The sequence below is a fragment of the Electrona antarctica genome (genome assembly GCF_951216825.1).
Source record: "Electrona antarctica genome assembly, chromosome: 9".
Classification (NCBI taxonomy): Eukaryota; Metazoa; Chordata; class Actinopteri; order Myctophiformes; family Myctophidae; genus Electrona; species Electrona antarctica.
In genome coordinates, this window is record NC_136790.1 from 47,504,205 (window position 1) to 47,576,293 (window position 72,089).

At 42.2% G+C, this 72,089-nt stretch overlaps 2 protein-coding genes and 2 long non-coding RNA genes across 4 annotated transcripts; 3 read left to right on the forward strand and 1 right to left on the reverse strand.

The window, feature by feature from the left end:
- The first annotated feature begins 3,156 nt into the window (after positions 1–3,156).
- On the forward strand, positions 3,157–9,103 carry LOC306929707 (uncharacterized protein). The gene is made up of 18 exons (XM_079510340.1): positions 3,157–3,249; positions 3,343–3,472; positions 3,623–3,697; positions 3,783–4,166; positions 4,271–4,372; positions 4,467–4,699; positions 4,785–4,966; positions 5,090–5,183; positions 5,310–5,436; positions 5,534–5,745; positions 5,913–6,030; positions 6,120–6,211; positions 6,325–6,442; positions 6,560–6,670; positions 6,865–6,940; positions 7,275–7,384; positions 7,503–7,676; positions 7,807–9,103. The coding sequence occupies exons 1-18, from the start codon at positions 3,160–3,162 to the stop codon at positions 8,034–8,036; spliced, it is 2,658 nt and encodes an 885-aa protein (XP_079366466.1). The 5' UTR covers positions 3,157–3,159; the 3' UTR covers positions 8,037–9,103.
- Positions 9,104–13,913: 4,810 nt separating this feature from the next.
- Positions 13,914–20,250, reverse strand: LOC306930022 (uncharacterized protein; the record flags this gene model as incomplete). Its single annotated transcript, XM_079510761.1, has 8 exons — positions 13,914–13,971; positions 14,619–14,662; positions 14,826–14,899; positions 15,685–15,752; positions 16,806–17,094; positions 17,532–17,700; positions 18,551–18,685; positions 20,203–20,250. 8 exons carry the CDS (start codon positions 20,248–20,250, stop codon positions 13,914–13,916), a joined length of 885 nt encoding a protein of 294 aa, XP_079366887.1.
- A 7,700-nt stretch (positions 20,251–27,950) lies between these two features.
- LOC306928993 lies at positions 27,951–29,951 on the forward strand. Its single transcript, XR_013790740.1, has 5 exons — positions 27,951–28,009; positions 28,234–28,473; positions 28,615–28,747; positions 28,883–29,075; positions 29,831–29,951. It is a non-coding gene; the product is annotated as an uncharacterized lncRNA (long non-coding RNA).
- A 2,567-nt stretch (positions 29,952–32,518) lies between these two features.
- On the forward strand, positions 32,519–33,810 carry LOC306930102. Its single transcript, XR_013790847.1, has 3 exons — positions 32,519–32,594; positions 32,904–32,948; positions 33,330–33,810. It is a non-coding gene; the product is annotated as an uncharacterized lncRNA (long non-coding RNA).
- Positions 33,811–72,089: the final 38,279 nt, after the last annotated feature.

Below are 72,089 nucleotides of genomic sequence, written 5' to 3' on the forward strand. Positions count from 1 at the left end.
GAGGAGAGAGAGAGGAGAGAGAGAGGAGAGAGAGAGAGAGAGAGAGAGAGACTTTTTTTCCTTCTATTCCTTCTTTCCGGACCATCATTCCCTGGACCGAAACATAGTTGCTTTCTAATCAGCTCTGAACGTTCTGGATAACTTGTCCTTGAGCAAAGTGTGTTGGCTTTCAGCACACAAAACAATACCGTACGAAACCATGCAGACACAAAGTAGAGGTTTTACCTTTCATTGAAACGATTCAGCTACAGTCAAGAGTTTGCATGCCTGCACAAAATGACATTTGGTATCAGAGTCTTTTATGACTGAGCACCCAACCCGGTCTCCCCCAAATACGGTGAAATAGCACGGATTGGCACACAGCAAATGCGTGCATATGACACTAGATTCCCCGACATTCCGTGTATATTTACTTGATTTCCTCCCCGTTCACTTCTATACGTTTCTCGTCGGTGACGTCACGAGGACAATCCGTGTATATCTACTAGATTTCCTCCCCGTTCACTTCTATACGTTGCTCGTGTCGATTCGTTTGCGATATTAAACAATATCAAATCTCGCTACTGATGATTTATTGATGACTATTTCTATGTATTTGATGTCCCAGGTGTTGTTCTTGCTTACTGCAAATCGCTATGGAGTGTTATTATTATATTCATTAATAAGAATAATTCTTTTTGATATTATTTTTGACCGGAAGTGCCCTGGTCCCGTGCATAATCACCTATTTGGACTCGTACGTTTGCGATATTTTAAACAATACTCAATAAAATCATATTTTAATCGCTACTGATGATGTTTGATGACTATTTCTATGTATTAGATGTACCAGGTGTTGTTCTTGCTTACTGTAAATCACTCTGGATTGTATTTATTTAAAAGAAAAATGTTTACCGGAACCGGAACCGGAAGTGTTTTTGCTGCCAGGCTAATCCTAATGTTTTTGCATAATAACATTCATTGCGTTGTTTTTGTTGTCGTGAATGGTTGTCCTCAGACTTTGCTTACTTAGCCTAGCCACAGCCTATAGTACCCACTACCAGCCAGTCTGTTTATTGTACAGGTGAATATTCGAGCCAAGGTAAGATTTGTATAAATGTTTTTTCAGTGTTAGTAGCATGTTAGCTGCTAGCAGTGGTCCATAGTTAAAGGCAATGCTAACAACAACAATAGCATGCTAACGATCTCTGTAAATAGTAGTTAGTAGCTAGCTAGCCTAAGATTTAGATTCGTATTCTAAATATATTCGTTTTCAAGCAGAATCGATGAATGCGTCTACGGGAGTCTAAATATTAGGCTAAGCTAGCTACTAACTACTATTTACAGAGCTCGTTAGCATGCTATTGTTGTTGTTAGCATTTTTACCTCCCTTATGATGAATTCCTGTTCTGTTCTTTGACTATATAGAAGTGTCTATTTGTACGTCTCTAAATGTTTTGATGAACCCTCTTGTAAACAAGTGTAATGCTTAATTGGGTCGTCCACTCACAGTTAACAGTCTTTGTATTGAGTTTGTGCTCGAAATGTACTGTAATTCTGCAAACTGTTAATATATATTTCAATCAATCAATAGTGTAGGCTATACGGTGCTGCTTGCGTATTAGGCCATGGCTCTTATGGCTCTATAGGATTTATAGGCCCCGGGTTATAGTTTCAATGTACTTTTATTATTATCTATATTCAACCTTTGTACTGATACGTTCTTGGTTTACCTATAGGCTATGATCCTCGATTACGGTTTCTATGCATGTGGTGTATTACCGTATGTTGACATTGCTTATGGTAAATCTAAAGAGTCATTGTATTAAAACAAATACAATAGAATAAAGTTGGCAATAGAGGTAGAAAAATACATGGTAAAAGCTGTTTTCTGCTGTGTTCATGAGCATGGTTAGCTCTGCATTTACGTGCTGGAGTAGTTAGGAATACAGTATGGTGTAGTAGTTATGTATGGTAATTCTGTGTCTGTGTGTCTTCTTTCCAGACAAGCCCGTCATTGGAGTCTCCAGTCATCCTAATTCTCCAGACATCTGACCATCTCCTTAGTGCTTCCCACACCAGCATCTGTCTACGTCCAGATTCCAGAGGTAAGTCTGGGATGTCCTACTGATTGATGCCAGCTTTGTGTTGGTTACCACAGCACAAGCTTTTTTCCAGGGAGTTCTGTCTCGATGACTAGCCTCATCCTCCTGACTGCTATCAATTTAGGTCCCTGTACAGACATGTGTAGGTAATAAGGTCCTGTTAAGGCCCATATCCATAAATGCTCCATAGGGAGTGGACAAAACAAACGAGAGAAATTTCACATGTTTTGTCTGTGTATTTATACTGACTGTTCCCAATATATCTACCGTTCATTTTCACAGAAGAGAAGAGAAGAGAAGAAAAGAAGAGGAGGAGGAGAAGAGAAGAGAAGAGAAGAGAAGAGAAGGGAAGGGAAGGGAAGGGAAGAGAATTAAGGTAAGGAGAAATATGGAAAACGCACGCACACGCACACACACACCTTCATTCAAAGGGCTTTATCTGTTACGAATGAGTATGTTGGACCCAAAAGCGACAGCAGGCAGAACAAGTAAACTTAGAAGGATGTCTTAACAAAACACAGGAACTTCCATAAATGGGAAAACGGGTAAATAACAGGACTTTCCGAATACAGGACAGACTCACTCACCAGGGAGCTAGAAACCAACAAGAATACAATGCAAATGCGGGGTTTAAATAGACACAGGGATAACAGATGGCACACACAGGTAGGGCCTATACTAAATTGACAATCAACACTGGGATAGGCTGAAGGGGACTAAAAGGAAGGCCAGTGCAAGCATGCTCTGTTGCACTGGCCTAAAAGTGGGTCCTTTAAAACGGCTTCAACTTCTGAGAATGTGATGTCCTACTGATTGATGCCAGCTTTGTGTTGGTTACCACAGCACAAGCTTTTTTCCAGGGAGTTCTGTCTCGATGACTAGCCTCATCCTCCTGACTGCTATCAATTTAGGTCCCTGTACAGACATTTGTAGGTAATAAGGTCCTGTTAAGGCCCATATCCATAAATGCTCCATAGGGAGTGGACAAAACAAACGAGAGAAATTTCACATGTTTTGTCTGTGTATTTATATCTGTTTGGTTGCTGACTGTTCCCAATATTTTTGTTTCAGTAAAATGTCGACACGCAGAAAGAGCGAGCCATTGTCCGCCAAGGAGAGACTGGAAGCGCTTGCTGAGGTTGCGGATGCGTTTGTTGAGACGGAGGTAAGTACATTCTCGTTGTACATGCATGTGAAATAATTTTAACTCCAGTTAGTTGATGCCCATTTCTCTACATTTCATGACATCTCCGTATAGAGAGCTAAAGGCCAAGCTACCAGCCAAGCTACAGCGACAACTCAGAAGCCTGAAGTTAGCTGGTCGATGAGGGATGCTGATGGGATTCGTGTAAAAACCAGCAAACGCAGGAGAAAGGCTTCATCTTATGGTTAGTCTCCATCTATGGAGAGTGATTTTGATGGATTGAAGTGGTTGGAGTATGTATAGGGTAATCATTTGATAGTGTCTGTTATTGTTTTGATTTATGCTGGCAAAGAGTTTGAACATATTTGGTCTAATGTGGTTGCTGTTTCTCCAGTTGGTACATCCACTACACCATCTACGTCCACTACACCATCTGTGTCAACACCATGGCTCGGTTACCAAGAACCTGGTAAGTATAAATGTACTTAAAATAAATTCCTCAAAGAAGACTATGGCAGTGATGTTTTATTTTTCTTGTGTTTCTCTCCCTGAAGATTTTAATAGGCAGATGCTCGAAGAGCTTCTTCAGGACACTGCGTATGATTGTGTAGAGCAGCCAACACAGTCTCACACTTGGAGTCAAAGGCAGAAAGATGTCCAACTAGGCTGGCAACAGGCAAGAGACCACAATGTGGACAACGTGTTGTCAGCGGAGAACATCGTGGAGAGGACGTGTCAACACTGTCACTTGAGAGAAGCTGTCATCCGTTGTGGGGAATGTATGCCTTCAGAGTCGTTTTGTGCAGAGTGTGATCGTTTGGTACATGAACGTCACACTCTGCACAATAGGCAAACCACCATGTGTGGTTATTATAAATACATTCCCCCAACAGAGTCGGTGAATCTCAGTGATGGGAAATACATCATCTGTGAACAAGGTCTCTTTTTCAATTAACAGACAACATTGGCTCATTATAACCTGTTATCCCAGTACCTTCACACAACCCAAACATTTCATCCTGATTGTCCTTTGCCCCTTCAGATTGTTTGCTGCCAACAGCATATCCTGGAAAGATATGCACCTGTGACACGTTTGATGTTTCAGTCTCAGCTGGTAGAGCCATCATACTGGTTTCCATAAATGGTAGGAATTTAAGTCTTCATCTATGTAGATGCACACACCGTATGTGTTTAATAGACATTACTTAAGTTCCTTGCTATGTCTCATTTACTCTCAGGCCGCTATGATCTTCGCCTCCCAGTGCTGTCGTGCAAACAGTGCTCTAAGCAGTGGTCTCCGGAGGTCAGGGACTTTGTCAGAAGTGGCTACTGGCCTGGAACCATGCAAGCCCAGACACTGTTCCACCAGGATGTCTTCCACTCCTTTGAGGCAATGAAGACATCAGCTCCAGCGTTGTCTAGACAAGCCTTCACAACCATGTTGGACCAGAGGACAAAGCAGTTTGGAAGAGTGAGTAATTAGTTTGTCATGTCGTTAAGCCAGTTTATTTAATTTTATTTATGTAGCAGTCATATTAATTATGATATCTTTTCAGACTGGCAAAGTGAATGCAGGTTCTTTTCAGACAAGCTTTCTGCAGTATATGTACTGCAAGTCTGTTGAGAACCAGCTTCACGGAGATGAACAACGCTTTGTCTGTCCTGCTTGCACCCCGGACATGCTGGCTGTTTCAGTTGATGGCAACAGAAAACTGTACAGGTTCCAGCAAAAAAAACAGTTAGTTTGTCTTTCCTATAAACACTATCGTAATGTTTTTTAATGTCATTTAAGATGACACTTCAGCTGTTGAATGTAATAACTGTTACTTTGTGACCTTGTTTTGAAAATGTGTGTATGTAGGAGTGAAGAGCCAGGGTTCTTTGATGGCTTGTTCTTGGCAAAAGACTCTGAGGTGTCAACTTTTGTTGAGGAGGTCAGAGGAGTTGTAACAAGTGTAAGTTTTAAACAAGTGAAACATGGCTCAGCCAAAAAAAAGTCTTGACTGTATGTTTCAGTATTGAGCCCTGCTATCTATTGTCTAACTATTAATACTGTATATTCTAACTATGTGCTTTGGTAGACTGCGGGAAAAGCGACGTGTGGGAATTCGCACTGGAGAGCTGCTAGGGAGACGTCCAAGCAGGCCAACAGGTTGGACGAAGAAGGCATTGAAGTTGCCGTTTGTAGGCACGGATTCCTTCTTAGAGGTTAGTATTAGTATTGATGATAAATTGAACATACAAAAAGATATCATGATTATCTAAAGCACAATAATATGCTCCTAATCACCCCTCCCCTCCAAAGGTCTGAATATGTACAGAGGAGAAATCTTTGCCTACCCGATGTTTCTCCAGCAAGAGTACAAGAGTGCCACATTCTTGGCCATGGATGTGACCTGCAGATACGTACCTTACCTGGCGAAGGTGTCGGAGAACCTGGCCCATCTTCAACCCCTTCTGAGCATGAAACCGTGCTTGTCTGTCATGCATGCTAAAGCACACACTACAAAATGCGAGGTGATGCGTCATACTGCTTGATGATGTAAATTAGATTGTCACAATGCATGGCAATGTTAGCCACAGAACAATGGTCTGAACTGACCCAAACTATATAACCATAGTAACCTATGGCTATGCATCAATATTGACCATGCGTCTGGCCACACTGTTCATACTTCCTATAGATCCAGTGGAATGCGAGGAACCAGGAGGGAGTTGGGACCACTCTCGGTGAAGAGGTTGAGCAGGTCAACAGTTTCCTGTCCAGATGTGCCCTGACCACCAAGTATATGATGAAGTCAGGTTTGTAAGCTTATTTAACCCCCTGCTACTTTTAGCCTGCAAAGGTACACTAAACATTTTCAACAATCTTATTTGGATTTGTGTTACAGTAAGAACTGACATGCTTGCGGTCCATGCCATGGGGTGGAATCTCCGTAAAGCCATTGGCCTACACTCCGCTTTGTCTTCCAGATACAAAAAGGTATGTTCTTTTGTTAAAAAAACGTAATGTGTAACTCTGATCATGATTCAACTTCAAATGCTATTTCATGAACACATTTGTAAATTACAGTGTTCTGTATTGCAATTTTGCAGACTGTCGAGAAGACTTTGGAGGTAACGGAGGGACTCGGGAAGCTGCAGGAACAGTTTAAGTGCACAGATGACATGCTGCAACAGTGGGTCATTGATGTGAAGCAGTGGGCCAGTACCGGTAAGAACAATGTCCTCACATGGACAACACGCATCAATGTGTGTGGGGAAGAATCAATCTGACGGCTGACAATGAGTACATTTTTAGAACTTGTGTGAACACTTTTTTGTTTCTTAGGAAGTGCAGCAGCCAGTTCTGTGTCATCAGAGATGCATTGTTTGCAGCTCTCCATTGACTCGCTTTTTGTGAGCATCTGTCAGAAGAAACACTACCTCTACAGACAGAATGGTATGTATTGTGAAATTATTTTGCTGGCTCTTGCAGTATGTCAGTTTTGTTCGTTACACAGCAATTCAATTGCAAACCAATTAATCAAGAGGGCAAAACTTACATTGCCTGTAAAACTATAACTATACATAATACATTTCATTCATTTACTGGACAGAGCCCAAATCACAGCTTTTTGTAATACTATTTTGCAGATCGCAACAAAAGGCGTCAGAAAATCACCCAGAAGATTGGCCAGGAGAAGAAACGCTTGTTGGATGATGTCCAGAGGTATGTAATAGATATTTTCGAATCCTAAATCGATTGCCAAATATATTGGTGTATTTCTCTGCCTTCCATTCAATAGTCCAGTCTGAAATGGCACATTGGTGAGAGAGCTTGCTGACTAGACCACAGTGGTCCTCCATGCTTACTATCACTCTGTCAGCGAAGTGTATTTGTCTCATCTTTAGAATATATCCTTTTATGACCAGGTATTTACAGTATAGCACATTAGATTGGGTTTGGGGAACAGGCCAGGAGGCTTGTTGATCTGTATGCTGTTCTGGCTTAATCTTCATTCTCAACACTTCACCCTGCCTGGTATTAATATTTTACATTATAGGTACAACCAACAACCTGATGCAACCCCTGTGGATATAAGCACTGTTGTGCAGAAACTGTCCAACAAAGCTGTGGAGAGCATGATATGGCCATGGCAGGAACAGAACACAGGTGTTTATTATAATACCGGTATCTCTATTAGACTTTGTGAGCTCGTTTGAGATGACTTTTTGTATTTATTTATAATTAATAATTCAATGTTTTCATTATTAATGTTGTCATATCACAGATGGTGTCAACATCCTCTGCAAGAAACAGCTTTTTGACCAGGTGATGCTTCTGTCACGACTGGCAGAGGAAAAGCAGATTCTGGTAAAGGAGATGATGCAACACTGTGCCTTCTTAAAGGACTCTGTAGCAAAAGTGCAAACACAGATGGGAACTGTCTTGTCACAGACGGGAAGTAAGTACAACTCCATCTGTCTTTTTATGAAATTGTCCAAGTGAGAGACATGTTGGTTTTTCGTTACCGTTCATTTTAACATGTGTGGTTTGAATTGAATTCCATTAATGTTCTTGTGTATATATTCTAGCTTTTCCAAATGTATTGACCGAGGAGGGTTCGAGGGGCCTAATCTGTCTGCTCAAGAGAAGATTGGAGGACCTTAAACTCAAGCAGCAGATTGCAGGGAGAGCCTACAAGGCCATTCTGGGGCCAAGTCTCCAACTGTTGGAAGAACAGGAGGCAGAGATGGAGGAGGAAAGAGAGTGTCAACCAGAAAGCTCGGACGATGACGACGACGAGGAGGACACTGAGATATGAGACTACATATTGCCTGGGATGTATACAAGGTTGACCAGTGGATTATTTTATTTGCTTTTTTTCTCCTTTTGGAGTGGATTATTTTATTTGCTTTTTTTCACGGTATTGTTTGACTGGGGGCACCCCTAACGTGCGCACGGCTCAGGAACGTCCTGCGCTGAACGGACTGTGTACACTACACACAAGCGCAATGACATGAAGCGGTGTTTGAAGGTTTTTCCAGAAAGACCTGTTGTAAATGTCATTTTACTTTTTGGCTGTCTCATTTTTAAAATGGTACTTATATAGCGCCTTTATCCAAGGTGCTTTACATAGATTGTGCATTACATTCACACACACATTTATACACCGATGCCGGAGGAAACCATGCAAGGTTTCGAAAACGTTCAAAACGTTTGAATATACCCCCTTTTCCTCATAGATGCAGATGGATCTCCGATCAACACATGTCAGTTCAGTTTTCATTTATGCTTGCTGTTTTTGGCGATTTGCTGCAGTGTTGGGTCAGACGTGCTCCCGTTGCATTCGTTCAGCATAATGTCAATTTCAAATTTTAATATTTCCAAAATTATTACAGTTTTGACATTATTATGTCAACTGTTCCTGTGTGTGTGGGGGGAGGAGGGGGAGAATGTTTAGGCCTGTCTCTACAATACAAATCTCTCTACAATACAAACAGCAGCATAATGTAAAAATAAACAACAGAAAAACACATTGGACACAACTGGACATAATCACAACAAGACCATAGACTTCAGACACAGGACCATAAGCAGGCAGAAAGGAGAGTGTATACTGCTCTGTGTTCATTCTCGGATGGAAGGTGAGCCTACGACTAAAGGTCCTCACTGTATATTTATTGATTGAATACTTAACAGGCTTTGGGCTAAGCCCCTATAGGGCCATGGCTTGTTTCCATTGTGGTATTCTGTATAATATCGGAATCAGTCAGAATCTGTATCGGCAAATATGACCCTGTGATTAATCGTAGCTCGGATATCGGTCGTAATTTCATTATTGTAGAGCTATTACATTTATTTACCTTTTTAAAAAGGAGATGGCTATTTGTAGGCCTATTATACAGGGAAAAATGCATCCTTGACTCATTTGGAGCATCAATATTACTACCTTTGCTTGTTGATCTGTGTAAAGCATGTTGAATTCCCTTGTTGAAATGTGCTATACAAATAAAACTGCCTTGCTTTTTAATAACCTATTTGTAATTTCTTGACTTTGAAATCCTACTAAATACTTCAATCTATAAATTAGTAGCTTAATGACTAGTAATACATTGTCTTCATGTCCAATGTATTAGCTTTTACTTTTCAGGATTTCAATTCAAATATAGTAAAAATAGATGATCTACAAGCTCAAAACGCGTCACAATGTCACGTTTTGAGCTTGTAGATCGGCTATTTTTGCGACGACAGTAACATCCATATGTCCATCTATTTTCTGTGTTTTTGTAATCTGCATTTTTAATATTGATGTAACTTTAGATGTTCTTAATAGCGTTCTTCTCCAATGGGTTCTCAATGTTTTATTGTACTGAAAACTCCTTGTTTTGCAACATAGCTGAGTTGTCTGTTTTTGGCCATGAAATTCATTAATTCATTCAAGTTTTTTTTTATTCTCGAAATTACAGTAATTTAACTCATTAGTGGTGCAAACCACTTCCTTAAGTGAGTGTGTGTGGGTGCCTGCCTGCCTGGGTGCGTCTGAGCATGAAAACAGCATGGGGTATTTTTCACCACCTGTGCGCAACCTAACATGCACACAAACACACACGCACATATTAACTGTATATATGGTGATTTCAGGTGTGCCAGTACAGTAGTGGGTACAGTAGAGAGACCCCCACACGGTAACTGTCACCCTCACCCTGGGTGTGTTCCTGTTTGTCTGGAACTCCCCCCACCCCACACGGAGTTGCACCACTTACTTCACACGGGTGTGATCTTTCTCAGTGTCGAGTAATAGTATGCTAGTATGCTCACCAAGGTTTTAAAACGACCCAGGGGTACCAATGTGGTCAATTGTAATGTAGTTTGCAGGTGATTCCATGTATTAGGGCCACAGAGGCCAAAAGCAGATCTACCAAGTTCAGAGTTAACTGTTGGTACTTGAATTTGGGGACATTTCTTGATCTGGTGTGATAGGGTTCAGAGTCCCATTTCAGAAATGATGTATTTAGGACAATCTCCAAGCATGACTTTATACAAGAACAGGTGCCAATGCAGTTATCGTCTCTCTGTCAGGGAGGACCATCCAACCTTGGTATATAAGATACAATGGTGAGTACCATAGCTATCACCTGTAATAAATCGAATCGATAAACAGAGTCTAGGGATTTAAGAGTGGATGCTGCTGCATGCAGAATGTCTTGGAAAAAATTGCATGGTTTTCTCTCTCAACATACAGTACATGTGTATAGGCTGCACATCTCTAAAGTGACAATTTAAGGCCATTAAGAACCTTTGATGACCACTGCTCTCTACTGAAGTAAGACAAGTACATGGGCACTGTTGCTTCTCTTCTAAATCGAGGCCCATTGCAAGTTACCATATGCAATTGTATAATGATTTTGATGTTGGATGTTGTGGATGCTAGGTTGTCATAGATATTGTAATGAACTTTTGAACTCTGCAGTCACCCTATATGCATTATAACAGTGATTATAAAGCTTTATAAATGTTTATAATATGTATTACAACTATGAATAATGAAATTTAGTGCGAGTGACCAGTAATAATAATGATATGTGATCTTAAGTAATTATAAAATGCTTTATAATTATTTATTATAGTTATAAAGCATTATGAGTATAAATATAAGTAAGTAGCCTTGATGAGCCATGAGGCCCATAGGGCAGGAGCCTATCTCCTGTTTCTGTAGCGTGAGGCAGCTTGATGTACACCCCCTGGACATGACACTAGTATGTCACAGGGACTTACCCCCAATCCAACCCTTGATGCTGAGTGCCAAGCAGGGAGGCACTGGGTCTTTGGTATGACCCGGCCGGGGATTGAACGCATTGAATGCATTAGGGGTATATTTATAAAGTATTACAGATGGGATGCATAGCAAGGCCACAATATTGTGCTGCTGGGTGTAGAGGAGTGTAAGGAAGGGAACAACAAGGATTCCTCAGTTTAGCACTGTACTGAACAGTCCTGTACTGTACACCATCCGGCTGAATGCCAAGAGGACTGAGGTTGTCGCCTATGCCGTAGATGTATAGAGCCTCTGTAGTGTACTGTACACCCCACACGTGAGGAAGGTTGACCCTGTCATCAATAATGCTCTTCGGATCCTAACTGGCTGCCTGAAGCCGACCCCTGTGCCCTACCTGCCAGTCCTAGCAGGAATTGCCCCCGCCGGCCTTCGACAGTGTTTCCCAGCACACAGACTTACGGTTCTCTTAATTGGCTAGCGTTAGGGTTCGTTTTCAACGCGCGATAGCTCGGGAACAATAGGTCCGTCAGCCAAGTAATTCACATGGGCGCGTACAGCTCTCCAAGATCTACGCTCCGATAGGTCCGCCATTCTCGTGCGACACCCGTAGCAAGAGTCCAACTCTGACCTGTAATCCACAAGCCTTAGAGACATGATAAACCTTACAGTGTATTGAATGATGAAATGCTAATCCTAATTTTGAGAACCACACGTCCGTGCGCGGGGAGACACATATTGGCGCGTTCGTCAGATTGATAGCTATGCGTGGATGTAAAGCACGCCCATTTTCGACCTTTGTGGGAGGAGCTATCGCGCGTCAAAGTCTAACCCTAGTTTTCTGAACCACATGACCGTGTTTGGAGAAACACATATCAGATTGTTCGTCCTGACAAGCTATATAACATACTAAAAGATGGGCCTCTAATATCCAATGGATTTTGACTTAGAGGCCTTAGAGAGGCTAGAACAATAACAACAATTTTTTTTTCCACGGGACCAATTCCATTAAATCCAGCGTGAAAAAGTGAGTCAGACTAAGTAGTTTTTGTAAAAAAAAAAAAAAATTGTGTTTGTGGGGTCCAAAAAACGTGTCTAAAAAAATATCTAAAATATTTAGAAGTGTCGTAGAGACTTGAAACCAATTCCATTGGATTCCCCGTGCTTCAGACATGGATAGACACCCTTTGTTTTAGAACATTTGTTTTTTCCCTGTCGACCATAGCTTAAAAGGGGCTCGACGCCGCACAGGGGTCACGGGCGTGACCTTTGATAGTTAGAAGTGTCGTAGAGACTCAGGACCAAGTTCAATGGATTCAGCTTGATGAGACGAAGAAAAAAATTGCCTGCTCAAAACAAACGGACAAATTTAATTGATTTTAACGCGTTGGAGGCCACTAAAAATCCAATTTTTTAAGGATTCCTCTAAATACACTTCCCCCCCTATGTCAAGTAAGGGAAATCTAATGGTGTTAGTTTTAACTGTCTAGAAGACTTAGAAATGGGTCAAATTGCTGTTTGAAAGTTAAAAAAAATCATATTTTGTCGAATTTTAGTCATTTTGCTCCAAAACTCCTTCTACCCCAACTAAACCAATGGTGCTGAATCAGAATATGTAGGTTATATCTCAATCCGACAACCAGAAGTGCCTTAATTGGCCCCTAGTTGGCTAATTATAGAGTTTGCGTAGAAATGTCGTAGAGAAATATATATGAAGAATAGTGATGGGGGATCTGTGTGTCTCTAGTAAAGCACTTTGACCTGCATTCCATGACATGAAAGGTGCTATACATTTATCCATCCATGCAGTTATCCATGCGGCTCACCTCTGTTCACAGAATCTGAGCTGAATTGACATCTGTACCATTGTGATCAAACCAGTCAAGTTGTACAGTAGTACTGGTGCACTGCATTAACCTATTTTGGTGGCCTTTCATTCTGTGATATTTTCTGAGACCAGATCCACCACGCAGTCATGTATAGCCTATACATCTTCATGTAGGCCTATGGCATGTGGATGGGATTAACTATAATTATGTCATTTTGTGGTTTTTTCCCTAAATACTTTAGAAAGTATGCACCAAACTGTACAGGCATTGCTTTAGTGCTTCAAAACAGCTACATTATGAGAATGGGATATTTAAGGAGATCTGGAATGGTGTGATGTACTATGTTGATGTAATAGGCTACATTCTGGGTAAAACAGGTCTATTATTGTTCAAATTGAATACTGACACACATTTGCCCATCACTGTTAGGTCTACCCCTTAAAACTTTAAGTGCCCTCTGACCATGAAGGCTTTGAAACATATGCCCCTCATTTTGTACTAGCATAAGTATAAACTCTGCATATGGTTATATTGTAAGGAATAGGGTTATAAACATGTTATAGAACATGTATTATAACCCTATTCCTGTACTGTGTTTCACCCACTGAGAGAGACGAGTTGTTCAATGGCTAACAGACTAGGCAACGTTTCAAAACAGAACTTCTGATACCTATTTCTGTTGCTATTGTTACACACCTTGAGTTCCTGTTCATGCTTTCGCTAACCATTAGTAGGCTTATTGTACAGTACAGATCTATAACACAATGATTCATGTATGTGCTTTGTGTATTGTCATCGTGTTGTATTGCATACTAAGTACACGTTAAGGTACAGGAAGAAATAGCATGGTCTTCACACATTTTCTGAAGTTTCACCAATCATTATCAATTTTCAAAATACCTACCAATTCAATAAGAAAATCTAACAATCTGAGCAGTGGAACTGTAAAGATGTTAAGTGCAATACTTTGGCCCCTGCAGCTAATTGTATAGGGTGAGTTCCTTGCCAACACAGCCCTACTGAGCAAATGATGAAACAGTGATTTATAAACAAATACTTTATTTGTACATACAAAATCAAAAAATCAAAAAAAAAATCAGGTCTTCAGGAGGACATCCTTTGTAGGGATCCAGGAGGGCGGGAAGGTTTTATTGCTGAAATGAAAACAGATGATAGTCCTATGAAATACCAAGAAAGTGTAGTATATCACTCCGCATCTCCTTGACAGCCAGCCTATTTATCTCTATGGTAGTTTGCTTCAGCCGGTAGAATTTGAGCTTGGAGAGTACAGAATATTCTCCGTTGTGAATTTCTGCACATGCAATATAAAAAACGAATAAAGCACCAAGGGGTCGATGGCTGTCAAGGAGTTTAATCCTTAAATTGACACCCTGTGTCAAATAATTGATTTCAAAATACTGCTGGTATATTAAACGAAATACAAAATAAATTTCTGATCTTGTACATGAATCACCCAGACACCTCAGGTGCCCATGCAGGTCAGCCTGCATGGTAAACCATCCTGCTCCAGTGAATTCACGCGTCTTCTGTGAAAACGTAGAAGACGCTCAGGTCCCTGTGATTGACAGACTGAATTCACGTGACCGGGATGGTTTACCAGGCTAGGAAAGGTCTGCTTGAACGTGGGGAAGCATTAATTAGTGTTTAGACACCACATATAACAAATAAAACTGCCTTGCTTTGTAATAATAACCTATTTGTAGATGCTTCTTCCAGAAAATATATATATATATAACTTTATGTCAAATCAAATACATCAGAGAAACAAAGTTCAAGTTACCATTTGGGGCATGGGGCCCAATGGACCAGGGACTGTTTCTTGCCCTTGGGTAAAAGGAAAACAGGAAAATAAAGTACAAATTAAATAAAATAATTACTCCCAGCTTCTAAAATGCTGTCAGCATACAACCAAAATGTAATTGTTTTGTTTAATATCAGAGCTCAAACTCTACATGTTCCAAATACTTCATATACAGTAGATACTAACCTTTCTGGTGCGGCTCTTTTTATCAACGTACACAATTGTGTACGGTTCCCCGGGGTTGTTGTGAAAGTCACAATCTGTAAGCACAAACCATACCACTTCAAATTTATTTGTTACACAATTAATTTCTGTATTATACCCTACTCACTCACATACTGTTGAGCCTCCACCCAGAGGACGTAGTGCCTGCCTTCTACTCTTTGCACATTCAACACACCGCTCCGCTGCTGACATGCACTGCCTTACCCCGTAAGTGAAGTGACACATATTACCTCTCTTTCTTTATCAGTCAAGTTTATGTGTGTAGACTCAGGTAGACAACATAAGAAACACTTTACATAGATAAAGAATGCCATTACAAGAGCAGTGTTTTCCAAAAAGTACACCGACATATGATAACTCAGAGGCTGGGGTTAGACAGCAGCATACTAGAATTCTGAGACTCATTCAGTCGACACAGAACACTTTTCAGGCCCTATTGAAAAACCTGATTAGATGTACAAATTAAATGGGTCTGCAGAGACTTCTGGCTTCTCCATTTACCCAAGCGTGGCCTTGAAACTGGTTCAGTTCAGTTTATTTCCAGCTCTTTTGAACAAAATGTGCATACATTGTGCATTTAATGCAATTTGGGCAAGACATGATCACAGTCACAAGTCCAAGGCACAAGTTGCCAAGTTCAGTTGACTTGTCAGATTCAGAGACACCCTCTATGGTGCAAGGTAATGGAGTCTCACCTAGACACAGATTTTGACCAGAAGGTCAAGATTCAATGTATCCCCTGAGCAAGCACCATTAGTGCAATCATATAAATGGCAACATATGCACAGGAATCCAGGATTATAACAATAGTCATTCATACCATCATCCCCGTTCTCCTCACTCTCCTCACTCCTCTTGGCCAAGATGGTCACCACAGGGCCAGGCGTGCTACATGGAGGGGAAAAAAAGGGAATTAAGGCCTGTGGTCTTTGCCTCGCAAGCCAGGTTCTCAAACACCACGCACCTTTCCAGTCTCTGGTCTGGTCCTCATACCCAGAAGTTATGAGGGAATGCCTACTGAGTAGCAAAAAACTACTTTCTGGCCTTGACAGCCCATACATGCAAACAGAAAAGTCCTATATGATTGCATTACACTCACTTTGCCACTCGATCTGCCATTCACTTTATGCATGCGCATACCCTCTATTGAAATGAAATTTAAGTTGCTGAGCAAGAGCAAAAGATTGCCCACCTGTTCTGCATAGTTATGATCACCTCTATTGACTTATGCAGACCGTGGCCATCTTGAGATAAGAGTTTGGAAGCGCTCGCTTTCAGCAAAGCAACGTCCTGCTGCTTTCTGCATTTGGCTATGTGCAAATTCAAAACAGTTGGTATGCAGGGCAGGGCCATTGAGTGATATCGAACGAGCGCTTCCAAACTCCAACACATAAATAATCACCTGCAAGGAATTGCAACTAGTTAGCAACCTGCAATTAACTTAAAAGGAGAATTCCATACTAGAGGCTTTCTTACCTTTATTTGTAGTTGTTACGTCCCCACCAAAGAGGTCCAGGTGTTATTTTGTGCAAAAGGGCATTATTGGCTATTTCCCCTACCATAAACCCTCAATGGGGGTTGGGTTTTTGTGCTAAAATTGGCTTATTTCCATCGAAATAAGTAGTAAAGTGTGCCACTTGGGATACTATTTACATTCTGAAGAGGATACAAAAAAAAAGATTTTTGAGCGATGGAAATAAGCGAATTGGCACAACACCCCATAGCCCCATTCAATTCAATGCAATTCATTGAGGGCTTATGGTAGGGGAAATAGCCAATAATGCGCTTTTGCACAAAATAACACCTGGACCTCTTTGGTGGGGACGTAACAACTACAAATAAAGGTAAGAAAGCCTTCTAGTATTCTCCTTTAATGGCAAGATGGCTGCGGTCTGCATATACTCAATTGCTCAGCATCTTCTATTCTGTATCGTCACTTACCTTGTAGTTGGTCCCTCCTTCTTCTTCTTCTTCTTCTTCGGCGGCTCAGCCGAAGAAGAAGCTTCCTTTGCCTCCACCATCTGTTCCTGCTCCTTCCTGCTCTCTTTCCCGTCCTCTTCTCTGGCCTCACCCATCTCTCCACCCTCTACTTGTCCATCCTCATCACCCATGTCTTCCTCCATCTCTCCACCCTTCTTCTTCGTCTCAACTTCCTCTGCCTCCACCATCTCTTCCTGCTCCTTCCTGCTCTCATTCCCGCCCTCTTCTCCGGCCTCACCCATCTCTCCACCTTCTACATCCCCTACTTGTCCATCCTCATCACCCATGTCTTCCTCCATCTCTCCACCCTTCTTCTCCGTCTCAACTTCCTCTGCCTCCACCATCTCTTCCTGCTCCTTCCTGCTCTCATTCCCGCCCTCTTCTCCGGCCTCACCCATCTCTCCACCTTCTACATCCCCTACTTGTCCATCCTCATCACCCACGTCTTCCTCCACCTCACCCTCTGCATCCCCTGCCAACTCTGCCCCCATCTCTCTCTCCTCTACTCTCTCGCTCTCCTCTCCTTCTCCTATGTCCTGCGTGTCTCTCCCCTCTTCCCTCACAGAATTGCATGCTTTTAAAGAACAAAAACAGAAAAACAAAAAAGGTATAGTACATTTAAATATGCTCCATCTGGACATAATACAGGACCAATGTCATGGATATAGATATCGTGCTCTAACCTACCTTGGAGTAATCCCTCAAAAAGGGCCAGCATCTTGCGCAGTAACACATGCCCCTCTGGGGGAAGCTCAAAGGGAAAGTGCATGTCGGCGTTCCAGCCGGCATTCTTTCCCTTTGTGGGCTTCCCCCAGAGGAGCAAGGGAACGTGCCCCAATGCCTTCATTCTCTCCACCTAAAGCAATGAAAAGCATAACAGCAAACATTGTCATGGCAGGGTCACAAAGCCCAATGAACGGCTATTTCAGCTGGTGTCGTTCACTGAAAAAAGCCCTTTATGCTTTAGCCTGGCATGGCCAGACTAATATCACAATAAAACTTTATTTGGAGCACTTTTCATGACATGTAGCTCAAAGTGCTTTACAGAGCAATGAAGAAAAAATAAAAGCAAAAGCATGATACATTCAAATAATATCAAAAAAGGCAGTGAATAAGGCAAAACATCGAGGACATGAATAACACAGGATTAAAAATCAATTAAAAGCAAGTATTAAGAAATTGCTCTTGAACTTTAAAGCCATCTATCTACTGCCTGTCTTAGGTATAATGGGAGTTTATTCCAAGCCGTAGAGACAAAACCGTTTTTTAAAGGTCAACCACACCTACAGTATGCAACTCCTGAGTTGCACTGGTGTGGTTGACCTTAAAAACGGTTTTGTCCCAACCCTTTGGTGTGGTTTGGGCTTAAGACAAGACATAGGTTGTGCAGGTGCTACATGGTTCAATTTCTAGTCATGTTTTGACCAAATTGACATTTCCACTCTCCATCTAAGACTGCGGATATCCAAATCAGAATGCTTGTTATATTCCAAAAGTTACGCAGGCACTTATGCTATGAGGCCAACTTTCTGACTTAGGCAGAAATTATTTTGAATGTAACAAGCATTCGGATGAAGGGAAACACCATAAGTCAATAAACCAAGTCCCTAAATAAGACAAAAACATTCATAGTATAAAACTACAAAATAAATACAATAGACCAAAAATACAATAATACAAAATAGAAAGAAAAAAAAATGTATTACCATCTCCAATGCACGGTCAACTATTTTAGAGCCATTGCCGGCCTTCTTAGTTTTTGCTGCCCACTGGTCAGCGGTTTTACGGAACAGAACCAGGTTCCTGGTGTGGCGCTCTTTAAAGCCCAACAGCTGCCCACACTGTGTAAGTGAGAGAGAGAGCAAGGATGAGAGCACTATAAGAGGTACAATTAAGATACAAGGGTTCTCTTAAAACGTAGTCAAATTCTATTTCAAATGCAGTATATGCTAAAGGCATACTGTACTGTATATATTACCTACCTTTTTGCATGTTTGAATGCCACATGGCATCTTTGCCTTGCATTGGTGGCAGGTCCTGGTGTTAGAGGGCATTTCTACAATTATTATTTTAAGGGAAAGGGGGGAAACAATTACTTAAAGCAGCACTAATTAAACATTGTAATGAATATAATGTACATTTCTCCAATCTGTATAGTAGACTACGTTATAATATAATAACCTACTCTTTTTGTGCTTGAGCTTCACTGTGGGGGAGAAAGAGAGAGAGAGAGAGAGAATTAACATACATAACTACACTATATTATACTGTAATCCTAAATAACTATGTAATGTAATTGTCGTCTTTATTCTATCTTATTTATTTATACAAAAAAAAGATGTATTTTGGCTCCTACAATTTTGATGAGATTTGAATTACAATGACCAAATGACTCAATTTGACATAAGGTAATATTAATACACCACATGCATAGAAATAGTAATCTAGATTCATAGTAAACCAAGAACCACTACCTACATACCTATCTCTATCTAACCTAGTGGTTCCAAAAGTGGGGTCCGTGGACCCCCAGGGGTACCTGAGGGAGTTCCAGGGGGTCCCCAGCTAAATTATAGTTTGGAACCAAATGGACCATTATGGGTCTGTAACTCAGAGTCTACACAAATGGAACCAAATGGACCCGTTCCATTTGTACACTCTCAGAGTTAAAATAACATTGATTTTACAATATAAATTGGTGGTCCCAGAGATATAAATGCCATTAAATGGGGGGTCCGTAGACTAATGCATGTCAAACTGGGGGTCCTTGAAATTAAACTGTAAAAACTTCTCTTATGGGGGTCCCTGGCATGTCTTTTCAAATGGGGTATTGCATTGTGGTAAGGGTTTGAGCAACACATGAGGTGATCCTCTTAGCATACCATGTAATGAACTGTATTTTCATTAGCCCCATATGTGCCCTCTCCCTACGCTCATTCTGTAGCTCCGAGCTACAGAATGAGCGTAGGGAGAGGGCACATATGGGGCTATATTTTCATTTGCTTTTTCTGCAAACTGCAGAAAAAAGTACTCATTCAATACATATAGCTGCTGAATAGCCACCGCGGGGCTACAGCGTCATCTAGCATGCTAAAAAATACAAAGATAAATTGCAAATCTGAGACATGGTCCCTAACGTAAACAACATCAACATCAACAACAATGGAGCGTTCACACGGGCAGATAAAACGATGCACCGTTGTGAGTTGATTTGGTTAGCTACATGCATCGTTCCGTCTATCAACGTGATTTCGCTGGCTTCCATTGACAACGAATGGTAGACCGCATCGTTTAATCTGCCTGTGTGAACGGGCAGATCATTAGATTAATAAAAAAGCAATCCATAATAAAAACTCACCTTAAACATACACCTGAAAAGCTGCTCCTTGTTCTCCGGAAGTCGCATGTGGATTGTGGAGCGACTCCCCCCCCCCCCCCCGTCCCGGAAGTTCCATGTGGAGCGAGCCAAGAAATAACAACAATAATAATAATAATAATAATAATAATAATAATAATAATATAGAAGCAGTAAATATGTAGGCCTACAGATTGTTGGGCTTTCTATTAATGTATCATTAATATAATAATAATAATAATAATAATAATAATAATAATAATAATAATAATAATAATAATAATAATAATATAGAAGCAGTAAATATGTAGGCCTACAGATTGTTGGGCTTTCTATTAATGTATCATTAATATAATAATAATAATAATAATAATAATAATAATAATAATAATAATAATAATAATAATAATAATATAGAAGCAGTAAATATGTAGGCCTACAGATTGTTGGGCTTTCTATTAATGTATCATTAATATAATAATAATAATAATAATAATAATAATAATAATAATAATAATATAGAAGCAGTAAATATGTAGGCCTACAGATTGTTGGGCTTTCTATTAATGTATCATTAATATAATAATAATAATAATAATAATAATAATAATAATAATAATAATAATAATAATAATATAGAAGCAGTAAATATGTAGGCCTACAGATTGTTGGGCTTTCTATTAATGTATCATTAATATAATAATAATAATAATAATAATAATAATAATAATAATAATAATAATATAGAAGCAGTAAATATGTAGGCCTACAGATTGTTGGGCTTTCTATTAATGTATCATTAATATAATAATAATAATAATAATAATAATAATAATAATAATAATAATAATATAGAAGCAGTAAATATGTAGGCCTACAGATTGTTGGGCTTTCTATTAATGTATCATTAATATAATAATAATAATAATAATAATAATAATAATAATAATAATAATAATAATAATATAGAAGCAGTAAATATGTAGGCCTACAGATTGTTGGGCTTTCTATTAATGTATCATTAATATAATAATAATAATAATAATAATAATAATAATAATAATAATAATAATAATAATAATATAGAAGCAGTAAATATGTAGGCCTACAGATTGTTGGGCTTTCTATTAATGTATCATTAATATAATAATAATAATAATAATAATAATAATATAGAAGTATTATTATTATTCTAAGTAGCACAATGGCTGAACTATTATAGCATTTAGCTTCCAGAGTGATTTACACATACATCAAATACATAGAAATAGTCGTCAAACATCATCAGTAGTGATATATATTTTATTGAGTGTTGTTAATATTGCAAACCTATCGATTTTTTTTATTTTCGTGACGTGACGTCACTGACGAGCAACGTATAGAAGTGAACGGGGAGGAAATCTAGTACATATCCACGGATTGTCCTCGTGACGTCACCGACGAGAAACGTATAGAAGTGAACGGGGAGGAAATAAAGTACATATCCACGGAATGTCGGGGAATCTAGTGTCATATGCACGCATTTGCTGTGTGCCAATCCGTGCTATTTCACCGTATTTGGGGGAGACCGGGTTGGTTTTACAAGGGTGGCAAGTGGTAAGCGAAAACTGAAACGGACTGCAGTGCCTACCATCTTTGCCCATCGGCCTCTGCTCAAGAGGAGGAAGGCCCCTTTGCTAAGGGTCACCCCAGAACCACTTCCGGTTCATGTAACGGCTGGTGACCACAGCTACTGTGCTAGACAGAACTTTGGTATGCATATTTTGGAAGTCATAATGTAGTTATTTCAAAACTTCAGTGACTGTCTACTCCCCCCTGTAACACTAACAATGGCATGTCATCATTCCAGACACTGAGGGAGGAAGTGATGGAAGGCGGAGAAGGAGAAGGGTAAGAGCGGGAACAGAGAGGACCACGCCAATGTCAGACAGACAGGAAGCTGAAGACAGACAAGAAGATGGAGTCGGTGAGGTGGAGAGGGATGTACCGCAAAGCAGTGTGCCAGCAATTTTGGTCCGTGAGGAGATAGGGAGGGGTGTACCAGCCAGTCACAAGGAGCCAGGAGCCAATGAACTCTATGAACTGAGAGAGGAGTTGGACAAAGAAAGGACAAGGATGAAAACATTAAGAGCAGCCCTAAACAGGCAGAAAAGAAAGTGTACGGTTTTACAAAAAAAAACATCATTAATGGAAAATAATTTGAATGCAGCTTTTACTAAGGACCAGATCAGAGCACTTGGCATGAAAAGCATGAGGCAAATGAGATGGGGAAACGACACCATTAAAAAAGCCATTCACTTACGGTTTGCCACTGGCTCAACAGGCTACAAACTGCTGCAGTCCATGAAGTTGCCTTTACCAAGCATAAGAACGCTTCAAAGGCGGCTGGAGCACATCAAAATGGAGCCAGGAGTGTTGGTGGAAGTGTTCGAGATGCTCAGGCTGAAAGTAGATGGCATGGGGGCTATGGAGAGGGAGTGTGTGCTGACTTTGGATGAGATGGCAATAACACCAGGCGTGGAGCTTCACCTGGTAACAGGGAAGCTCTATGGTGATGTGACATTGCCTGACCACACAGGACAGGCAACGCATGCCTGTATGTTCATGTTGGCAGGGAGCACTACAAGGTGGAAACAGGTTGTGGCATTCCACTACAGCAGCAACTCCACAAATGGCAAAGTTTACAAACCCATCATCCTGGAGATAATTCAAAGGGCAGCGTCGATAGGGCTGCATGTGATTAATGTCACTTCCGACATGGGCAGCCCTAACCAGGCAATGTGGAAGGCCTTTGGAGTGGATCACACCAACACGTCTGTTCCACATCCAGAACTACCAGACAGGAGGCTTCACTTCATGCCAGATGTCCCACATCTGGTGAAGAACCTCAGGAATGCTCTGGTCCGTGGACAGACGTTCACAATTCCACCGGATACAGTGGAGGAGGAGAACCTCCCCTCCGATGAAGTTTCAAAACAGGAAGCTACCAGGATGACGACAACAGCCTTTTGGCAGACTTCCTGGACAAGGAAGGAGCAGACAAGGAGCAGACAATTCCCTCCACTGGTCTCAGAATGGAGCCGCTGTTGGAGTGCATCCCTACACAACAAATGTCAAAAACTGAGAGCTGTGCTCTCTACCACCTCGCAGGCTACATTGTAAGTAGGGTAGTCAAAAATAGTAAGATTTGTGATGATTGCCAGAAGTCCATCAAACACAATGACGGCCCGGAAGGAGAGCACAGCGTCTTACTGAAACTGAAGGAATTCAAGCCAGGTGCACTTTGTCGCTTTTAAAAAATAGCTTTAACATTGATCTCATCCTAATCTTATAGCCTCATCACACCAACTGCAGCAGCAGCCCAGTACTTCAGCAGCTCCACACAACACCTTTGCTGTCGCTGCACCAAGCCTCACCATAGTTCCTAGACTAAAAAGTAAGTCATAGAATGCTGAATACTGCATAGAATGCTGCCTTGACTTGGTAAATTTAACAACATTCCATCCGATTCTAACCTCATCCCATAGCCTCATCACCACACCAACTGCAGCAGCCCACTGGTTCAGCGACTCCACGCAACACCATCGTCTTTGCTGCACCAGCTGCTGCTTCACTCGGTCAGCCTGTCCACCGCTCACGAAGTGTCACCATCATTCCTATACAAAAAGGTAAATCATGCATAAATGAATCGGGGGGGGGGGGGGGGGGGGGGCTTTAAAAAAAAATAGCTTTAACATTGATCTCATCCTAATCTCATAGCCTCATCACACCAACTGCAGCAGCAGCCCAGTACTTCAGCAGCTCCACACAACACCTTTGCTGTCGCTGCACCAAGCCTCACCATAGTTCCTAGACTAAAAAGTAAGTCATATAATGCTTCGGGAAAATAAACAAAATATGCTGCCTTTACTTGGTAAATTTAAAGTCAGAGTAAATTATAAATGTCTCAGTTTAATGACAAAGTTGTGACGATATTCAAAAATGCAACTAGGCTCTATACAGCCTGTTCAATGCTGTGTGAAGTTGGAGCGGACTAGTGGCCAAAAATCCCTCCCACCGCGTCAGAGAGGGCCGACCCAAAACTGTGTTATCCGTAGTATCTAACCTACGTCATCCCATTGGATCCCATGTTAAAAATTGCACTTTTAGCGTCTTCATAATGAAATAAATAAATAACTTTTTTGATTAACATGACCAATGACATGTTTGCTATACACAAGATTTTTTGTAAATAATGCGCCAGCCATTTTTTCCGTATCGATACGGAAACAGAGCTTGTACTGGCTTGGGGGCGTGTCCATCGCAACCAGGATGTTTTCAGCCAGCAGACTCACGGCGGATCAGCTTGCCCACAATGAATGCTGTTCTCTGGGTGTAACTAGTGACATTACTCGGTGTCTTACAGTGACACTACATTCGATGAATGGTGGACAGGTAGACTATTAGTGTGTGTGTGTGTGTGTGTGTGTGTGTGTGTGTATATATATATATATATATATATATATATATATATATATATATATATATAATATATAATAATTTTCATTTTTTAATGCAGCACGCAGACTGACAGCCTGATTGGCGACGGTCAGGCGGGTGCAGTACTTAGTTTAGACAGTAGCCTACTTGGTTTAGACTAGTCATTGGTTAGACCAGTCATTAGTCCTACAACTACAACCTATCTCAAACCCTCACCCTAACTTCCCACGGAGCAGCACACCTAAACCTAACCCATGTCTAAACAATGACTAGTCTAAACTAAGTATGCACCCCCGGTCGGGTGCAGTATTAAGGTTAGGTTTAGGTGTGCTGCCCCGTGGGAGGTTAGGTTTAGGGTGAGGGTTTGAGATGGGTTGTAGTTGTAGGACTAATGACTGGTCTAAACCAAAAACTGTCTAAACTAAGTACTGCACCCGTGATGATGATATGACTTTTGTTTTCTGTCTGCTGCTTGACAAAGCAGAATAAAATACAGAATGCCCAACCCTCTAAACCAGAATATATTTATGACTGTTTCCTGATGAATTGAAAATGGAGAACCCTGATGTAGGCTAGTCTTAGTGCTAGTGAATAAAAGTGTCAATCAATCTTGACCAGAACATTGTCCATGGCTAAAGGGTTGTGAAAGCTGAGCTGTTTTCACATCTTCACGTCATCGACATGGTGAAAAATGTATGAATCAGACTCACATACAGCTGTTATACAATTAAACAATCTGGATGTGACCAATCTCCAGGCATTAATTGGATAGGTGGCTCACTGTGATAGGTCCCTGCTCAAGTACCACATTAGCCATGTGGCATAATTATAATTTTACACACGATTGAAAATTAGATTTAGACTAGATTGTTAAAAATCATATTTCGGGATTGGAAATAGCTGAAAGTAACAGTTTATATGTAGGCCTAATTGAAATACAGTAGGCTATGCATTTCCTTTTTTTCCCCAATTTATTTGAGCAGCTACAGCCTTTATATTCACGACTGCAATTGTCGAATTGAAATCAACTCTTTCCATTGTACATCGGGTGCAAACTTGTGCTCAGCCTCACTACATGATGTGAAATACCCCATACTAGACGTAAATTAAAGATTACAGACATAAATAAATCTACTGGATCAAAACTAAAATATATAATATTAGTGTCTTACATGATTTTCATGAACGCATACACCAAGATTAATTTGAGGTAAATAGCTCCACTCGTTGAATATCAATCGAGGTGCTTTCCAGTTTCCATCAACGCATCAGGTCTATAAGGCTATTTTCTTACAATAAACATGAACTAAAGTTGATTACATAAAATACCACCATTGTATAACTAGAAGAGATGTACGCTAATGCATTAAACATAAAAAATAATGCCGTGATTTGTCAACTTACCAGCGAGCGCGTCTCTGAAACGCCTGAATTAAACTGAGCTGAATGGGAGGAGCACCGAATGTTTGGAACTAATCCGGGGCTCCAGCTACGCAACTTCCGCCTGGCGGCGAGATCAAAGCGTGTCATTACTCTCTTTTTAGATTACTCTGGGTCACCCATGGCGGAAAGCTCAAGGGGGAGGTTCCAGACGAAGTGCGATCCAACATACACCTCTACGGAGGACCAGACACATGCTGACTTTCCAGGGGCATCACAACAGCTGGGAATGAGGATCTGAAGGCTGCAGCAGCATTGAGACCCGACTATTCTTGGACTCTATGCGACTGGATCCTGACCCACATCTGTTAATGACTGCTTGATGGCTGTCTGTGTGCCCGTCTCCCCATGTGATGCAAACGCAAAGGTATCCCCCCGAAAGTGAATGTACACATGACATCCCTCATTTCACCTGACAGTGGATGACCACCACAAATGAGCTTGACATCCTGGGTGTCAAAATAGACCAAAAGCTGTCTTGGTTGACAACACCTGACCAAAATCTCCATCCGGCCCGGTCAGAAGCTAACAGCACTGAGGAGAGTGGCCATGCAGTAAACTCACCCCCAGAGCCGAGCAACTGTCTACAAGCTACAGGTCCACAGTGTCATGGAGTACGCCTCACTCAGCTGGATGAGTGCTCCACCTACAAATCTCAGTCTAGTTGAAAATATTCAGAGGAAGGCTCTCAAAATAATTTGAGTTGACCAGGAGGACACTGCCAGTACAACACTCTCCATCAGCCAACACGTTGCTGCTACAGTCCTTTACAAAATGCACCACAAAAACCACCCCTCACACTGACTGTTGAGCTGCAGTGAATTGATTGATTGATTGAAGAATTTATTAACAGTTTGCAGAATTACAGTACATTTCAAGCACAAACTGAATACAAAGGCTGTTAACTGTGAGTGGACGACCCAATTAAGCATTACACTTGTTTCCAATAGGGTCCACCATGTTCAAATCATCAAAACATTTAGAGACGTACAAATAGACACTTCTATAGACAGAACAGGAATTCATCATAAAGGAGGTAAAAAGGGAAAAGAAACATATACAGTGAGGGGAAAAAGGGGGGGGGGGGCGTTGGGGGGGGATTCAGATTTTACGGGGGCCAGTTTCGAATTGCAGCCATCCGTAGGTGCCCTTTGAGAGCGGTTTTGAAGGAGTCAAGGGATTCGCATGTCTTAATGACAGTTGGTAGGGCGTTCCACATTTTGGTGGCATAGGAGCGAAAAGAATTTAGTCCCTTGTTTGTGCCGAATCTGGGTTGTACATGGTTCGTTGCACTCCCTCTGGTGTTGTGGGTGTGGACTTCGTTAACATTAAGGAAGTATCTAGACAGGTACATGGGTATCTTGGTGGTGTATCGAATCTTGTGGACCAGACCCATTGCAAGATGCTGTACTCTGTCGTCGACCCTAAGCCATTCCAGCCTGTCGAAGTGGGCAGGGGTGAGGTGGGTTCGGGGGGCTAGGTCAAGTAGGAGCCTGACCAGTTTGTTTTGGGAAGTCTGGAGCCTGGTTTTAAGGGCCTTTGAGGTGCTGTGGTACCAGGAGGTGCATGCATAGTCAAAGAAACCCTGTACAAGGGCTCCTGTTAAGGTCTTCAAGGTGTTTTTGTTGACCAGTGAGGAGATCCTGTAGAGGAATCTTGTTCTATGGTTGACTTTTTTGATTACGTTGGTGGCCATTTTATCACCGGAAAGATTAGCCTCCAGGATGGAACCTAGGTAGGTAATTTCATCTTTACGTGTGATAACATTGTCACCCACTCTAACCAAGAAGCCATTTGCCTTGCTGAGATTACTAATAGAGCCAAACCAAACCAACCGTAGGATTGACCAATGGAAATATATATGCAGTGACAGATGACACTATGATCCCAGGTAAATGTCCCTGTGAAGCAGTAGTAACATGTAATAATATGCATTTTCAATCTCCCCACTGTCATTATTGAACACACTGTATTTGCTTAATGTCCACGTATCACTGAAATCAGTATACACATGAAGAGGTTCACTGAGTTTATATATACCTGAACTAAGTTGTTACATGTCATTTCTGATTGCGTGTTAACATTGCGATTGATTTTTGTCTTCCTCTTATCCAGACACCATGCCACTGGTAATTAATATCACTACATTTGCAAAAGCGTCCACATACCAAAGTCCCTCATCACAGCTGAGTTGACACGAGAAGTTGATGATCAGTCTACAGTGAGCAGTGTCCCCATGAGCAAGTAACACATGTAGGAGCGACACACTATTCCTCCTACTTCCACAGCTGACCTACGTCACGCTGCCAAACCAAAGGATTCCTAGTGCAGCTACAAAATAAACTATCATCCGAGGTAACGTCCCTGTTAAAGCATTAGTAACATGTAATAATCTGTATTCTCCGATTCCCCACTGTCATTGCTCAGTGCAAACATTGCTCAAACTGTGAGCTTGTACATCTGCTGTCTTTGATTCATGTCCACCTATCTCTGCAGAATGTTGAAGGAGTCAGTGGAGGAGTACCTGGCCCTGCATGAAGTGCTGTACCAAGTGGATAAGATGTAGGCCAAGCTGCTCAAAGATGAGGCCTTCCTGGAGGGACCAGACCACCTAATCTCTAGAGCAAAGGTCAGGAAATGATGTGTCTGCCTGTGTAGCTCTGTTAGTAAGATTGGATATACTGCTGTGGTTGGATACCACCTCCCCAGCCACTGCAGATATGCTACTGTAAGATTATAACAATATGTGTGAACATGTGTGCAGGTACTCTGACCACACCCAGCTGCAGACGCCAGTGGACGGTGCAGGAGGCCATCCAGGGCAAGCTGTCTGACCTGGACCAGTGGATCTCCCAGTACCAAACGGCCTTCTCCAGGCTCTCTGACCTGGACCAGTGGATCTCCCAGTACCAGACAGCCTTCTCTAGCCTGCAGGCCACAAAGCTGGCCATGCCTCGGTGAGATGCAGTGATACTGTGCTATCATATGTGCACTCCTTGCAAATTAACCCATTAAGACTTCAGCTCGATTCTACAAATGTTTTCTAAATCATGACAGTTTTCTGAAAAACCTATGTTTCTATGTCAGTGGTCCTGAAACTATTTCATGTCAACGACCCCTAGAATTATATGTATTTGGCCACCGACCCCCATCTCAAAATATGTTGTTCCAGGGACCCCCCAGAAGCAAACATTTGAGTTAAAAACGTTTGCTCTGAAAGAATATATGTTCCAAATTTGCGCCACATTTTCACAAATTTTCAAAAACAGCAGATCAACAAGCTTGTAGCACAGCACCAAGTGCCTCGTTATGAGCTTGTAGATCTGCTATTTTTCAATAGCAGTTCCCGCCCAAAATTGGCTAAAGTATAACATAATGCTTAAAACACCAAAAGGGGTTTCCGTCCTGAATTGATTAACTATATCAACCTGGTATGGCACTCCTACTATGCTTGACACAGTAGGTGGATTGAACTATTGGTTCACAGGCCTTCGTCTGGCTGGCAGAATGTAGAACAGCAGCAATACTATTTATGATACTAAAACATCATCATTGTGAATATTGTTCATTGTGTAGGATACGCCACTAGCATATGGGACGCTTCTTTCAACACGATTTCACTGGCATTTTATTTTTGCTCTAATCCATGTACACCTGAACTATAATATCAACCATGCTTGTTAACATTGACGATTGTGTACCTCTCTTACAGATATCTTTGCACTGGAATTGTCTATCACTCCATTTCCAAAAGCTTCCTCATACCATAGCCCCTCACCGCTGCTGTCACGTAGTGAGTACGTTCATCAGAGAAAGTTGATACAACAGCCAGCAAGAGGATGGAACGGGGAACCTTCCAATTCCAAGACGGCCACTCCACCTCCTGAGTCACTTGGTAATTATGATATTGTAACACTTGGTGCAAATGGTCTCCCATAGTGAAGTACGTAGACAATGCTCACTTTCATGTGACCCAACAACATTAACAAATAGCCATTGAAAAACATGTCATAATCGTTGATGCAAAGTCATTTAGGACGAATGGATCAGCAATGGCTATAGAAAATGCTCAATTTTCAGTCGTCTGCTGTGTAACCCTTTAAAAGTTTTGAAATGTGACACATTTGGAATTACATAACTGCAGTGTATCCTGCAACCTACTCCGCATGACTTATTTAGTTATTCATTTGTTTTAAAGTGTGACTTTAATAAAGTGTAAGCTGAGCTTAGGTTGCTACCAACCGAATTTACTTTTAGACATGGTTCAAACAAAATTTTGCTGAGAGGGACCAAATGCTTAATTGTTGCTTATTTTTTTGGTCCGGATAGCGTTCCCCACAGGACATTGGAAACGTAACCAAAATGCAAATGAGACATGGTCGGGCCATGGATCTATTGACAGAATAGGCTATTCCTGTGGAAGATTATTTCACTGACAAACTACAACAGAAGGTTGTTTTGTTTTTGGATATTATCAAATATCTGTGAAGAAAAACAGTCACTTATAGGCTCATTAAAAAAAGGAAAAGGCATGCATTTCAGGCTACGGACAGAGGGAGTAACCACACACACACACACACACACACACACACACACGAACCAGTCAGTCTAGCCACCCCTCTGCCGATTTTTTTTTCATGACGAAAAAAAGAGAAAAAAAACGTCAAATAAGGATTTCCATTTCCACATTAAATAATATATTTCATAATTGGAACATTAACATAGGAATAGATTCTGAAAAACAAAACAAAACATGGTAATACATCAAATACATAAAAAATAATTGTCATCAAAAATCATATGTAAGGCCTGGGCCGTGGTTCAGTGGTCCAGGCACCTTGGCTGGTAATCCAGTCTGGCAGTGTGCCGCGGGCTCGACTCCCGAACCCGACGGCCTTCACTGCATGTCTTCCCCCCCATATCTCTCCCCATTTCCTGTGTTGTCCTGGCATTTTAGTCGGAATTGTCTGCAATTGAGTTGCATGGCGTTGGTCGACTTTGGTCGCAGTTTTGTGCGTCCGCCAGTGCCTGGTGAATTGCCAGGCGAAGTTTGTTTTTTGACCTTGGCGTCAGCTTGTCCATTTCATGGCCAATAAAATAAATAAAATGGTGCGTGTCGGGTTGCAGGTCCCGTCCATGCTGGTGCAGAACGTCACGCTCGAAGGCATTGGGCTGCTGTTCTGCCCCTGCACCCTGCCCAGACCCAGAGGCCGTCTGCTGCTGCTGACTGGATCCTATTCAACAAAGGTTCAACCATTTATTACATTGACCTGAAATTGATTTTGTATTGTATTACACAACCATCATCTGACTATAGTCACACACAGTTTAAATCAAATATTACATTGGGGTTGAGTTGTTTTTGTCTTGGCTTTGTACAAGTGTTTATGACTCTTACCACTTTCACCATGTGATGGCTGACCAACAGAGGCTGGTGGTCTGACCTGATGGATCCTGGTGGCAGGGTTCCAGTGCCTGTAGGTGTGACTGCCTGCTATGAAGTAAGATTTAATAGCATTATATAGAGCTTGTATTTTTTGGAAATCCCAATGAGTTGTCTAAAGATCTTACCATTTCCACTAGCCGATGGCAGCACAGACCTCTGCTCAACCACAGCAGAGGCCTGTGGTCCAGTCAGATGACCGGACTGGTCACCAGTCACATGACTGGACCACTGCTGGTTGGCCGACCCTGCAGAGGCCTGTGGGCCAGTCAGATGTCCAGCAGACTGCTGGTTGCCTCTGTCTCTGCCTCTCCCTCTCGCTGTTGCACAGCTGGTGGCAGTGTGGCTGGTGTGACTGACCTCTATGAAGTAAGTTTTAATCACAATATGATATAGACCTTGAATTGTTGGTTAAATTCTTAAATGGAAATGGCTTCATTTGGAATGTCTTACCACTTTCAGCAGCTGTGTACAGCATGGGCCGGTGACCTGCCTGGTACCCAGGTACCGTGGCCTGTCTGTGGCCTGCTGACCGACTGGACCCTTTCCTTCGTCCGGTACCTCGTCTTTTGGAACAGGCTGCTGTGACGTAAAGTTTAATCATAATATGATATTGTGCTAGAATAGTTTTTGTTGCATTTGTAAATGTCAATGACTGTCTTTTACACCTTACCACTTTCACCAGCTGGCGACTGCATAGACCCAGACCCGGGTCCAGCTGGGGACTGCATATACCCAGACCCGGGTCCAGCTGGGGACTGCATATACCCAGACCCGGGTCCAGGGGTTATGGGTCTGTGGTCTGCTGACCAGCTCGGCCCTGCTGATTGGCTGGTGCCAGCAGGTGTGCTGCGACTGGCAACTATGAAGAAGTTTAATCATATGATATTGAGCTTGATTTTCTTTTGTTGCATTTCTAAATGTCAATGTCTTGTCTGTACATCTTACCACGTTCAGCAGGCTGTGGACCTCGCTCCCTGGCTGGCACTGACAGGAGAGACTGGGACTGGCTGGGCTCGTCCTCGTCTATTAGGTAATGTTGCAAACATGTCAGTAGACCTTTCTATTGGATTTGTAAGCCCTAAAGCACAACTACATTTTGGATACATTGGTGGAATCCTTTTGGCGTTTGCTTGTGTGAAAAGTCTGCATTTGAGACCTCTTTCTGTACATGAGGAGATTATTCATGTTACCTGGTAGATTCAGGTACACCATGTCAATGGTGAACTCCGGGTCATCCTCCAAGGCTGCTGGTGGCGCCATGTCAGCTCCACGTTGAGTTGGCTCTGAAATTGTATGCTTCTGATTGGTCTAAAGTAAAGTTTCATGTCTTAACATTTAGAGCACCGAAGGAATAAGAAAGCTTCTGCCGGCTTCCTTCTATGAAGTAAGGTTCAAACATTTATTGAATTTGTTGTTCTTGTAAACATTTGTTCTGATTAATATGCATGTCTTACTTGTACCTCTTGCAACAGCAAAAATGTCCTGCCTGGAGCCATGGGAAATCTGAGTGGCATCTGTAAAGTAAGGGTTAACATGTTGAATACAGCTTTATGACTTGATGTTGAATTTGTAATTAGTTGTCTTATTACTAATATACATAATTATCTTACCACTGTCATCAATGCAGGGGTGGAGGACTCGGTGAAACTGCACACTTCTTTCTATGAAGTTAGATTCAAACATATATTGTGTACACCTGTATGGTTTGGATTGGTGTTGTGTTTGTAAACGGTTATGATTAACATGCATATATTACCTCTTTCAGCAGGAAACGCCGAGCTGGGCACCTGATATGGAGTTAGACTTCCGTCTATTAACAAATGGGAAAGAAAATGGAGGTTCAGAATTCCCAAGATTCAAAAGATAAACAAATACGTGAAATACAACACATTTCCAGAAATGTCATCATAGATAAGGTAAAATCAGCACTATTAAAAGTGTACAGATGCTTAGAACTAGAATCATCCTAGGATTCTCTCATGACTTTACAAAGGTCTTCTGGAAATGCAAGTTCACAACACATTGCATGTTAACGAAAGGTGTGCGACAAATTTGATAAACATCTTTGGAGACAATCTTTAAATTCTCCAGCTCAGAAAAGAAAAACCATGGTGGTAGGCTCTGGATGTTAGAGATGAGGGGATGCTAATCTTTTTGATAGAACTGTGTTCAGTCAAATTCACAACCACATGGTGAATGTCTGTGTAGAGCAACGGTGCCCAGACTTTTTTGATTTGACTTAAAAATGACCTGCTCAACAATATATACCCACCTCAAAATAATTATATATCTATATTATATATACTTCTATATATTAGAGAAGTTATACAGATTTATATTATATAAATATTATCCCCACATAACTGTAAATAATTTAGTTTTAACATTTTACATGAGGGGTTTCTGGAATAGCGATGCTGGCATTACATATAGACCAGGGGTGCCCAATAGATCACATGATATGCCCCTACAAAGTATAAAAAAACTATTTTTGGCATCTGCCACTTGAATTAAGGGGACTTGATTGATTGACATCAAAAAGGGCCTGTCAGCTCAAACCCACTATTTTGTTTTCAAGAGTGTTGCTGTGCACAAACGTCAGTAGCATTACAGATGAAATACAACAAACCCTACCTATTCCATTTCTCCCCCTCTATTTCCAATTCCAAGTGTATTTATCTTATATGTAACGCCAGCTCTGCTATTCCATATTTAAACTATTTTCAGCAATGGTATAATATTTTTTTTTTCGGCGGGTAGATCTTGTTGAGCTTGTCATTTTGAAAGTAGCTCACAAGTCAAAGTGTGGGCACCCCTGATATAGACAAACCTACTCCGAGTGGGAAGTAGTGGGGGGAGATGGAATTGGTATTGTATTATTATTATTTTGTATACAACTTTGTAATGCTACTGTTTGTGTGCAACAGCAACACTCTTGAAAACAGTATTGGAATGTGGGTTTGAACCTACTTATCTTTTTGATGTAAATCAATCAAGACACCTTCAAGTAGCAGATGCCAAAACATCTATTTTTCCATATTTAAATGATATACACAAACAGCCTTTGTGATCTGCTGGGAGATTGCGATCTACCTTTTGGGCAGCCCTGGTGTAGAGTGTTATTTTATTTATTTTTTGGCAGTGCATTTGGTGTGTTTTTGCACACACACAAATTAAGGGACCATTGAAAAACATGCAGATACTTTATCGTATGTACAAGTACAAATAATGTAGCAGGGGCTCTTCGGCACAAAGACTGAATAGAAAAGCAAAACACTGTAATCCGACACGCATTTATCTGTTCTTTTCCCAAATAAAAGTACATTTCAAAAAGGAAAAAAGGCTCTAAATATGTATTAAGTCTTGCATTTGTTAACACAGCGAACGCTAATCGCGTATCAATATGTTATCAATTAATCAAACGTCCGGTGCGAACCACGTATCCATACGTTCTAATCACTTTTTTATAGCATACTTTCATTCATCTTTTTACCCACCCGGACAATGAAGAACCATCCCCCTGTCATTGCTGCTTAGTCCCGCTCACGTGATCAGAAAAAAAAACAAAAAAAACAAAACCCCCTCCCCTCCTGAAAACAGGAGGGCGGGCCGCTTTACGTGTAGAAGCCAGTGTAAAATGGATGCGCCCATGCCGATCTAGTCGATGTGTGAAAATAATCAAATTTCACCTAACCTCGCCTCACCAGGCTTTCCACCTCGGACATTTCACCCAACACTATAATACTCGATTCCCCCCTCCCCTCCTGTTTCTCCAGGAGGAGGATCTTGCGAGATGGGGGCTCTCCTCTGTCTCTCGGAAAAAAACATGATGAACGGAACGCTGCCTAAACACATATGCACCGGATCGGCTGCGGCATTGCATAACGTCTGCAACACACATGGACAGATGCATGTTTCCTTCTTCATACTGTAGCGACCAAACGATCCCCGAGCCTACAATACTACGAACTAACCACAGTATCGAGGGGCCGCCACGACAACAGACAGTGTTCCGTTGGTGGATCACGTATCGCCATGCAGAGCCGTCATAATCGGAGATCGCTCGGACGTGTGATTGTAACGCTTTTTTATTCATTATAATTGTAGTGAAGACCGCAATGAACGCGTCGGGGACGTAATCGACCCGGGTGTAATGTATAACGAACTTTTCCGCGTCCTAAACCATGGTGTTGTGAACTTGTGATCTGTGGAAGTCATTTTTTCCTTGTCGACATCACAGCCGGGTGAAGCTTTTTTTTTCTCCATCGCCCCCAACCTGCATGCCCAGGCATGTTCCCCTATACTAGCTTGAAAAACAAAATCAGCTGATGATGACAACGCGTCTCACCGTTATACTATAGTTCTGAACCGAACGGTGGAATGGGACTTTTTATAGCCGTACGGATCAAGACTTTTGCTGCCCAATGTGCCCATGACCCCCCCCCCCCCCCAATGTTACTGCGATCAAAACAATGAAAGCAGTGAGATAGATTATGCGAGGCAATCATCATCATCATCATCCTCATCTAAAGAAAGCAGAGTTATGAAGATTTATTGTCAGACATTTCTTTAGTTCTCTACAGTTGCACCGCGCAACTGTAGAGAACAGTTGCACCGCTCACTTCACAGGGGTGTGATTTTTATTATTACAGTAGAAGTTTACAGACCAAACTGTAAATAAAAGGTTTACATGACTTTCTGTCTCAGTCCGTATATAGCGAGCTGTAGTGAATAAGTACAGAACAGTTGCAACGCTCACTTCACAGGGGTGTGATTTTTATTTTTACAGTAGAAGTTTACAGACCAAACTGTAAATAAAAGGTTTACATGACTTTCTGCCTCAGTCCGTATATAGCGAGCTGTATTGAATAAGCAGAGAACAGAATATGGGACAGAGTTGCACCTCTCACTTCACATGGGTGTGATTTTTATTATTACTACAGTAGAAGTTTTTTTCTTATGAAAGCAGAGAGTCTTCTATTTCATACGGTATATAGTATTTATATGTCGCTATAGGCCTTATTTTGTGAATATTGAGGAGTTCACAAAGTCCATGTCTTCTCTGAAGTTATCTGGTGGGCACAAGCTGCATTCAATAACCAATTACTGTCTAACTGTAGATGGGATCAATGTATACTGTTTTCCTCGTAAAAGTACACATTCAGGGCTTTCATTCGGTGTATAGGATGTATAGGATATTTATTGGGTTCAATTTGATATCTGCCTGTCAATGTCTCTGACTTTAAACCATCCATAACTCTGCTCGCTGTTCAAGATAACCACTTCCAGGCAAATGCAGGTGTTGCAAAAAGGTCAATATCTCCAGAATGGAACATGGTAAAATCAAAATGTATTTTTTAAATTGAAGTGGACAAGTTCAGCTTTCTTTTGATGTATGCGTGTGATTCTCGCTATAAGAGAACATTTTGCTGTGGGCCCCCGAACAAGGCCTTTGTGCAATGTTAAACGGTAGCAACATCAAAATAGGCCTGCCGAGATCCTGTAGCAATCAAAGTGTTAACAGTCATGAGTAATATGCGTCTCACCACTGTCAGGGAAGAGGTGGCGGATGTGACCTGCTGGGTGTTGCTGATGCTGAATTTCATCTGAGAAAAGTTCCAAACATATTTATTGTGTACAATGTAAGTCGCTCTGGATTAAGAGCGTCTGCTAAATGCCTAAATTGTAAATTCTAAATTGTACAAGGGTTGGTGTTGAATTTGGAAACAGTCATGAGTGATATGCATCTTACCACCGTCAGCAAAGAAGTGGCTGGGACCTGCTGCATAGTGCTGCTGCTGCTGCTGAGTTTCATCTGAGAAAGGTTCCAAACATATTTATTGTGTACAATTCTTTAAGAGTTGGTGTTGAATTTGGAAACAGTCACGAGTGCTGTGTATTATTATTTATTACCTGCATGTCCAGCATGGAAGAGCTCCTGGGAGTCCTGCCAGTCCTGGCTGTCGTGCTGCTGAGTGCTGTCTATAAAGGTTGAAAGATATATTGTAAAACTTTGGCCTGTTGTGTGCTGCCTCAAAACGGTCATAACAAATATTTCTCTTACCAGTTGGAGGTGGGAAATTGGAGGTTGTTTCTCTCTCCGTGACGTGGGGCTCCACAAACGACATAATATCGAATAGTGGCCATACTGGGCCCTCCCTTCACTGCCACTTTTTGGGGCTCTTAATTCCCTCCTTATCCTGGTGTACTGGTTCCGGAGGCCTGTCCACCTATCAAAGCACCTTTGTGCTGAGTATGCAAGACACGGAAATTAAGCATATAGCACAAATCCAAAGGGACACCCAGGAAAGGTTTTTTGTCCATTTGATAGATATGTATTATAGGCCTATCAAAACGTTAAAGAATGATTCACTCAATCAACATGGTTTGTATTCTGTCCTATTCAAATTGTTGCCCAAGGCAATACACTGCAGAGGTCTGGGTTTACTCTACTCTACTCATCATACCTGATCCCTACAACAAGCATCTCTCCTTCATATTTTTTACATGATAAAATCAAGTAGGCTTATACCATTTCTTGATTCCAGTATAATCACAGTATGATACACGTATCGACAGGAATACAAGCAGAGTGGGCACCTCGATCATAAATAGGATATTTTGTCCAACATGTAGAAGTATTTGGAAAATGACCTTAAGTAATATACGTCCATGATTTGGACATATAGGGCCCTATTATGCGTGTCTTAAGTACCAGGTCTTATTCCTTAACTTAAGACCTGGAGGCGTGATCAATGCCATTTGGCTATTCTGAGTGGCCAAATGGCATTGACCACGCCTCCAGGTCTTAAGTTAAGGAATAAGACCTGGTACTTAAGACACGCATAATAGGGCCCATAGCCTCAATGCTGCATCATTACTATCTTACTTCCTTCAAGGTATTGTTTATTGGGAAAATTAATTTATATAGAGGATTTGTAGCAATTACGCCCGAACTTTACGCAGAATAGACGCGTGACGCACGTGCCTGGTGGAGCCGCTATCATTGCGGCCTAGCTACATCAGGCTTTTCAGCGCGCACACACGAGCCCCGCATACGCGCACAGCACATTAACTGGATGCGTGGGGCACGTGTACGCGCGCGCGCTTTGAAAAGCCGTGTGTGGCTCGGCCGTATGAACTTGAATACGGTTTTAATTTCCTTCTGAATATATTTGAGACGACGAGCTAATTTGAGACCCGGCCTCTTTATTAGTGAGAGCCTATACGGGAGGCATGAAGATGTCCACAAAATACGTGAAGCCTATAGAATAATGATTTATATTTGGGTCAAAAAGTCAGATCAAATGAAGAATAAATCACAACATCGCATCTGTGCTCAGTTACACGCGTTCGGAAATAGCGCACTGAGCGCACGGTGCAATGCAAACTAATAGGCGAGTGCGCTCCCGGTGTGCATTTCCGAAGCACACATGTAGCAAAATGTTAGAATTACTAGACCTTATTGTCCAATGTTTAAGCATGTTCAAATCACTTTTTGATGTCCTTTTTTACATTTTGGAACAAATTGCCTATATTTAATAGAGGTGCACAGACCCTTCCTTGCATGGTGCCAACGTATGCTGTTACCCATTCCATGCCATCTTATCCTACGTTTGGCTAGATTTCGCCTACTTACCATCTTCGCCTATCTCACGGCCAATAGCCAGATATGTGGCCCATCTCATGTCCGACCTGGAGTGGTACGGATGCTGCTTATTATATAAAATTGGGTAGTTTGAAACAGAAAATATCAATCTTTCTTCAAAAGATGCCATGATGCTCTCTGCTAGTCTGCGTCCCTGGGGGGTTACTAGCCCACAATCAGTGCCAGATAGAATCGACAAATCTGGTACTAATTGTCGAACGAACTTAGTACCAGACTGGAGACAGCTGCGCGTACCTTGGAGACGCCAAGTTGCGTCCGGGCGCACGGCTGTCTCCACTTTATCAGTACCACCACAGTAGGTGCCAAGTCTGGCACTGATTCTGTGTGTATGTAGTAGCCTCCATGTACGCAGACTAGCAGAGAGCATGGCATCATTTGAGGAAAATTAATATTTTCTGTTGGAAACCACACCATTATTTTTAATAAAGTGCATCCATTTTACCACAACACGCTCAGACGACTTGCTGCATTTCAGGCTGTTAGCCATGACGCAGACGTCGATGGTAGGCTATAGGCGAAATATAGGATAAGATGATATGCGTCTCCAAGTTGGAGCCTCCAGGTTGCAGCGCCTGGGCGCACGGCTCTCCACTCTGCAGTCGGACGTTCAGCGACTTTACATTTAAATGACTACGACTCTTTCATAATATCCAATGCGCACTGCCCATGCAAACTGAACACATGGGCCATGGCATTCATATTAACTTTGTTTGTTATATAACAACCGAATCATATGGAATGGTTTGAAGTAGGCCTAATTCATTTATAATGTCGCATCCTCTGTGTAAAGCACTGATGTCCTTTTATATCGTTGGTCCGTGGTCTGGCGGATAACTATTGATTATGGGTCGGGTGGAATAACAAACTGATGCGAGGGGGAACGAGAGATCCCAAACTTCACGGAGTCGATGTGACACCTGAATTATTTGATGGCTTGCATGCAAGCTCTTTTGATATGGATATGTGGATACTGTAGCCTACTGTTTCTGGGTTAGGAGTGAATGACAAAATGCATGCACCTTGAATTATAACGTTTGTTTTAATTTTCTGTTCGGCCACGACGGGCAGGGATTCTATTTTCCTGTTGAATTGCTTTCTGGACCAGACCAAACTACTTTTATTTACAATAAAATCCTTTTCGTTCCGAAAGTGCCTCTTTCCTCTTCCGTGACCGCACTGTGCACTGCAGTAAAAAAAATACAAGTGTGAAAAGACCGCCCAGTGTAGCGTAACAAACGGAACTTCTCTCCTATTGGTTGGCGGGTAAACCCAACCCTTTTTGTCTTGTCTGAAGTCCCACCCAGGTCTTTCAATGTTTGGCCTACAGCTCGCTTCATCCCTTGCCCTCCCCCCCATGTAACAAGTAAGACTTTGATAAGACGGCCGTCTTCCAGGTGTGAACGGCACCTAAGAGTCTCATGCTCTACCGACTGAGCTTACCAGGCACACATACTATTTACACAGCTGCATTATTTCACCAGAAGCATCTCTGGAAATCTAAGCATGCATGCAAAATTTCAATCAAATGTCAAGAGGTTCATGAAAGAAAAACTATTGTTGGCAATAAACAACATTACGAAACAGACGCTTTCACCAGATAAGCCACAGTACCTGCCTAAAAGCCTGATGTTAGAGATAGATGTTATTCTCTGATAAAGTAAATGAGTTATTAAAGTTCTAAACACATTATTTTCAACCTCCATGCTAGATTTTACATATGGAACAAGAAAAGTCTCCTTTGTGATTAGAACTGTAGCCAACAGCACAACCTAGTGGACACATTCAACCTGTAGAGAGCAGGCCATGACACATTTTCTGCACTTTGTAGCATTTTTGCGTATAGTTGAACTGGACCTCATCTACAGATTGAAATGATCAGAGTCTAATAGTTTAGTACACACTTCCGTATCATCAAAAAGCAATTGGCTTCGCCCGATGTGGGGCTCGAACGCACGACCCTGGGATTAAGAGTCTCATGCTCTACCGACTGAGCTAACCAGGCACGAGTAACATGTTCACAGCTGCATTCTTTCACCGAATGTAAAGAGGTCTGTGAAAGAAAAACTATTGTGGGCAATACACAATAGTTAAGAACTTGCTTTCGGAGGTACTGCTGCGATTTGAACCCAGGGTCTCCTGTTTACAGGAGAGGCGCTTTCACCACTAAGCCACAGTACCTGCCTACTAGCATGATGTTATTGATGACCTGAGATTAAGAGTCTCATGCTCTACCGACTGAGTTTACAAGGCACACATACTATTTACACAGCTGCATTATTTCACCAGAAGCATCTCTGGAAATCTAAGCATGCATGCAAAATTTCAATCAAATGTCAAGAGGTTCATGAAAGAAAAACTATTGTGGGCAATAAACAACATTACGAAACAGACACTTTCACCAGATAAGCCACAGTACCTGCCTAAAATCCTGATGTTAGAGATAGATGCTATTCTCTGATAAAGTAAATGAGTTATTAAAGTTCTAAACACATTATTTTCAACCTCCATGCTAGATTTTACATATGGAACAAGAAAAGTCTCCTTTGTGATTAGAACTGTAGCCAACAGCACAACCTAGTGGACCCATTCAACCTGTAGAGAGCAGGCCATGACACATTTTCTGCACTTTGTAGCATATTTGCGTATAGTTGAACTTGACCTCATCTACAGATTGAAATGATCAGAGTCTAATACTCTAGTGCACACTTCCGTATAATCAAATGGCAATTGGCTTCGCCCGATGTGGGGCTCGAACACACGACCCTGAGATTAAGAGTCTCATGCTCTACCGACTGAGCTAACCAGGCACGAGTAACATGTTCACAGCTGCATTCTTTCACCGAATGTAAAGAGGTCTGTGAAAGAAAAACTATTGTGGGCAATACACAATAGTTAAGAACTTGCTTTCGGAGGTAGGCTACTGCTGGGATTTGAACCCAGGGTCTCCTGTTTACAAGACAGGCGCTTTCACCGCTAAGCCACAGTACCTGCCTACTAGCATGATGTTATTGATGACCTGAGATTAAGAGTCTCATGCTCTACCGACTGAGTTTACGAGGCACACATACTATTTACACAGCTGCATTATTTCACCAGAAGCATCTCTGGAAATCTAAGCATGCATGCAAAATTTAAATCAAATGTCAAGAGGTTCATCAAAGAAAAACTATTGTGGGCAATAAACAACATTACGAAACAGACACTTTCACCAGATAAGCCACAGTACCTGCCTAAAATCCTGATGTTAGAGATAGATGCTATTCTCTGATAAAGTAAATGAGTTATTAAAGTTCTAAACACATTATTTTCAACCTCCATGCTAGATTTTACATATGGAACAAGAAAAGTCTCCTTTGTGATTAGAACTGTAGCCAACAGCACAACCTAGTGGACCCATTCAACCTGTAGAGAGCAGGCCATGACACATTTTCTGCACTTTGTAGCATTTTTGCGTATAGTTGAACTTGACCTCATCTACAGATTGAAATGATCAGAGTCTAATACTCTAGTGCACACTTCCGTATAATCAAATGGCAATTGGCTTCGCCCGATGTGGGGCTCGAACCCACGACCCTGAGATTAAGAGTCTCATGCTCTACCGACTGAGCTAACCAGGCACGAGTAACATGTTCACAGCTGCATTCTTTCACCGAATGTAAAGAGGTCTGTGAAAGAAAAACAATTGTGGGCAATACACAATAGTTAAGAACTTGCTTTCGGAGGTAGGCTACTGCTGGGATTTGAACCCAGGGTCTCCTGTTTACAAGACAGGCGCTTTCACCGCTAAGCCACAGTACCTGCCTACTAGCATGATGTTATTGATGACCTGAGATTAAGAGTCTCATGCTCTACCGACTGAGTTTACCAGGCACACATACTATTTACACAGCTGCATTATTTCACCAGAAGCATCTCTGGAAATCTAAGCATGCATGCAAAATTTCAATTAAATGTCAAGAGGTTCATGAAAGAAAAACTATTGTGGGCAATAAACAACATTGCTAGGAACTTGCTTTCTGAGGTACTGCTGGGATTTGAACCCAGGGTCTCCTGTTTACAAGACAGGCGCTTTCACCGCTAAGCCACAGTACCTGCCTACTAGCATGATGTTATTGATGACCTGAGATTAAGAGTCTCATGCTCTACCGACTGAGTTTACGAGGCACACATACTATTTACACAGCTGCATTATTTCACCAGAAGCATCTCTGGAAATCTAAGCATGCATGCAAAATTTAAATCAAATGTCAAGAGGTTCATCAAAGAAAAACTATTGTGGGCAATAAACAACATTACGAAACAGACACTTTCACCAGATAAGCCACAGTACCTGCCTAAAAGCCTGATGTTAGAGATAGATGCTATTCTCTGATAAAGTAAATGAGTTATTAAAGTTCTAAACACATTATTTTCAACCTCCATGCTAGATTTTACATATGGAACAAGAAAAGTCTCCTTTGTGATTAGAACTGTAGCCAACAGCACAACCTAGTGGACCCATTCAACCTGTAGAGAGCAGGCCATGACACATTTTCTGCACTTTGTAGCATTTTTGCGTATAGTTGAACTTGACCTCATCTACAGATTGAAATGATCAGAGTCTAATACTCTAGTGCACACTTCCGTATAATCAAATGGCAATTGGCTTCGCCCGATGTGGGGCTCGAACCCACGACCCTGAGATTAAGAGTCTCATGCTCTACCGACTGAGCTAACCAGGCACGAGTAACATGTTCACAGCTGCATTCTTTCACCGAATGTAAAGAGGTCTGTGAAAGAAAAACTATTGTGGGCAATACACAATAGTTAAGAACTTGCTTTCGGAGGTACTGCTGCGATTTGAACCCAGGGTCTCCTGTTTACAGGAGAGGCGCTTTCACCACTAAGCCACAGTACCTGCCTACTAGCATGATGTTATTGATGACCTGAGATTAAGAGTCTCATGCTCTACCGACTGAGTTTACAAGGCACACATACTATTTACACAGCTGCATTATTTCACCAGAAGCATCTCTGGAAATCTAAGCATGCATGCAAAATTTCAATCAAATGTCAAGAGGTTCATGAAAGAAAAACTATTGTGGGCAATTAACAACATTCCTAGCAAAGGAAGTTCCTTGCTAGGAACTTGGTTTCTGAGGTACTGCTGGGATTTGAACCCAGGGTCTCCTGTTTACGAAACAGGCGCTTTCACCAGCTAAGCCACAGTACCTGACCAAAAGCCTGATGTTAGAGATAGAAGATGTTATTCTCTGATAAAGTAAATGAGTTATTAAAGTTCTAAACACATTAATATTTCAACCTGCATGCTATATTTTACATATGGAACAAGAAAAGTCTACATTGTGATTAGAACTGTAGCCAACAGCACAACCTAGTGGACACATTCAACCTGTAGAGAGCAGGGCATGACACATTTTTTGCACTTTGTAGCATATTTGCGTATAGTTGAACTGGACCTCATCTACAGATTGAAATGATCAGAGTCTAATAGTTTAGTGCACACTTCCGTATCATCAAATGGCAATAAGCTTCGCCCGATGTGGGGCTCGAACCCACTACCCTGAGATTAAGAGTCTCATGCTCTACCGACTGAGCTAACCAGGCACGAGTACCATGTTCACAGCTGCATTCTTTCACCGAATGTAAAGAGGTCTGTGAAAGAAAAACTATTGTGGGCAATACACAGTTAAGAACTTGGTTTCAGAGGTACTGCTGGGATTTGAACCCAGGGTCTCCTGTTTACAAGACAGGCGCTTTCACTGCTAAGTCACAGTACCTGCCTACAAGCATGATGTTATTGATGACCTGATATTAAGAGTCTCATGCTCTACCGACTGAGCTTACCAGGCACATATACTATTTACACAGCTGCATTATTTCACCAGAAGCATCTCTGGAAATCTAAGCATGCATGCAAAATTTCAATCAAATGTCAAGAGGTTCATGAAAGAAAAACTATTGTGGGCAATAAACAACATTGCTAGGAACTTGCTTTCTGAGGTACTGCTGGGATTTGAACGCAGGGTCTCCTGTTTACGAAACAGGCGCTTTCACCAGCTAAGCCACAGTACCTGCCCAAAAGCCTGATGTTAGAGATAGAAGATGTTATTCTCTGATAAAGTAAATGAGTTATTAAAGTTCTAAACACATTCATATTTCAACCTGCATGCTATATTTTACATATGGAACAAGAAAAGTCTCCATTGTGATTAGAACTGTAGCCAACAGCACAACCTAGTGGACACATTCAACCTGTAGAGAGCAGGGCATGACACATTTTTTGCACTTTGTAGCATATTTGCGTATAGTTGAACTGGACCTCATCTACAAATTGAAATGATCAGAGTCTAATAGTTTAGTGCACAATTCCGTATCATCAAATGGCAATTGGCTTCGCCCGATGTGGGGCTCGAACCCACGACCCTGAGATTAAGAGTCTCATGCTCTACCGACTGAGCTAACCAGGCACGAGTACCATGTTCACAGCTGCATTCTTTCACCGAATGTAAAGAGGTCTGTGAAAGAAAAACTATTGTGGGCAATACACAATAGTTAAGAACTTGCTTTCGGAGGTAGGCTACTGCTGGGATTTGAACCCAGGGTCTCCTGTTTACAAGACAGGCGCTTTCACCGCTAAGCCACAGTACCTGCCTACTACCATGATGTTATTGATGACCTGAGATTAAGAGTCTCATGCTCTACCGACTGAGTTTACCAGGCACACATACTATTTACACAGCTGCATTATTTCACCAGAAGCATCTATGGAAATCTAAGCATGCATGCAAAATTTAAATCAAATGTCAAGAGGTTCATGAAAGAAAAACTATTGTGGGCAATAAACAACATTACGAAACAGACACTTTCACCAGATAAGCCACAGTACCTGCCTAAAATCCTGATGTTAGAGATAGATGCTATTCTCTGATAAAGTAAATGAGTTATTAAAGTTCTAAACACATTATTTTCAACCTCCATGCTAGATTTTACATATGGAACAAGAAAAGTCTCCTTTGTGATTAGAACTGTAGCCAACAGCACAACCTAGTGGACCCATTCAACCTGTAGAGAGCAGGCCATGACACATTTTCTGCACTTTGTAGCATATTTGCGTATAGTTGAACTTGACCTCATCTACAGATTGAAATGATCAGAGTCTAATACTCTAGTGCACACTTCCGTATAATCAAATGGCAATTGGCTTCGCCCGATGTGGGGCTCGAACCCACGACCCTGAGATTAAGAGTCTCATGCTCTACCGACTGAGCTAACCAGGCACGAGTAACATGTTCACAGCTGCATTCTTTCACCGAATGTAAAGAGGTCTGTGAAAGAAAAACAATTGTGGGCAATACACAATAGTTAAGAACTTGCTTTCGGAGGTAGGCTACTGCTGGGATTTGAACCCAGGGTCTCCTGTTTACAAGACAGGCGCTTTCACCTCTAAGCCACAGTACCTGCCTACTAGCATGATGTTATTGATGACCTGAGATTAAGAGTCTCATGCTCTACCGACTGAGTTTACCAGGCACACATACTATTTACACAGCTGCATTATTTCACCAGAAGCATCTCTGGAAATCTAAGCATGCATGCAAAATTTCAATTAAATGTCAAGAGGTTCATGAAAGAAAAACTATTGTGGGCAATAAACAACATTGCTAGGAACTTGCTTTCTGAGGTACTGCTGGGATTTGAACCCAGGGTCTCCTGTTTACAAGACAGGCGCTTTCACCGCTAAGCCACAGTACCTGCCTACTAGCATGATGTTATTGATGACCTGAGATTAAGAGTCTCATGCTCTACCGACTGAGTTTACGAGGCACACATACTATTTACACAGCTGCATTATTTCACCAGAAGCATCTCTGGAAATCTAAGCATGCATGCAAAATTTAAATCAAATGTCAAGAGGTTCATCAAAGAAAAACTATTGTGGGCAATAAACAACATTACGAAACAGACACTTTCACCAGATAAGCCACAGTACCTGCCTAAAAGCCTGATGTTAGAGATAGATGCTATTCTCTGATAAAGTAAATGAGTTATTAAAGTTCTAAACACATTATTTTCAACCTCCATGCTAGATTTTACATATGGAACAAGAAAAGTCTCCTTTGTGATTAGAACTGTAGCCAACAGCACAACCTAGTGGACCCATTCAACCTGTAGAGAGCAGGCCATGACACATTTTCTGCACTTTGTAGCATTTTTGCGTATAGTTGAACTTGACCTCATCTACAGATTGAAATGATCAGAGTCTAATACTCTAGTGCACACTTCCGTATAATCAAATGGCAATTGGCTTCGCCCGATGTGGGGCTCGAACCCACGACCCTGAGATTAAGAGTCTCATGCTCTACCGACTGAGCTAACCAGGCACGAGTAACATGTTCACAGCTGCATTCTTTCACCGAATGTAAAGAGGTCTGTGAAAGAAAAACTATTGTGGGCAATACACAATAGTTAAGAACTTGCTTTCGGAGGTACTGCTGCGATTTGAACCCAGGGTCTCCTGTTTACAGGAGAGGCGCTTTCACCACTAAGCCACAGTACCTGCCTACTAGCATGATGTTATTGATGACCTGAGATTAAGAGTCTCATGCTCTACCGACTGAGTTTACAAGGCACACATACTATTTACACAGCTGCATTATTTCACCAGAAGCATCTCTGGAAATCTAAGCATGCATGCAAAATTTCAATCAAATGTCAAGAGGTTCATGAAAGAAAAACTATTGTGGGCAATTAACAACATTCCTAGCAAAGGAAGTTCCTTGCTAGGAACTTGGTTTCTGAGGTACTGCTGGGATTTGAACCCAGGGTCTCCTGTTTACGAAACAGGCGCTTTCACCAGCTAAGCCACAGTACCTGACCAAAAGCCTGATGTTAGAGATAGAAGATGTTATTCTCTGATAAAGTAAATGAGTTATTAAAGTTCTAAACACATTAATATTTCAACCTGCATGCTATATTTTACATATGGAACAAGAAAAGTCTACATTGTGATTAGAACTGTAGCCAACAGCACAACCTAGTGGACACATTCAACCTGTAGAGAGCAGGGCATGACACATTTTTTGCACTTTGTAGCATATTTGCGTATAGTTGAACTGGACCTCATCTACAGATTGAAATGATCAGAGTCTAATAGTTTAGTGCACACTTCCGTATCATCAAATGGCAATAAGCTTCGCCCGATGTGGGGCTCGAACCCACTACCCTGAGATTAAGAGTCTCATGCTCTACCGACTGAGCTAACCAGGCACGAGTACCATGTTCACAGCTGCATTCTTTCACCGAATGTAAAGAGGTCTGTGAAAGAAAAACTATTGTGGGCAATACACAGTTAAGAACTTGGTTTCAGAGGTACTGCTGGGATTTGAACCCAGGGTCTCCTGTTTACAAGACAGGCGCTTTCACTGCTAAGTCACAGTACCTGCCTACAAGCATGATGTTATTGATGACCTGATATTAAGAGTCTCATGCTCTACCGACTGAGCTTACCAGGCACATATACTATTTACACAGCTGCATTATTTCACCAGAAGCATCTCTGGAAATCTAAGCATGCATGCAAAATTTCAATCAAATGTCAAGAGGTTCATGAAAGAAAAACTATTGTGGGCAATAAACAACATTGCTAGGAACTTGCTTTCTGAGGTACTGCTGGGATTTGAACGCAGGGTCTCCTGTTTACGAAACAGGCGCTTTCACCAGCTAAGCCACAGTACCTGCCCAAAAGCCTGATGTTAGAGATAGAAGATGTTATTCTCTGATAAAGTAAATGAGTTATTAAAGTTCTAAACACATTCATATTTCAACCTGCATGCTATATTTTACATATGGAACAAGAAAAGTCTCCATTGTGATTAGAACTGTAGCCAACAGCACAACCTAGTGGACACATTCAACCTGTAGAGAGCAGGGCATGACACATTTTTTGCACTTTGTAGCATATTTGCGTATAGTTGAACTGGACCTCATCTACAAATTGAAATGATCAGAGTCTAATAGTTTAGTGCACAATTCCGTATCATCAAATGGCAATTGGCTTCGCCCGATGTGGGGCTCGAACCCACGACCCTGAGATTAAGAGTCTCATGCTCTACCGACTGAGCTAACCAGGCACGAGTACCATGTTCACAGCTGCATTCTTTCACCGAATGTAAAGAGGTCTGTGAAAGAAAAACTATTGTGGGCAATACACAATAGTTAAGAACTTGCTTTCGGAGGTAGGCTACTGCTGGGATTTGAACCCAGGGTCTCCTGTTTACAAGACAGGCGCTTTCACCGCTAAGCCACAGTACCTGCCTACTACCATGATGTTATTGATGACCTGAGATTAAGAGTCTCATGCTCTACCGACTGAGTTTACCAGGCACACATACTATTTACACAGCTGCATTATTTCACCAGAAGCATCTATGGAAATCTAAGCATGCATGCAAAATTTAAATCAAATGTCAAGAGGTTCATGAAAGAAAAACTATTGTGGGCAATAAACAACATTACGAAACAGACACTTTCACCAGATAAGCCACAGTACCTGCCTAAAATCCTGATGTTAGAGATAGATGCTATTCTCTGATAAAGTAAATGAGTTATTAAAGTTCTAAACACATTATTTTCAACCTCCATGCTAGATTTTACATATGGAACAAGAAAAGTCTCCTTTGTGATTAGAACTGTAGCCAACAGCACAACCTAGTGGACCCATTCAACCTGTAGAGAGCAGGCCATGACACATTTTCTGCACTTTGTAGCATATTTGCGTATAGTTGAACTTGACCTCATCTACAGATTGAAATGATCAGAGTCTAATACTCTAGTGCACACTTCCGTATAATCAAATGGCAATTGGCTTCGCCCGATGTGGGGCTCGAACTCACGACCCTGAGATTAAGAGTCTCATGCTCTACCGACTGAGCTAACCAGGCACGAGTAACATGTTCACAGCTGCATTCTTTCACCGAATGTAAAGAGGTCTGTGAAAGAAAAACTATTGTGGGCAATACACAATAGTTAAGAACTTGCTTTCGGAGGTAGGCTACTGCTGGGATTTGAACCCAGGGTCTCCTGTTTTCAAGACAGGCGCTTTCACCGCTAAGCCACAGTACCTGCCTACTAGCATGATGTTATTGATGACCTGAGATTAAGAGTCTCATGCTCTACCGACTGAGTTTACCAGGCACACATACTATTTACACAGCTGCATTATTTCACCAGAAGCATCTATGGAAATCTAAGCATGCATGCAAAATTTCAATCAAATGTCAAGAGGTTCATGAAAGAAAAACTATTGTGGGCAATAAACAACATTGCTAGGAACTTGCTTTCTGAGGTACTGCTGGGATTTGAACCCAGGGTCTCCTGTTTACAAGACAGGCGCTTTCACCGCTAAGCCACAGTACCTGCCTACTAGCATGATGTTATTGATGACCTGAGATTAAGAGTCTCATGCTCTACCGACTGAGTTTACGAGGCACACATACTATTTACACAGCTGCATTATTTCACCAGAAGCATCTCTGGAAATCTAAGCATGCATGCAAAATTTAAATCAAATGTCAAGAGGTTCATCAAAGAAAAACTATTGTGGGCAATAAACAACATTACGAAACAGACACTTTCACCAGATAAGCCACAGTACCTGCCTAAAAATGGAGTTAATTAGCTGGTCATTAAGTGCTTTCGACAAGATTTTTTCGGACAGACATTCCGGTGCGGGGGAGCCGACATGCCCACCGGGATCTTTTCCTGCTGGTTATGTGAGAGACCCTTATTACCAAAATTGGGGGATGTTATGTCTGACCGTGCTTTCCGTGGAGGATGTGGAAGACCTATGGATAATTGGACTCGTGGTGGCAGGCTTGGCGCTATCAGGCCTAGGCGGGAGTCTGATCTACCGGAAAATTTCGAGGGGAGCAGTCGACGACGTCGGAAGTGGGCCCAAGCTGCTCACCATGGTAACTGAACTGTGCAGAGTGACGGGAGGCCTCGCTGTGGCTATAGCTGAGCTCAATCGAAAGCATGATTCCAACTTTGAAAAACTTTCTGAGAGACTCATTGGCCTCGAGCGAAGATTTGAGATCTGCCTGGAGCGTCTATCTGCGATACAAGGGATGTTACTACGGGCAAAACTCGAGAGAGATGATTCTGAATAAATAAGAATCCCTTTCTCGCATAATCTGGAAAAAAGGCTCATGGCGAATGCAGTGGAGAAGATCACGCGCACCCCCCCGCACACAGCATCTGAAAGTGCTCCCGTCTGGGAACCAAGGCCACGCAGTCTGCACAGCTTGCTGTGTTATTCCTCTCACTATCTGGACTTCGAGACAGCGCGACCTGGGATCCAAATCCGGGAGGGCAGCTCAGGACACACAAACATAAACAATGAACTTAACGAACACTTCACACACACTCCTACACGAAACGCCGCCCTCTCCCCCCCCCCCCCCCCCACCCCAAGCCCCACCTGCTGCTGTCCGGCTGTGCTCCCTTTTTTTTTTCCTACGCGCACGCAGCCCTTCCAACCTGAAGAGTGGCGTGAGGGTAGTGCTTTTTGATCGGTGTACAGACCTACAACCCGCCCTGCCCCCCACCCAAGAACATTCTGTGCCCACACGATACAATGCAACTGTAATGTAATGTGATGTGATGTTTACACCCCTCCCCCCCTCCCTCTCTGTCAAGACCCCCCACCCGAACTCTGCCCCCCCCCCCCCTATCCTTCTCTCTTCTTCTTTTCTAAATTTTTCTGAGGCAAGTAAGCTAAGGGCAGCGCCGAAATATGGCTGCAGCTGTGTAGCTCAATTTGCTGTCACCTTCCCCTGTAACTGCAATGTGTGTCTACACAAAAATGAATTTCACCCACCTTACTTGTAATGTGATGTGACAAATAAACCTGATTCTGATTCTGATTCTGATTCTAAAATCCTGATGTTAGAGATAGATGCTATTCTCTGATAAAGTAAATGAGTTATTAAAGTTCTAAACACATTATTTTCAACCTCCATGCTAGATTTTACATATGGAACAAGAAAAGTCTCCTTTGTGATTAGAACTGTAGCCAACAGCACAACCTAGTGGACCCATTCAACCTGTAGAGAGCAGGCCATGACACATTTTCTGCACTTTGTAGCATTTTTGCGTATAGTTGAACTTGACCTCATCTACAGATTGAAATGATCAGAGTCTAATACTCTAGTGCACACTTCCGTATAATCAAATGGCAATTGGCTTCGCCCGATGTGGGGCTCGAACCCACGACCCTGAGATTAAGAGTCTCATGCTCTACCGACTGAGCTAACCAGGCACGAGTAACATGTTCACAGCTGCATTCTTTCACCGAATGTAAAGAGGTCTGTGAAAGAAAAACTATTGTGGGCAATACACAATAGTTAAGAACTTGCTTTCGGAGGTAGGCTACTGCTGGGATTTGAACCCAGCGTCTCCTGTTTACAAGACAGGCGCTTTCACCGCTAAGCCACAGTACCTGCCTACTAGCATGATGTTATTGATGACCTGAGATTAAGAGTCTCATGCTCTACCGACTGAGTTTACCAGGCACACATACTATTTACACAGCTGCATTATTTCACCAGAAGCATCTATGGAAATCTAAGCATGCATGCAAAATTTCAATCAAATGTCAAGAGGTTCATGAAAGAAAAACTATTGTGGGCTAATAAACAACATTGCTAGGAACTTGCTTTCTGAGGTACTGCTGGGATTTGAACCCAGGATCTCCTGTTTACAAGACAGGCGCTTTCACCGCTAAGCCACAGTACCTGCCTACTAGCATGATGTTATTGATGACCTGAGATTAAGAGTCTCATGCTCTACCGACTGAGTTTACGAGGCACACATACTATTTACACAGCTGCATTATTTCACCAGAAGCATCTCTGGAAATCTAAGCATGCATGCAAAATTTAAATCAAATGTCAAGAGGTTCATCAAAGAAAAACTATTGTGGGCAATAAACAACATTACGAAACAGACACTTTCACCAGATAAGCCACAGTACCTGCCTAAAAGCCTGATGTTAGAGATAGATGCTATTCTCTGATAAAGTAAATGAGTTATTAAAGTTCTAAACACATTATTTTCAACCTCCATGCTAGATTTTACATATGGAACAAGAAAAGTCTCCTTTGTGATTAGAACTGTAGCCAACAGCACAACCTAGTGGACCCATTCAACCTGTAGAGAGCAGGCCATGACACATCTTCTGCACTTTGTAGCATTTTTGCGTATAGTTGAACTTGACCTCATCTACAGATTGAAATGATCAGAGTCTAATACTCTAGTGCACACTTCCGTATAATCAAATGGCAATTGGCTTCGCCCGATGTGGGGCTCGAACCCACGACCCTGAGATTAAGAGTCTCATGCTCTACCGACTGAGCTAACCAGGCACGAGTAACATGTTCACAGCTGCATTCTTTCACCGAATGTAAAGAGGTCTGTGAAAGAAAAACTATTGTGGGCAATACACAATAGTTAAGAACTTGCTTTCGGAGGTAGGCTACTGCTGGGATTTGAACCCAGGGTCTCCTGTTTAAAAGACAGGCGCTTTCACCGCTAAGCCACAGTACCTGCCTACTAGCATGATGTTATTGATGACCTGAGATTAAGAGTCTCATGCTCTACCGACTGAGTTTACCAGGCACACATACTATTTACACAGCTGCATTATTTCACCAGAAGCATCTCTGGAAATCTAAGCATGCATGCAAAATTTCAATTAAATGTCAAGAGGTTCATGAAAGAAAAACTATTGTGGGCAATAAACAACATTGCTAGGAACTTGCTTTCTGAGGTACTGCTGGGATTTGAACCCAGGGTCTCCTGTTTACAAGACAGGCGCTTTCACCGCTAAGCCACAGTACCTGCCTACTAGCATGATGTTATTGATGACCTGAGATTAAGAGTCTCATGCTCTACCGACTGAGTTTACGAGGCACACATACTATTTACACAGCTGCATTATTTCACCAGAAGCATCTCTGGAAATCTAAGCATGCATGCAAAATTTAAATCAAATGTCAAGAGGTTCATCAAAGAAAAACTATTGTGGGCAATAAACAACATTACGAAACAGACACTTTCACCAGATAAGCCACAGTACCTGCCTAAAAGCCTGATGTTAGAGATAGATGCTATTCTCTGATAAAGTAAATGAGTTATTAAAGTTCTAAACACATTATTTTCAACCTCCATGCTAGATTTTACATATGGAACAAGAAAAGTCTCCTTTGTGATTAGAACTGTAGCCAACAGCACAACCTAGTGGACCCATTCAACCTGTAGAGAGCAGGCCATGACAAATTTTCTGCACTTTGTAGCATTTTTGCGTATAGTTGAACTTGACCTCATCTACAGATTGAAATGATCAGAGTCTAATACTCTAGTGCACACTTCCGTATAATCAAATGGCAATTGGCTTCGCCCGATGTGGGGCTCGAACCCACGACCCTGAGATTAAGAGTCTCATGCTCTACCGACTGAGCTAACCAGGCACGAGTAACATGTTCACAGCTGCATTCTTTCACCGAATGTAAAGAGGTCTGTGAAAGAAAAACTATTGTGGGCAATACACAATAGTTAAGAACTTGCTTTCGGAGGTACTGCTGCGATTTGAACCCAGGGTCTCCTGTTTACAGGAGAGGCGCTTTCACCACTAAGCCACAGTACCTGCCTACTAGCATGATGTTATTGATGACCTGAGATTAAGAGTCTCATGCTCTACCGACTGAGTTTACAAGGCACACATACTATTTACACAGCTGCATTATTTCACCAGAAGCATCTCTGGAAATCTAAGCATGCATGCAAAATTTCAATCAAATGTCAAGAGGTTCATGAAAGAAAAACTATTGTGGGCAATTAACAACATTCCTAGCAAAGGAAGTTCCTTGCTAGGAACTTGGTTTCTGAGGTACTGCTGGGATTTGAACCCAGGGTCTCCTGTTTACGAAACAGGCGCTTTCACCAGCTAAGCCACAGTACCTGACCAAAAGCCTGATGTTAGAGATAGAAGATGTTATTCTCTGATAAAGTAAATGAGTTATTAAAGTTCTAAACACATTAATATTTCAACCTGCATGCTATATTTTACATATGGAACAAGAAAAGTCTACATTGTGATTAGAACTGTAGCCAACAGCACAACCTAGTGGACACATTCAACCTGTAGAGAGCAGGGCATGACAAATTTTTTGCACTTTGTAGCATATTTGCGTATAGTTGAACTGGACCTCATCTACAGATTGAAATGATCAGAGTCTAATAGTTTAGTGCACACTTCCGTATCATCAAATGGCAATAAGCTTCGCCCGATGTGGGGCTCGAACCCACTACCCTGAGATTAAGAGTCTCATGCTCTACCGACTGAGCTAACCAGGCACGAGTACCATGTTCACAGCTGCATTCTTTCACCGAATGTAAAGAGGTCTGTGAAAGAAAAACTATTGTGGGCAATACACAGTTAAGAACTTGGTTTCAGAGGTACTGCTGGGATTTGAACCCAGGGTCTCCTGTTTACAAGACAGGCGCTTTCACTGCTAAGTCACAGTACCTGCCTACAAGCATGATGTTATTGATGACCTGATATTAAGAGTCTCATGCTCTACCGACTGAGCTTACCAGGCACATATACTATTTACACAGCTGCATTATTTCATCAGAAGCATCTCTGGAAATCTAAGCATGCATGCAAAATTTCAATCAAATGTCAAGAGGTTCATGAAAGAAAAACTATTGTGGGCAATAAACAACATTGCTAGGAACTTGCTTTCTGAGGTACTGCTGGGATTTGAACGCAGGGTCTCCTGTTTACGAAACAGGCGCTTTCACCAGCTAAGCCACAGTACCTGCCCAAAAGCCTGATGTTAGAGATAGAAGATGTTATTCTCTGATAAAGTAAATGAGTTATTAAAGTTCTAAACACATTCATATTTCAACCTGCATGCTATATTTTACATATGGAACAAGAAAAGTCTCCATTGTGATTAGAACTGTAGCCAACAGCACAACCTAGTGGACACATTCAACCTGTAGAGAGCAGGGCATGACACATTTTTTGCACTTTGTAGCATATTTGCGTATAGTTGAACTGGACCTCATCTACAAATTGAAATGATCAGAGTCTAATAGTTTAGTGCACAATTCCGTATCATCAAATGGCAATTGGCTTCGCCCGATGTGGGGCTCGAACCCACGACCCTGAGATTAAGAGTCTCATGCTCTACCGACTGAGCTAACCAGGCACGAGTACCATGTTCACAGCTGCATTCTTTCACCGAATGTAAAGAGGTCTGTGAAAGAAAAACTATTGTGGGCAATACACAATAGTTAAGAACTTGCTTTCGGAGGTAGGCTACTGCTGGGATTTGAACCCAGGGTCTCCTGTTTACAAGACAGGCGCTTTCACCGCTAAGCCACAGTACCTGCCTACTACCATGATGTTATTGATGACCTGAGATTAAGAGTCTCATGCTCTACCGACTGAGTTTACCAGGCACACATACTATTTACACAGCTGCATTATTTCACCAGAAGCATCTATGGAAATCTAAGCATGCATGCAAAATTTAAATCAAATGTCAAGAGGTTCATGAAAGAAAAACTATTGTGGGCAATAAACAACATTACGAAACAGACACTTTCACCAGATAAGCCACAGTACCTGCCTAAAATCCTGATGTTAGAGATAGATGCTATTCTCTGATAAAGTAAATGAGTTATTAAAGTTCTAAACACATTATTTTCAACCTCCATGCTAGATTTTACATATGGAACAAGAAAAGTCTCCTTTGTGATTAGAACTGTAGCCAACAGCACAACCTAGTGGACCCATTCAACCTGTAGAGAGCAGGCCATGACACATTTTCTGCACTTTGTAGCATATTTGCGTATAGTTGAACTTGACCTCATCTACAGATTGAAATGATCAGAGTCTAATACTCTAGTGCACACTTCCGTATAATCAAATGGCAATTGGCTTCGCCCGATGTGGGGCTCGAACTCACGACCCTGAGATTAAGAGTCTCATGCTCTACCGACTGAGCTAACCAGGCACGAGTAACATGTTCACAGCTGCATTCTTTCACCGAATGTAAAGAGGTCTGTGAAAGAAAAACTATTGTGGGCAATACACAATAGTTAAGAACTTGCTTTCGGAGGTAGGCTACTGCTGGGATTTGAACCCAGGGTCTCCTGTTTTCAAGACAGGCGCTTTCACCGCTAAGCCACAGTACCTGCCTACTAGCATGATGTTATTGATGACCTGAGATTAAGAGTCTCATGCTCTACCGACTGAGTTTACCAGGCACACATACTATTTACACAGCTGCATTATTTCACCAGAAGCATCTATGGAAATCTAAGCATGCATGCAAAATTTCAATCAAATGTCAAGAGGTTCATGAAAGAAAAACTATTGTGGGCAATAATCAACATTGCTAGGAACTTGCTTTCTGAGGTACTGCTGGGATTTGAACCCAGGGTCTCCTGTTTACAAGACAGGCGCTTTCACCGCTAAGCCACAGTACCTGCCTACTAGCATGATGTTATTGATGACCTGAGATTAAGAGTCTCATGCTCTACCGACTGAGTTTACGAGGCACACATACTATTTACACAGCTGCATTATTTCACCAGAAGCATCTCTGGAAATCTAAGCATGCATGCAAAATTTAAATCAAATGTCAAGAGGTTCATCAAAGAAAAACTATTGTGGGCAATAAACAACATTACGAAACAGACACTTTCACCAGATAAGCCACAGTACCTGCCTAAAAATGGAGTTAATTAGCTGGTCATTAAGTGCTTTCGACAAGATTTTTTCGGACAGACATTCCGGTGCGGGGGAGCCGACATGCCCACCGGGATCTTTTCCTGCTGGTTATGTGAGAGACCCTTATTACCAAAATTGGGGGATGTTATGTCTGACCGTGCTTTCCGTGGAGGATGTGGAAGACCTATGGATAATTGGACTCGTGGTGGCAGGCTTGGCGCTATCAGGCCTAGGCGGGAGTCTGATCTACCGGAAAATTTCGAGGGGAGCAGTCGACGACGTCGGAAGTGGGCCCAAGCTGCTCACCATGGTAACTGAACTGTGCAGAGTGACGGGAGGCCTCGCTGTGGCTATAGCTGAGCTCAATCGAAAGCATGATTCCAACTTTGAAAAACTTTCTGAGAGACTCATTGGCCTCGAGCGAAGATTTGAGATCTGCCTGGAGCGTCTATCTGCGATACAAGGGATGTTACTACGGGCAAAACTCGAGAGAGATGATTCTGAATAAAATAAGAATCCCTTTCTCGCATAATCTGGAAAAAAGGCTCATGGCGAATGCAGTGGAGAAGATCACGCGCACCCCCCCGCACACAGCATCTGAAAGTGCTCCCGTCTGGGAACCAAGGCCACGCAGTCTGCACAGCTTGCTGTGTTATTCCTCTCACTATCTGGACTTCGAGACAGCGCGACCTGGGATCCAAATCCGGGAGGGCAGCTCAGGACACACAAACATAAACAATGAACTTAACGAACACTTCACACACACTCCTACACGAAACGCCGCCCTCTCCCCCCCCCCCCACCCCAAGCCCCACCTGCTGCTGTCCGGCTGTGCTCCCTTTTTTTTTTCCTACGCGCACGCAGCCCTTCCAACCTGAAGAGTGGCGTGAGGGTAGTGCTTTTTGATCGGTGTACAGACCTACAACCCGCCCTGCCCCCCACCCAAGAACATTCTGTGCCCACACGATACAATGCAACTGTAATGTAATGTGATGTGATGTTTACACCCCTCCCCCCCTCCCTCTCTGTCAAGACCCCCCACCCGAACTCTGCCCCCCCCCCCCCCCTATCCTTCTCTCTTCTTCTTTTCTAAATTTTTCTGAGGCAAGTAAGCTAAGGGCAGCGCCGAAATATGGCTGCAGCTGTGTAGCTCAATTTGCTGTCACCTTCCCCTGTAACTGCAATGTGTGTCTACACAAAAATGAATTTCACCCACCTTACTTGTAATGTGATGTGACAAATAAACCTGATTCTGATTCTGATTCTGATTCTAAAATCCTGATGTTAGAGATAGATGCTATTCTCTGATAAAGTAAATGAGTTATTAAAGTTCTAAACACATTATTTTCAACCTCCATGCTAGATTTTACATATGGAACAAGAAAAGTCTCCTTTGTGATTAGAACTGTAGCCAACAGCACAACCTAGTGGACCCATTCAACCTGTAGAGAGCAGGCCATGACACATTTTCTGCACTTTGTAGCATTTTTGCGTATAGTTGAACTTGACCTCATCTACAGATTGAAATGATCAGAGTCTAATACTCTAGTGCACACTTCCGTATAATCAAATGGCAATTGGCTTCGCCCGATGTGGGGCTCGAACCCACGACCCTGAGATTAAGAGTCTCATGCTCTACCGACTGAGCTAACCAGGCACGAGTAACATGTTCACAGCTGCATTCTTTCACCGAATGTAAAGAGGTCTGTGAAAGAAAAACTATTGTGGGCAATACACAATAGTTAAGAACTTGCTTTCGGAGGTAGGCTACTGCTGGGATTTGAACCCAGCGTCTCCTGTTTACAAGACAGGCGCTTTCACCGCTAAGCCACAGTACCTGCCTACTAGCATGATGTTATTGATGACCTGAGATTAAGAGTCTCATGCTCTACCGACTGAGTTTACCAGGCACACATAGGCCCTCATTTATCAATCGAGTGTAAAATCTGCCCCAAATTCGAGTGTAGGATTCGTAGTACACCCACGTCGGGTCGGCATTTACAAAGTGATCGCAGACAGCTGTTTCTTCCTTAATTTCGTTCCGACGTTAATAAATGTGACGGCTGAAATCTATCTGGCACGCCCTATGAAATCAAGCCTCGCCCTCGTTTTTGCGACATGAACAACTGCAATACGACCTGGAAACCATGGTTACAGGAAAAATAAAGTTCCCCTCGCTTGCATAAGTTGCCTTTCTGCCCCCTCTCATACACACAAACACACACACACACACACACACAGACGCACGCACGCACACGCAACTTGCAACTTGTTGTATCTTAAATAAATAAACCTGCATGAATTAAATAAAGCTGTAGCCTACCCTGTCTGTTTCTCCTCTCGCTTCGCTTCCCCCCTGTCCGCCTCACCCCCCCCCCCCGCACGCATGCACGCACATATCGCAATTTGCAAGCACCTCCTGCTCCTCCTGTCCTGTCTGTCTCTCTCTATCACTGTGGTCCGTCCGTGACACCGTGATCAACTGACCAGCACGTTCGACGATTTAAATTGCCTCGCAGTCGCTGCAGTGGTTGGGCTGTCAACTGTCAAATCAATTATATGAATATTGAAGCCAAAACCGTAGCCTCATGTCATGTGGCATGCACTGGACAGTGGTGGTGGTGGTGGTGGGCTGCAGGCTGGGTTAGCCTATACTATCTCCGATGCGTTCCCACTTGCGCTGGCACGACACATTTGGCATTCGAGCGACGCGTCGGGTTTATTAAACGAGGAGGAGATTGCACATACTGTAACTCCAGAAAGACATCGGCCTGCTGTAGATTAGGCTACAGTAGGCTACCCATGTTGGGACTCTCCGCAGCTGCAGCGCTGTACTATAATCTCCAACGTCCCGTCATGGAAATATTTCAGCACAGACAGCCCAAATCCTCGCATGTATGCGCTCATCATGCAAAACACTGTTTAAATGGCTTACGCATCTAACTTGCAACATTGTTTTTAAAAGCGCGATTTTAATTGCTTGCTTGTAAAGTTGGAAATCTCCTACTAATTTCATATGACACAAAGACACATCGTTGATGTATTCCTTTACTTTTTTTTTCTTTTTTACATTTAGCCCATATACATACAGTTTTATATAAACATTTTAGGAGTGAATACATATGTTTCGATGCCTGTGACAGCCTCTCAGCTGGTCAAACAATGCTGCTCCGCTGTTCTACGACAGAAAAACAGGTGAGGACAAAGCGTACGACAGCTCCCGACCAGACGTGAGTTTTGTCTTGGCACAAGATCAAAATCAAACGTTGGAGCAAATCGTAAATGCCGAAAATTGCGGTAATTTCGGCGTACACCCATATTTTGGCGTACGCACGGTTGATAAATGAGGGCCATACTATTTACACAGCTGCATTATTTCACCAGAAGCATCTATGGAAATCTAAGCATGCATGCAAAATTTCAATCAAATGTCAAGAGGTTCATGAAAGAAAAACTATTGTGGGCTAATAAACAACATTGCTAGGAACTTGCTTTCTGAGGTACTGCTGGGATTTGAACCCAGGATCTCCTGTTTACAAGACAGGCGCTTTCACCGCTAAGCCACAGTACCTGCCTACTAGCATGATGTTATTGATGACCTGAGATTAAGAGTCTCATGCTCTACCGACTGAGTTTACGAGGCACACATACTATTTACACAGCTGCATTATTTCACCAGAAGCATCTCTGGAAATCTAAGCATGCATGCAAAATTTAAATCAAATGTCAAGAGGTTCATCAAAGAAAAACTATTGTGGGCAATAAACAACATTACGAAACAGACACTTTCACCAGATAAGCCACAGTACCTGCCTAAAAGCCTGATGTTAGAGATAGATGCTATTCTCTGATAAAGTAAATGAGTTATTAAAGTTCTAAACACATTATTTTCAACCTCCATGCTAGATTTTACATATGGAACAAGAAAAGTCTCCTTTGTGATTAGAACTGTAGCCAACAGCACAACCTAGTGGACCCATTCAACCTGTAGAGAGCAGGCCATGACACATTTTCTGCACTTTGTAGCATTTTTGCGTATAGTTGAACTTGACCTCATCTACAGATTGAAATGATCAGAGTCTAATACTCTAGTGCACACTTCCGTATAATCAAATGGCAATTGGCTTCGCCCGATGTGGGGCTCGAACCCACGACCCTGAGATTAAGAGTCTCATGCTCTACCGACTGAGCTAACCAGGCACGAGTAACATGTTCACAGCTGCATTCTTTCACCGAATGTAAAGAGGTCTGTGAAAGAAAAACTATTGTGGGCAATACACAATAGTTAAGAACTTGCTTTCGGAGGTACTGCTGCGATTTGAACCCAGGGTCTCCTGTTTACAGGAGAGGCGCTTTCACCACTAAGCCACAGTACCTGCCTACTAGCATGATGTTATTGATGACCTGAGATTAAGAGTCTCATGCTCTACCGACTGAGTTTACAAGGCACACATACTATTTACACAGCTGCATTATTTCACCAGAAGCATCTCTGGAAATCTAAGCATGCATGCAAAATTTCAATCAAATGTCAAGAGGTTCATGAAAGAAAAACTATTGTGGGCAATTAACAACATTCCTAGCAAAGGAAGTTCCTTGCTAGGAACTTGGTTTCTGAGGTACTGCTGGGATTTGAACCCAGGGTCTCCTGTTTACGAAACAGGCGCTTTCACCAGCTAAGCCACAGTACCTGACCAAAAGCCTGATGTTAGAGATAGAAGATGTTATTCTCTGATAAAGTAAATGAGTTATTAAAGTTCTAAACACATTAATATTTCAACCTGCATGCTATATTTTACATATGGAACAAGAAAAGTCTACATTGTGATTAGAACTGTAGCCAACAGCACAACCTAGTGGACACATTCAACCTGTAGAGAGCAGGGCATGACACATTTTTTGCACTTTGTAGCATATTTGCGTATAGTTGAACTGGACCTCATCTACAGATTGAAATGATCAGAGTCTAATAGTTTAGTGCACACTTCCGTATCATCAAATGGCAATAAGCTTCGCCCGATGTGGGGCTCGAACCCACTACCCTAAAATTAAGAGTCTCATGCTCTACCGACTGAGCTAACCAGGCACGAGTACCATGTTCACAGCTGCATTCTTTCACCGAATGTAAAGAGGTCTGTGAAAGAAAAACTATTGTGGGCAATACACAGTTAAGAACTTGGTTTCAGAGGTACTGCTGGGATTTGAACCCAGGGTCTCCTGTTTACAAGACAGGCGCTTTCACTGCTAAGTCACAGTACCTGCCTACAAGCATGATGTTATTGATGTCCTGATATTAAGAGTCTCATGCTCTACCGACTGAGCTTACCAGGCACATATACTATTTACACAGCTGCATTATTTCACCAGAAGCATCTCTGGAAATCTAAGCATGCATGCAAAATTTCAATCAAATGTCAAGAGGTTCATGAAAGAAAAACTATTGTGGGCAATAAACAACATTGCTAGGAACTTGCTTTCTGAGGTACTGCTGGGATTTGAACGCAGGGTCTCCTGTTTACGAAACAGGCGCTTTCACCAGCTAAGCCACAGTACCTGCCCAAAAGCCTGATGTTAGAGATAGAAGATGTTGTTCTCTGATAAAGTAAATGAGTTATTAAAGTTCTAAACACATTCATATTTCAACCTGCATGCTATATTTTACATATGGAACAAGAAAAGTCTCCATTGTGATTAGAACTGTAGCCAACAGCACAACCTAGTGGACACATTCAACCTGTAGAGAGCAGGGCATGACACATTTTTTGCACTTTGTAGCATATTTGCGTATAGTTGAACTGGACCTCATCTACAAATTGAAATGATCAGAGTCTAATAGTTTAGTGCACAATTCCGTATCATCAAATGGCAATTGGCTTCGCCCGATGTGGGGCTCGAACCCACGACCCTGAGATTAAGAGTCTCATGCTCTACCGACTGAGCTAACCAGGCACGAGTACCATGTTCACAGCTGCATTCTTTCACCGAATGTAAAGAGGTCTGTGAAAGAAAAACTATTGTGGGCAATACACAATAGTTAAGAACTTGCTTTCGGAGGTAGGCTACTGCTGGGATTTGAACCCAGGGTCTCCTGTTTACAAGACAGGCGCTTTCACCGCTAAGCCACAGTACCTGCCTACTACCATGATGTTATTGATGACCTGAGATTAAGAGTCTCATGCTCTACCGACTGAGTTTACCAGGCACACATACTATTTACACAGCTGCATTATTTCACCAGAAGCATCTATGGAAATCTAAGCATGCATGCAAAATTTAAATCAAATGTCAAGAGGTTCATGAAAGAAAAACTATTGTGGGCAATAAACAACATTACGAAACAGACACTTTCACCAGATAAGCCACAGTACCTGCCTAAAATCCTGATGTTAGAGATAGATGCTATTCTCTGATAAAGTAAATGAGTTATTAAAGTTCTAAACACATTATTTTCAACCTCCATGCTAGATTTTACATATGGAACAAGAAAAGTCTCCTTTGTGATTAGAACTGTAGCCAACAGCACAACCTAGTGGACCCATTCAACCTGTAGAGAGCAGGCCATGACACATTTTCTGCACTTTGTAGCATATTTGCGTATAGTTGAACTTGACCTCATCTACAGATTGAAATGATCAGAGTCTAATACTCTAGTGCACACTTCCGTATAATCAAATGGCAATTGGCTTCGCCCGATGTGGTGCTCAAACTCACGACCCTGAGATTAAGAGTCTCATGCTCTACCGACTGAGCTAACCAGGCACGAGTAACATGTTCACAGCTGCATTCTTTCACCGAATGTAAAGAGGTCTGTGAAAGAAAAACTATTGTGGGCAATACACAATAGTTAAGAACTTGCTTTCGGAGGTAGGCTACTGCTGGGATTTGAACCCAGGGTCTCCTGTTTACAAGACAGGCGCTTTCACCGCTAAGCCACAGTACCTGCCTACTAGCATGATGTTATTGATGACCTGAGATTAAGAGTCTCATGCTCTACCGACTGAGTTTACCAGGCACACATACTATTTACACAGCTGCATTATTTCACCAGAAGCATCTATGGAAATCTAAGCATGCATGCAAAATTTCAATCAAATGTCAAGAGGTTCATGAAAGAAAAACTATTGTGGGCAATAAACAACATTGCTAGGAACTTGCTTTCTGAGGTACTGCTGGGATTTGAACCCAGGGTCTCCTGTTTACAAGACAGGCGCTTTCACCGCTAAGCCACAGTACCTGCCTACTAGCATGATGTTATTGATGACCTGAGATTAAGAGTCTCATGCTCTACCGACTGAGTTTACGAGGCACACATACTATTTACACAGCTGCATTATTTCACCAGAAGCATCTCTGGAAATCTAAGCATGCATGCAAAATTTTAATCAAATGTCAAGAGGTTCATCAAAGAAAAACTATTGTGGGCAATAAACAACATTACGAAACAGACACTTTCACCAGATAAGCCACAGTACCTGCCTAAAAATGGAGTTAATTAGCTGGTCATTAAGTGCTTTCGACAAGATTTTTTCGGACAGACATTCCGGTGCGGGGGAGCCGACATGCCCACCGGGATCTTTTCCTGCTGGTTATGTGAGAGACCCTTATTACCAAAATTGGGGGATGTTATGTCTGACCGTGCTTTCCGTGGAGGATGTGGAAGACCTATGGATAATTGGACTCGTGGTGGCAGGCTTGGCGCTATCAGGCCTAGGCGGGAGTCTGATCTACCGGAAAATTTCGAGGGGAGCAGTCGACGACGTCGGAAGTGGGCCCAAGCTGCTCACCATGGTAACTGAACTGTGCAGAGTGACGGGAGGCCTCGCTGTGGCTATAGCTGAGCTCAATCGAAAGCATGATTCCAACTTTGAAAAACTTTCTGAGAGACTCATTGGCCTCGAGCGAAGATTTGAGATCTGCCTGGAGCGTCTATCTGCGATACAAGGGATGTTACTACGGGCAAAACTCGAGAGAGATGATTCTGAATAAAATAAGAATCCCTTTCTCGCATAATCTGGAAAAAAGGCTCATGGCGAATGCAGTGGAGAAGATCACGCGCACCCCCCCGCACACAGCATCTGAAAGTGCTCCCGTCTGGGAACCAAGGCCACGCAGTCTGCACAGCTTGCTGTGTTATTCCTCTCACTATCTGGACTTCGAGACAGCGCGACCTGGGATCCAAATCCGGGAGGGCAGCTCAGGACACACAAACATAAACAATGAACTTAACGAACACTTCACACACACTCCTACACGAAACGCCGCCCTCTCCCCCCCCCCCCACCCCAAGCCCCACCTGCTGCTGTCCGGCTGTGCTCCCTTTTTTTTTTCCCTACGCGCACGCAGCCCTTCCAACCTGAAGAGTGGCGTGAGGGTAGTGCTTTTTGATCGGTGTACAGACCTACAACCCGCCCTGCCCCCCACCCAAGAACATTCTGTGCCCACACGATACAATGCAACTGTAATGTAATGTGATGTGATGTTTACACCCCTCCCCCCCTCCCTCTCTGTCAAGACCCCCCACCCGAACTCTGCCCCCCCCCCCTATCCTTCTCTCTTCTTCTTTTCTAAATTTTTCTGAGGCAAGTAAGCTAAGGGCAGCGCCGAAATATGGCTGCAGCTGTGTAGCTCAATTTGCTGTCACCTTCCCCTGTAACTGCAATGTGTGTCTACACAAAAATGAATTTCACCCACCTTACTTGTAATGTGATGTGACAAATAAACCTGATTCTGATTCTGATTCTGATTCTAAAATCCTGATGTTAGAGATAGATGCTATTCTCTGATAAAGTAAATGAGTTATTAAAGTTCTAAACACATTATTTTCAACCTCCATGCTAGATTTTACATATGGAACAAGAAAAGTCTCCTTTGTGATTAGAACTGTAGCCAACAGCACAACCTAGTGGACCCATTCAACCTGTAGAGAGCAGGCCATGACACATTTTCTGCACTTTGTAGCATTTTTGCGTATAGTTGAACTTGACCTCATCTACAGATTGAAATGATCAGAGTCTAATACTCTAGTGCACACTTCCGTATAATCAAATGGCAATTGGCTTCGCCCGATGTGGGGCTCGAACCCACGACCCTGAGATTAAGAGTCTCATGCTCTACCGACTGAGCTAACCAGGCACGAGTAACATGTTCACAGCTGCATTCTTTCACCGAATGTAAAGAGGTCTGTGAAAGAAAAACTATTGTGGGCAATACACAATAGTTAAGAACTTGCTTTCGGAGGTAGGCTACTGCTGGGATTTGAACCCAGGGTCTCCTGTTTACAAGACAGGCGCTTTCACCGCTAAGCCACAGTACCTGCCTACAAGCATGATGTTATTGATGACCTGAGATTAAGAGTCTCATGCTCTACCGACTGAGTTTACCAGGCACACATACTATTTACACAGCTGCATTATTTCACCAGAAGCATCTATGGAAATCTAAGCATGCATGCAAAATTTCAATCAAATGTCAAGAGGTTCATGAAAGAAAAACTATTGTGGGCTAATAAACAACATTGCTAGGAACTTGCTTTCTGAGGTACTGCTGGGATTTGAACCCAGGATCTCCTGTTTACAAGACAGGCGCTTTCACCGCTAAGCCACAGTACCTGCCTACTAGCATGATGTTATTGATGACCTGAGATTAAGAGTCTCATGCTCTACCGACTGAGTTTACGAGGCACACATACTATTTACACAGCTGCATTATTTCACCAGAAGCATCTCTGGAAATCTAAGCATGCATGCAAAATTTAAATCAAATGTCAAGAGGTTCATCAAAGAAAAACTATTGTGGGCAATAAACAACATTACGAAACAGACACTTTCACCAGATAAGCCACAGTACCTGCCTAAAAGCCTGATGTTAGAGATAGATGCTATTCTCTGATAAAGTAAATGAGTTATTAAAGTTCTAAACACATTATTTTCAACCTCCATGCTAGATTTTACATATGGAACAAGAAAAGTCTCCTTTGTGATTAGAACTGTAGCCAAAAGCACAACCTAGTGGACCCATTCAACCTGTAGAGAGCAGGCCATGACACATTTTCTGCACTTTGTAGCATTTTTGCGTATAGTTGAACTTGACCTCATCTACAGATTGAAATGATCAGAGTCTAATACTCTAGTGCACACTTCCGTATAATCAAATGGCAATTGGCTTCGCCCGATGTGGGGCTCGAACCCACGACCCTGAGATTAAGAGTCTCATGCTCTACCGACTGAGCTAACCAGGCACGAGTAACATGTTCACAGCTGCATTCTTTCACCGAATGTAAAGAGGTCTGTGAAAGAAAAACTATTGTGGGCAATACACAATAGTTAAGAACTTGCTTTCGGAGGTAGGCTACTGCTGGGATTTGAACCCAGGGTCTCCTGTTTACAAGACAGGCGCTTTCACCGCTAAGCCACAGTACCTGCCTACTAGCATGATGTTATTGATGACCTGAGATTAAGAGTCTCATGCTCTACCGACTGAGTTTACCAGGCACACATACTATTTACACAGCTGCATTATTTCACCAGAAGCATCTCTGGAAATCTAAGCATGCATGCAAAATTTCAATTAAATGTCAAGAGGTTCATGAAAGAAAAACTATTGTGGGCAATAAACAACATTGCTAGGAACTTGCTTTCTGAGGTACTGCTGGGATTTGAACCCAGGGTCTCCTGTTTACAAGACAGGCGCTTTCACCGCTAAGCCACAGTACCTGCCTACTAGCATGATGTTATTGATGACCTGAGATTAAGAGTCTCATGCTCTACCGACTGAGTTTACGAGGCACACATACTATTTACACAGCTGCATTATTTCACCAGAAGCATCTCTGGAAATCTAAGCATGCATGCAAAATTTAAATCAAATGTCAAGAGGTTCATCAAAGAAAAACTATTGTGGGCAATAAACAACATTACGAAACAGACACTTTCACCAGATAAGCCACAGTACCTGCCTAAAAGCCTGATGTTAGAGATAGATGCTATTCTCTGATAAAGTAAATGAGTTATTAAAGTTCTAAACACATTATTTTCAACCTCCATGCTAGATTTTACATATGGAACAAGAAAAGTCTCCTTTGTGATTAGAACTGTAGCCAACAGCACAACCTAGTGGACCCATTCAACCTGTAGAGAGCAGGCCATGACACATTTTCTGCACTTTGTAGCATTTTTGCGTATAGTTGAACTTGACCTCATCTACAGATTGAAATGATCAGAGTCTAATACTCTAGTGCACACTTCCGTATAATCAAATGGCAATTGGCTTCGCCCGATGTGGGGCTCGAACCCACGACCCTGAGATTAAGAGTCTCATGCTCTACCGACTGAGCTAACCAGGCACGAGTAACATGTTCACAGCTGCATTCTTTCACCGAATGTAAAGAGGTCTGTGAAAGAAAAACTATTGTGGGCAATACACAATAGTTAAGAACTTGCTTTCGGAGGTACTGCTGCGATTTGAACCCAGGGTCTCCTGTTTACAGGAGAGGCGCTTTCACCACTAAGCCACAGTACCTGCCTACTAGCATGATGTTATTGATGACCTGAGATTAAGAGTCTCATGCTCTACCGACTGAGTTTACAAGGCACACATACTATTTACACAGCTGCATTATTTCACCAGAAGCATCTCTGGAAATCTAAGCATGCATGCAAAATTTCAATCAAATGTCAAGAGGTTCATGAAAGAAAAACTATTGTGGGCAATTAACAACATTCCTAGCAAAGGAAGTTCCTTGCTAGGAACTTGGTTTCTGAGGTACTGCTGGGATTTGAACCCAGGGTCTCCTGTTTACGAAACAGGCGCTTTCACCAGCTAAGCCACAGTACCTGACCAAAAGCCTGATGTTAGAGATAGAAGATGTTATTCTCTGATAAAGTAAATGAGTTATTAAAGTTCTAAACACATTAATATTTCAACCTGCATGCTATATTTTACATATGGAACAAGAAAAGTCTACATTGTGATTAGAACTGTAGCCAACAGCACAACCTAGTGGACACATTCAACCTGTAGAGAGCAGGGCATGACACATTTTTTGCACTTTGTAGCATATTTGCGTATAGTTGAACTGGACCTCATCTACAGATTGAAATGATCAGAGTCTAATAGTTTAGTGCACACTTCCGTATCATCAAATGGCAATAAGCTTCGCCCGATGTGGGGCTCGAACCCACTACCCTGAGATTAAGAGTCTCATGCTCTACCGACTGAGCTAACCAGGCACGAGTACCATGTTCACAGCTGCATTCTTTCACCGAATGTAAAGAGGTCTGTGAAAGAAAAACTATTGTGGGCAATACACAGTTAAGAACTTGGTTTCAGAGGTACTGCTGGGATTTGAACCCAGGGTCTCCTGTTTACAAGACAGGCGCTTTCACTGCTAAGTCACAGTACCTGCCTACAAGCATGATGTTATTGATGTCCTGATATTAAGAGTCTCATGCTCTACCGACTGAGCTTACCAGGCACATATACTATTTACACAGCTGCATTATTTCACCAGAAGCATCTCTGGAAATCTAAGCATGCATGCAAAATTTCAATCAAATGTCAAGAGGTTCATGAAAGAAAAACTATTGTGGGCAATAAACAACATTGCTAGGAACTTGCTTTCTGAGGTACTGCTGGGATTTGAACGCAGGGTCTCCTGTTTACGAAACAGGCGCTTTCACCAGCTAAGCCACAGTACCTGCCCAAAAGCCTGATGTTAGAGATAGAAGATGTTATTCTCTGATAAAGTAAATGAGTTATTAAAGTTCTAAACACATTCATATTTCAACCTGCATGCTATCTTATATACAATTGAAAAGGTGTCCCCAGGAGGTGTCCCCAGGACAGGAACAAAAGGCACCAGCTACTACGTCACTGACACGCTGCAACACGCTGCAACACACACTGCAACAACACACTAACACGTCACACACTTACCCTCCGCGTCGTTGGTTCCCTATCTCCTCATGTCGCGCCGCACGGCCACACTCGACACCAGCCGCGTAAAAATTGTCATCGCACTGCCACTACAGCCGGCTCCCGTCCACACTCGCAAACAATATCAATATCAATAATAAACACAAACACGCCACAAGCACCGACACCCCCGCCTAATTTGTTGCCACGTCTATGAAAACAAGCACAAAAAAAATGCCATTCAACACGCTACTTACACACACTACCACTCGCTTACAATACGCGGACCTGGCAACACTACATTCCCTCTCCCATTGGCTCACAGCCCACCACGTGACCCACACAGGGAGGGAGACGATTGCGTGATGCTTCTATGTACAGGATTCTATAGGTCACCACTTTTGGTGTGACACACACACGGCTTCTGTTTACTAGAAGAAGAAGAACTACACAGCGCACACTCTGATTCTAACTTGGACACTTACCATAATGCTAACACGACCGCGTCGACACCTGGCGTGGTACAAGCGGGACAAACCCAGGCGCATATATGGATACCAACAACAACACTACACGCACACGCGCGCGCTGCAACAACAAACAGCTACGTACAGTGTGTGTGTGCGTGCGTGCGCGGGGGGGGGGGAATTTGGATCGCCTCGCGATGCCGCGACAATGGCACTACACTACACAGGGCTCGCCAGTGCCACTACGTACTCGCATTTGCGACTTACAATATCACCGTGCGAATTGTAACATTCACTTTGTAGCACCGCTGCGACTACACAATCCAAACTACTTTAGAGCTACACGTTGCGCCGTTTACATCCACAACAATGTGTCACTCTCTCGGTTCTGCGATGCAGCTGAAATGGCACGCACACACACACACACGCCACAAAACGCTAATAATAATAATAATACAAAATCACAACACTACACTAATCATAACAACAGTACAGAGAACAGTACAGTACACATGAGTACAGTACAGTACAGAAAGAAAGCTCACATCAGCATATTAATCCATGTCATAATAATAATAATAACAAATAATAACACAACACTAATAACTGTCATATCAACAGTACAGACAACAGTACAGTACAGTAGATCACAATATTAATCCATGTAAT

What these genes read in the sequence shown, in the direction of transcription:
- LOC306929707 (XM_079510340.1), top strand. Translation starts at nt 3,160, where the DNA reads ATGTCGACACGCAGAAAGAGCGAGCCATTGTCCGCCAAGGAGAGACTG. An exon ending in CATACTGGTTTCCATAAATG is followed by an intron (nt 4,373 to 4,466) that starts GTAGGAATTTAA and finishes ATTTACTCTCAG; the next exon opens with GCCGCTATGATCTTCGCCTC. An exon ending in GAAGCAGTGGGCCAGTACCG is followed by an intron (nt 6,443 to 6,559) that starts GTAAGAACAATG and finishes TTTGTTTCTTAG; the next exon opens with GAAGTGCAGCAGCCAGTTCT.